Source organism: Rutidosis leptorrhynchoides, chromosome 10 (genome assembly GCF_046630445.1).
Source record: "Rutidosis leptorrhynchoides isolate AG116_Rl617_1_P2 chromosome 10, CSIRO_AGI_Rlap_v1, whole genome shotgun sequence".
NCBI classification, from domain to species: Eukaryota; Viridiplantae; Streptophyta; class Magnoliopsida; order Asterales; family Asteraceae; genus Rutidosis; species Rutidosis leptorrhynchoides.
The window spans coordinates 69,839,935-69,912,023 of record NC_092342.1 but is presented as its reverse complement, the minus strand read 5'-3'; the positions used below and the strand labels follow the sequence as shown (position 1 = coordinate 69,912,023).

Genomic DNA, 72,089 nt, shown 5'->3' with positions numbered 1-72,089 from the left:
AAGTGAACTCAAAGCCCCTGATGGGTTTGCTTTAACCTGAAAAAGTAATCAGGCATAAGTTTAAGTTTCTGCTTTAAAACCAAACAATATTAACGTGAGCTTCGTACGTACCATTGCACATAGACCTCGAAAAGCATCCTCCTTTTCAACATCATCACGAATCCTGTCCACATAAAGCAGTTACTAAGCTTTGAAGCCACAATATGGTGATTATTTGATTATAACACGAATCAATACCAATTATTCAAAAAAAAAAAACGGTGTTTTAAACAGCAAGTAGGACAAAATACTTACATAGCTAAAGCAACACACCATGATTGCATGAAATGCTCCATGTGGGGTGCAACAAGCTCGGGACAAACTGAGGCAAGTCTACCAAGGGTAATGGCACTATTTTCAATCAATGACTTATTTAGTCCCTAATCATCGTCAAGTAAACAAAAAGAAACAATTAACACCATTCAAATAATAAATACATATATAAAAAACAAAAACATTAAGCAATTAAACAAACTAAACCACCTCCGGATGTTGAAGGATTGGAACTAAGCATGAAATAACTGTCATCACCACCGGAGATATTTCTTGATTAACCTTGAAGCATTTGATATACAAGCATTATTAATAGAAGCACTAATTTATATAAAAAATATTCAGAAAAGCTCAAAACCTGCCCTTTGTGTGTTGGAAAACATATCGTAATAAAGAGAATGCACCTTGATTGCTAATTCCCCTATAGCCCAGCATGCATTATTTGCAACAGATATGGTCTCCTTCAGTTTGGGTGTGTTCTGCAAGATGTGTAGATATTGAAATTGTTCGTAAAAACACTTGGAATCAAATTATACAAAACAAAGTTTTAAAGTCAACATACCAGTTGTTTAGCAGAAACCTCCAGAAACTCAGGTAAGCGAGGGTGTAAATGTATCGGACAAACCTGATTACAAAACACCAAGAGTTAAGAATCAAGTAATGTGAACGCTACTGTACCATAAAGCACATATTTATATCAGTAATATTTACAGTACGAGATAATACAAATATATGAACTTTGGATAATACAAATTACCCTTGCAAGATCTCCTAGCAACGCGAACGCACTTTGACGGATATCGGCACTATCGTCATTACAACATTGCAAAAGGAGATCCCTTAAACTACTTTGTGAAACCTGCTAGGAATACAACACAATACATACATACATACATACAAAGTAAAAAATTACATTCCTGCAAACTACATTATTAGCTGCGTTTGAGAAAAAATAAGAAATACGATGTGAATACCAGGCTCTCGATTCCGCTACCGAGACCTTCAGTAAGACCAGAGAGAAGATCCAACGAACACACAACAAATTCTTTGTCAAATTGAACCCCAGCTGAAACGGGATCAACCTGCAAGAAAAATTTAAATATGAACACATTACAAGTAAATACTATGTATGCTATATACCTATCAATTGTATATGACATAACTGATTTATTGACAGTTAATTTTCTATCAACAACCTTGGCATGCAGTTGGATCTGAATGATGTCTAGGCATCTTTGAAAAACGGGTTGAGAAAATTGGGCGAATCCACTAGCCAATGCCTGAAAGACAATGAAACATGTTAGTTGTTCTTTATAGGATACATGTACACGCATTATTTAAACAGGATTTGGATTCGGGAAAGAAATTAAGTATGTGTAAAAAACTCATACCCACAATCTATATAACATAGCATAGATATGCAAGATATATATCTATCTCCCTTGTGTAATATATTATAGATAAGGGTACGTAGTGGGGTGGATGTATTTAATTCTACTGCCAAGACCAGCAGCAAACGAAAAATTGTATTCAACAGACCTAATTCAATGATTACCATTATCATTTCTTACACATTAAAACCCTCAACCAAGCACCCTATTAAAATCTGTGTACACAATCTTTTGTTGTATATATTTCAGATATATTTGTAGTTAATTATGGCATGTTTCATGTTCATTGTTAAATAATTTGATTAGTACTGTTTTAATGTGATCGATTCTACAATTCATCAAATTTGTTACTAAATTCAATAACAATATTAAAAAATTGAAACCAAATAAGAAAAATACCTGTGCTATGGATGTAAAGCACTCCAAAAGTGGGAAAAGGTCTTTGTCAGAATTTGAAAGTTGCTGCCACTTTGCAATTAATGGTGGCATCAAAATTTCAAGAAATTTAGGCTGCAAATGCAAAAAAAAATGTTTAACATGTAGATGGACATAATGCATTAATAAATCTCTAGATTAGTTTAATAAACCAACGTATTACCTCGTTCAACTCCCCTCCAACTGCATCTGCCAACGTACCAATAGCATCATATACAATTCTCAGATTCCGTCTCTACACAGCATTGACCAAGAAATATCAGATAAAGTAACAGGTCAATCGGGTATAAAAAAAAACTAACATGGCCAACATGAAAGGAATCGAATGTGTATTTCTAGTGCATCTCCTAATTAAAGAATTACATAACTAATAAAACAGAGCACGACTAGTAATTAAGCTTAGTCGATCATGATACCAAAATTTAAACAAAAAATCGTTTTGGGCTAACCAGGCCCAAAGCGGTTTGATCTGAATCTATTTTTACGCGTTACCCAAACTACCCATCGTACTACCTATAACAGAAGCCAGCAACAATAAGTCGAGAACTAACCTGGTACTTCCCATATGCACACATCAGGTGCTGTAAAATGATTTCCAAGCGTGGTGCCAACTCATCAGCAGCTTCCTGTAATTAAAGGCTTCATAGAAAGTATACTCAAAAAACGAAATATTAAAGTTACAATTTTTTTTTTATAAACCTCTTCAAGAGTAGCAAAAGCTGAGCAAGCAGCCTCTTGCACGCGCTTATTATTATCCAAGATTCTTCTTAAAAGGCCTGTAAGAACTTTTTCAAACTGTTCATCTCCCTCCCTATGACCAATGCCCTATGAAACAAAACAAAATCACTAACTTTCATATAACCTGCAGGCAACTTATAACAAAGAGCACATACAATATTAACAAATATGAAAAAACTCATTTGCAGCTTGGGTGGTTTTAACCACACAGTGGCCACCGAGTTGCCCAATGAAGCACACCACTCGGGTTCAATTCCTGGCTGTGCCAAATTGTTCAAAAAGGGAGTGTGACTAGAGGGTGTGCATAATGCGCAATTCACCCGGTACAGGTCTCGCGCTCGGGGGGCTTGATTACCCGAGGTTTTACCTTCTATGGGTGAGCCAACGTGCTCGTTCATAGGAGTGTTTCCTCGCTTACCCAAAAAAAAAAAAAAAAAAATATGACGAGTGAATAAACTGATTTTGTAAATTAGAAATTTGAAATATTGCACATTATAAGAACATTGACCTTGGATATATTATATTTCCCTAAAGTATGGCAGAGTGGCAAAATGTGTAGGATAAGATGATTATCATACCTGGATAATAAACTTGCTAAAACGTGAAAGAGTCCAACAAGTAATGCTTCGCATCAAAGGAAACTTATCATCCAAAAGCGGAATGAGGAAGGCTACAATCTGTAAATAATAATTAGTTTTTATTTGCAATATCTCCACTTCAAGAAAAGACCGAGAATAACACAAAAAAGAACATATGTTTGACTTAAACGCAAATATGTTTGAACAGAAGGCACTAAAAATTCAGAAGATCCCAAAAAATCCAACCAGTGAAGATACCAACTTTGCTTTCACACATGCATTATAAAATAGGTTCCCTTAAACAAAAAAGGTTTATGAGCATAGTTTAAAAATGTAAAAGCAGAAATTCAAAACACATTTATACAGACAAAAGTGAACGAAAAGACAAAATTACGCCAATGGTCCTTAATGTTTGCCCAAAGTTTCATCCAACCTAAAGTATCTTTTTGACATGTATGACCCTAACGTTTGGTTGCGTCGTTGGTCCCTGAATGTAACAGGCGTTAATTTTCCACCGTTATTGTGCATCACATGAGATGCACACGAGGGCTTTTTAGTCATTAACGATGTGGAAATAACGATCTGCACTAACGATGGGGATATAACTTCAATTACATACGTATAATGACTAAAAAGCCCCTTGTGTGCATCTCACGTGATGCACACTAACGATGGGGAAATAACGTCTGTTGCAGTTAAGGACCAACGACGCCACATTTTCAAACATTAGGGTCATCCACGTCAATAAAATACCTTAGGTCCACCCATGAAACTTTGGACAAACATTGAGGACCACTTATGTAACTTTGTCAAACAAAAATACATGTGCGAGTATGGACTAGGCATCCTGTTTCCAGCTTTAATATGTTCTTAAGAAAATATAGAAAAATAAATATTAAAATTAATGTATAAATGTGTTGTCTGAAACTTATTAACCTGCAATTATAGTTCCTACCTGTGAAAGATGAGGATAAAGACCATTAATGCAACCCTCGGCTATAGCACCAAGAGCTAAAACCGCAGCTTCCCTCTCTTTCCAACTTGCATCATCTGAAGTGGATAGCTTAGACTGCACAGAACATAAATTTATATAATTTTACATTTTAAAAAAGGAAAACCTTTTGCAAGCAGTTGGCTTAATGAACTTATTTCAGAACTTTAGATTTTAACGATTAAACAATTACCTGAACAAAAGGCATTAAAGTTTGAAGAATCTCGTCTCCAAAAACATTAGATACTATATCCAAGGCAGCAGCACTGCACTTTCGGAGGTTCCAGATATTCACTATGTCATCATCCTATAATTGCAAGTTCCACATCAGCTGAATAAGCTTTCTTATAGGTTACAAAATGAGTAGGATCGGTAACTGGTCAGTAAGGATTTGGGTTGAAACAGGTCGGTATCTAGTACGGATCGAGTTAGGTTGACCCGCTAACTCTTTTAGACTTTTGCCATGGATAACGAGTTAATAATGATGCCAAAAATAATACTGCTACTTCACAATCATAATTCTTAAGTTCAGGATAAGGAAGTTAAGAGGCCATATTAGCATTACAAATAGACTTTAACCAACTTTCAACAACTTGACCTAGTCTCCTTGAGCTAACTTTTTTGGCTCCCGGTAGAAGTCGATCCAAAACGACCCATCGATAAGTATATGGGTTCAAATTGCCACCTATGCGCTGTAATGGTCAACAAAATCTAACTCACTGAAGAGTATTAAAGAAACATACATCATCTTCAGCATCATCTGATCCGTGAAAACGTGATGAATGGAAACGTGGCTTCAAGTCCTGCATAACTGACATATATAAAGAAATGTTCGAAGAACATATTTAATGTGGATTCTAGAAAGTTCTAAACAGAAACAGAAATCGGTACCTGATCTCGATCTGGAAGAGACCCGTCTTCCTGCAAATATAAACATCAATTATGATCTGCAAAAATAAGTAGATAAAAATTGATATCATTCATTCATGGATATGTAATTTACCTCTGCATCAAGTAGTGACTCATCATCTTCCGCATAAGCCATGTTCGACAGCAAAATCTACCAATTAAACACACAATTGTACAGCAAATACAATCAACACGTGTTCCAGAATAAGGTATGCACTAATGTAGAAAGATAAGTATAAAGACTATAACTGAAGAAATGAGAATAACTAACATACTGGAATCAAACGTGGCAAGTAAGGTCTTAAATTATCAGGTGGCAATGGAGCTTCACAATATGCAGACCTGAGAATTATATATTTATATTGATCAATGCCAAAAAAAGGATAGATACAAAATAGACATACAATATGACGCTTTATGAGCCAAGCAATCCATTGTATCGTAACTTCTTTAGGAAACAATCAAATCAAAACATGAAGCTATTTAAGCCAAGCAGACGATTGCATTGTAACATGAAGCCGGGAATTATAAGTATGACATATGTAGCAATTACATTCATACACTTAATGAAATCATAAAAAAATTGTTAAATAAATTACATTAAAAATATCAACCCATCTAAATTCACTAGTGTATTAGCAACAAAAAGTCAAAACTGAAATACTGTATCCTAAAAGTCAACAGTAAAATTTTTTGTTAAAACAGAATCAATCACACACTAACATAAATCAGGAAACAAAATAGAATGCTCTATTTTGAGGCAGTAATGGAATGCTCTATTTGGAGGCAGTAATTTCAACCATTTTATGTATGAATGGACAGATTAGGCTACTTTGATATCAGATTGGTCAAAAGGGTGAAACGGGTTAAAGTAGTCAAAAACATATTTTCATGCATATCTCCCAAAACTTTATAAGTATCAGATGATAAAGTTCTTAGAGTCATGTCTAACATGTTGATTATTTTATATTAAATTAAAAAGAAGTTGTAGTTGTTTACAAGTAAACATGACCCGAATCTACCTCATTAAACCTGTACCTATAACTCGTTTTGACCACAACCCCAACCCGTCCATTCTGCAACCTATACTCTATTTACAGAAATGATTTTTTGAATAAAGTAATTCTAGAAATAATGTGTTCAACAATGCGTACATATATCATTCGCGGTTGAACTTAATGCAAAAACCAAGAAACATGAAAGAGACGAAAAATATGATCTACTTTTGACCTTTGTGTGTTCAGAGAGAGTAGACAAGTATCTGATACGAACAATCAACCAAAGACAACTCAATTAATCAATATTAACAGGAATAATATAAATAATCTGCCTACAATTCGAGATGTAGGATATGTCACAAGTTCCAGAGAATCAAATAACCAATTTGCTAACCATTCTAGACAGTATGTAGGATATATATTTATATTTTATTTTTATTTTTTTCGAAAGGCAACATATTATTAACACGAAAAATTAAGGTACAACACGAATAGCGCCCATTACAAAGACATGGACACTATGAAAAACTCGAAAAATGTTGCAAAGAGAGCAACAATACATTACTTTGTACAACTAACTAATCTAAACAATATTGAAGTGGATCGGATAGCCATTGTAGCCATTCAATCTTTTTATGCTTGAAACGCGAAGATATCCAATCGAATGTCACATATATTTATATTTTATATACAAAATATATTTATATTTTATATACAAAATATATTTATATATATAAAATAATATAATAATAATAATATTTATATTTTATATACAAAATAATATAATAATAATACTTAGTCCCTAAGTTGTAATAATTTCCCATAACCCCCTTCACTTCATTGGGTCGCACCATTATCATAGAAGACAGCCAAGCATAAAAGATCAATTAAAGGTTTAATGATGCCCAACTTGTAACAACTACAAACAAGTTATAATGAGCTACAAGCAACAGATTACCAAAATTCACAAGCTTCAAGTGAGACTTCATCATCAGGGTCCTTGTTTACTTGCAGCATGTATTCGATTACATTGCGCAGATGAGGCTGAAGAAAACAAGATCACGTGAAACCGCATAATATAAATAAAGATTAACACAAAAACACATGACGAAAATTGCACTGTATGTTGAAACTAAGATGCAATAAAAAGATATATACTTGTGAACATCTTAGGTAAATAAAATTAACATATCACACCTCAAGGAAAGAAGGGCGGACTTCAATCAACTGAACAAAAGCCGAACAAACCTATCCACCGTGCAAATAGTTAATATTAATATTAATTATGATAGGCAACACATAAGAAGAAAATAATCAGACAAAGAAAAGCTACATTGCTAAGATTCAAGAACTAATGTTTTGAAAGATTTATGGTGCAGAAAACTGCAACTGATCATGACATATTATTGCATTTGAAATACAAAGAATACTACAAGATCAAAGAAAAAGTAGCGATGTATAGATGTCAAATAAAGATTTGAAATCGAGATGACATATATGATGATAAGCGGTGAATAATTTACCAATTTCCGTACATCCGGCGACGGATCATTAGCAAGAACAAACAAACCTTGCAAGTAAGTATCCATAGACATATACAAAACCTGTAGAAATTTAAAGCAGCAGCTGCTTAGTATTTCTGCAGTTGAAACTAAATCTATTTAGTAAAGTTAATAAATGCTCAACTGATACTTACTGGTGGCATCAGCATAATGAACTGATTAACGGAACCCAATGCTAGCTTTCTAAGAGTAGCATGTGGAGACTGAAACAACTGTACAATAATAAAATGAAAATACAACATTATGACATTGAGAAGGTAAACCAAAAGATTGAGTAATCGTAAAACAAGTAAATGTTACAGAGAGTAATCTTGGAAGAAATATATCAATGGGTCTTTCAGATGATCCGGGAGTTTCTGCATCCAACACTTCAGGAATATCCTCGCAGATCTGTTATTAACAAGCGATTATAAAGTTGCAAAATGATTCATAAAGGTGCAAAATAATTCATAAAGGTGCAGCGAAGCAAGTCAAATAAGCTGAAGAGAGTTAACAATAATACATGAATCAAGCTAGTAGAATTTTTAACGTCTATACAATTACGCATATATTTAGCAAGAGGCTGCAGCTGATGTGCTCACTATACAAGCTTATGGATCCTTTCACTTTGCCTTAATGTAATTGCAATATGACTTTCAGAAGCTATATGTGAAAAGGAACCTCAATTTTTTTAGTTAACACTTCGTAAAACTGTCATTGGAATATTTGGCAAATGATGTAGAAGATGATAAAGCTCTATGAATGAACTTGAGTATGATAAAGATCTATGAATGATGATTGCAATTACTCATTTATCACTTTACACGTATATTTGTACATATTCAGTCTTATCTTACAACAAACTTTGACCAAAAACTCTGCATACCAACCTTTACATGTTCCAATAATAGAAACTCTTTCACAAAGCAAGTTCTTATTTACTTATCCTCAGCTTTATTCCCAATTTGAAACATAACAAAGAAATAATAACACTACTTGACAATTGAAAATTTCAATTACCTTTTTCACGGACAAACTTAAGAAAGCACACAAAGTACATAATGGAAGAAAAGAATGAACATTTACACTGATATAAGAAGTTGAAGTAAAACAGTAATTAGTGTATGTGTGTGTGACAATATGATTTCAGGCAAAAAAAGAACAAAAAACAAAAAATTACAGGAGCAATATGTACCTTAGAGAAAGCATCCATAGCACCTTCCATGTGGGTCAAGTCATTACTCTCCAAGCACTTAACAAGGGAATGCAGCAACTCGGGCCATCCTAAAACACCCCCAAGCTGAACAAGAACGGTAATGATTGTTCCAGAAGTAGACCTGATTTGTCTATCTGTCGATCCTAAACACGGTAACAGCTCAGCTTTTATGTACTCCTGATTCATTGGAGGCATCGACTTAAATGCAGTTTTTAGATTATTCTTCAAAAGTAATCCAGCTGCCTGACGGACCTCGACCGGTTTACCCTGTAAATTTATAGACGTCATATAAACTGAATGAGCATTTATATCAAATGAATCAGGTCACTCTTGCAAACAAAAACAGTGCCTTATCAATATTTAACCGTCCTAATGATATTTTTTAAAAAAAAAAAAAGAGAGAAACTAAAGGAAAACTATCACTACTCTATGAAATAGTACGTTATAGTCCACCATGAAAGATATTAGCTTTGGCACCAATATGATGAGCCTTTTATTTGCTATAAACGTTTCACATACATAAAGTTTAGAGGCTTGTTTCATAATAATAAACTGACGATGTACCTAAAACTATTTTACTTCCTTTTTGGAAAGACTTCTAACCAAATTTATTTATCAACCTAAGAACAAATATACATATAAGATACTGGGCAGATTAATGTTGGTCAAAAAGTTCACTAAATATTGTTTCTTAAATAGGTATTGTAAAAGTAAGTGTTTAACAGGCAACCGAAGACACTCCTTAAACTATGTGCCAAGCTAAACCTTGCAATCTTCAGACCAGGGGCATGGAAAAGTTTCCTCGTTAATAGAAGGTTTTGATACAATTATCTTATAATTCTCTACTAAATATACAAAATATAGATCACCAATAACTCTACGAGTAATAAGAGGAAGGCACGGGAGCTAAAATACTCAACTATCAGGAGTCAGTTATCAAATTATCAGTCTTCAATAATCTGTACATGTAGGGGAAATATATTTTGATCAAATATATACTAATGCGAGTCATTAACAATGTGATATAAAGGAAACAGCCTTTTTTATGTTTCTGGTTAAAATATTTTAATGATCATCTAAGTGTATGCTAAAACCTCATACTTATACAAATATCCATTATAACTTCCTTCAGTATAAGTTTCTTTTCTACTAACAAATATGAATTATATGATGAACAATATACAATAAGTAACCCCTAGTTTTCTATCAAGCAGCAAAATTAAAAAATACAAAATTAGCTAAGAAGTAATGAAATAGTTAACCTAATCAAACCCTAGCAAACATAAAGATAACTTACTTTACAGTTTACAAAAAGAATAATAATAATAATAATAATTAAAAGCAAGACGCCTAGCAAACAACTAGATGACTTTTTCTTCACTGATTACAAGATAATAATTAATAATAATAATTAAAAATAAAATAAAAATAGACCTGAGCTCGTGCAAGGATGAAAGCGAGGTAATTATTGAAATCAGGAAAGTGAGAGTAGTGTTGTAATTGTTGCCATATTTGAGATTTATCAGATGAAGGTGAAATCTGTTGCTCAAGTAATCCGCAGATCTCTTTAAACCCTACTTCTTGCGGTTGCCAACTCACACCGCTCACCGCCGCCGCCGTGGTCAGACCCGCCGCCGCCATATTTGATGATGATGATGGTGTTCGTAGGAAAGGAGGTGTCAAGTTTTGTTTGAGTATGAATTATAATTATATGATGAATCCGACAGGGGTTTCGCTTCGGTCTTTTTCCCTCTTTTGATTTCCAGTTTAACTTCTTCATATCCATTTTTATTTATAGAAAAGAAAAGATTAATATTAATATTAAATATTAATATCATGTTTACAGAATAATATTTAATATTAAATATTAATATTAATATTAATAAAATATTAAATATTAATAATTTAATAATTTATAATTAATTATTAATATTTTTAATAAATTAAATATTATATATTTTAATAAATATTAATTATAAATATTAAATTAGATATTAGGTAGTATTAGATATTACATATTTAGATATATTATTAACCCTTATATACTAGATGTGGTAGGAATTTTTGTACTTTCAGCGATATCGGATTGTACTTTTCAATTTGCGTTTACATTAGAAACGGTCCATTAACTTTGGTTATATTTTCACAATAACCCCTCAAGTTTACACTTTCTCAGGAATTAAAAGTGTAAATGTATAATTTTATTATAATAAAAGAAACTAATTCCACCCGAATTTATAACGGGCTCTATCTTCTCGCTCGGTGCGAGCTAAATTTTTTCGATACCACCGTTCAATTACGAAAAATCTTACAAACCCAACGGGACTAACTATACGCGAAACGGACAATTTTTTAAAAAACGCTAAACACAACGACAACCCGTATCTTCCCGCTCGCCACGAGTTATATTTTTTCGACGACAGCGTCAGACTCGAAATAGTTTTATGAACAAAACGAAACTAACCACGCTCGAAACGGACACTTTTTAAAAAACGCTAAACACAACGAGAACCCGTATCTTTCTGCTTGCCGCGAGTTAAATTTTTCCAACTGCACCGTTACACTCGAAAAAATTTATTGAACAAAACAAAACTAACTACGTTCGAAACGGATACTTTTTAAAAAAAAACGCTTAACACAACGACATCTAAAACGGCGCTTAACACATGGGCTGTGTTCCCCTCTGTAAATACACAACGCTACGTTAAATATGAATACGCAGCCCGAAAGCCCCCGCGCTTTGCGCTGGCCGGTCCGGACTAGTAATAATACTAAAAGCTAAAGCATCATGATAGGGAGTATCAATGAAATAGTCCGAAACCTTCATTAGATTAGATAATTTAGTCATGACAGTGTATATCTTAATTTTAATAAAAACTATACAGGAAGGAGTATTTGTCACACTCTTGATAACCTGAACATTAAAAACTCATTAACTCATTTACTCATTTAGTTTTTTAAAAAGAACAAGAGAAAAAAAAATCTAACTATTTTTGCGACTTAAAATGTTAGATGTAAACTCGACTAATGATAAAACTAAAACTTCATAATAAGAATACATTTTTTCAATCGAAGCAAAACTTCTTTCAATACATTCAGACATTTTTACTCGTTTATTTTATTAAAAATTAAAAGAGAAAAAATAAAATCTAACGATTTTTGCGACTTAAAATCTTATTTATAAAATTGGCTAAATATAAACTAAAACTTTATAGTAAGAATACAGTTTTTCAATTCAAGCAAAAGTTCTTTCCATACATTCGGACATATGACTCATCTCCACATTCAATAGGCTAAGCAACTAGCACCTTGGGCAAACTTGGTTTTGTCTCGGCAGAGCACGTGGATAGGAAGCCGGGGACGGTGCAGTAGTATTTAATTGTATTTAATTTCTTTGTGTTTTACATATAAGTGTGTTGATGTCACCGTTTGAAATTTTCCGGTATACACATGTACATTGTTGAAGCAAAATCCCTTTTATGATTTAATGATGACAAAATAGGTAACTATGCACTTTATATTTATGTGCGACCAGCTTTTGCTTATTAATCATAAATTAATTTCTGCTAGTTTTGTGATGAGTCTTGGTAAATAAGTTGTGATGAGCAGACTAGTTAGCTATTAAATAGTTAACGGCAAAAAAATATTAGCTCGTAGATTGAATATAATTTAGTCGACGCGAATTCAAATGCTAAGTAACAGGGTCAGCATAAAATTTACTTTGATAGATTATGTTTTTTAGACATAGTTTGTTTATTGTACCATCTTATAGGAGTTTCGTTCAACTGAATCAACGACGAAGTTGAAGAAAAGGGTTCACAAGTCAAGGGTGACAAGTGCTCTTGTAAAAAGATTGTACAACGAATACACAGATCATTTCCTGCCTAGTTGGCGCCAAATAATGTTCAAACACTTTGAAAAGCTTCATGTGAAAGTCACATTGCCTTCGCGTACTTGATGTTTGCTATTGTGTAACATGTTGTGATTTGATTAGTTAACTTTTCAAACTGTTCTCACTTTAAATACAAAGAGAAAGAAGGAGAGAAGGCTATAAGTTAAAAGTGGTCATATAGATTTCTCAGCAACTACTTACAAAAATATAAGTCGTTTGCACTGACCAATTTTTTTATTTTGTTTAGCCATTGAAACACAAAGAAAATCTACATTGGCATGTTTAATAAATCCAAAACAACATTTTTTTAACAATGTGAATGTGGGTTTTGTGTGTAGTTCAAACACATCTAATAATTGCCGTATATAAGACCATCACTTTCCATCTATTTTCATGCATTTTTAACATATGATATATCTTCCAATCAAAACAGATGACTTTAAAAAAAGTATACTATTAAGACCATTCACATCGCATGCGTGGTTGGGCCGCCGTTGGGGCGCCGTTGCATCCACGCCGATGCTAGCGGACGCTGTTGGGGCGCCATTGCATCCACCGCCCTATAAAATGCTGTGTAACGACATTTGGTAATGAAATGTCCCGTTCTTATTGATTAAAAACGTTCCATATTAATTGATTTCGTTGCGAGGTTTTGACCTCTATATGAGACGTTTTTCAAAGACTGCATTCATTTTAAAACAAACCATAACCTTTATTTCATCAATAAATGTTTAAAAAGTTTTACGTAGATTATCAAATAATGATAATCTAAAATATCCTGTTTACACACGACCATTACATAATGGTTTACAATACAAATATGTTACAACAAAATAAGTTTCTTGAATGCAGTTTTTACACAATATCATACAAGCATGGACTCCAAATCTCGTCCTTATTTAAGTATGCGACAGCGGAAGCTCTTAATAATCACCTGAGAATAAACATGCTTAAAACGTCAACAAAAATGTTGGTGAGTTATAGGTTTAACCTATATATATCAAATCATAATAATAGACCACAAGATTTCATATTTCAATACACATCCCATACATAGAGATAAAAATCATTCATATGGTGAACACCTGGTAACCAACATTAACAAGATGCATATATAAGAATATCCCCATCATTCCGGGACACCCTTCGGATATGATATAAATTTCGAAGTACTAAAGCATCCGGTACTTTGGATGGGGTTTGTTAGGCCCAATAGATCTATCTTTAGGATTCGCGTCAATTAGGGTGTCTGTTCCCTAATTCTTAGATTACCAGACTTAATAAAAAGGGGCATATTCGATTTCAATAATTCAACCATAGAATGTAGTTTCAAGTACTTGTGTCTATTTTGTAAATCATTTATAAAACCTGCATGTATTCTCATCCCAAAAATATTAGATTTTAAAAGTGGGACTATAACTCACTTTCACAGATTTTTACTTCGTCGGGAAGTAAGACTTGGCCACTGATTGATTCACGAACCTATAACAATATATACATATATATCAAAGTATGTTCAAAATATATTTACAACACTTTTAATATATTTTGATGTTTTAAGTTTATTAAGTCAGCTGTCCTCGTTAGTAACCTACAACTAGTTGTCCACAGTTAGATGTACAGAAATAAATCGATAAATATTATCTTGAATCAATCCACGACCCAGTGTATACGTATCTCAGTATTGATCACAACTCAAACTATATATATTTTGGAATCAACCTCAACCCTGTATAGCTAACTCCAACATTCACATATAGAGTGTCTATGGTTGTTCCGAAATATATATAGATGTGTCGACATGATAGGTCGAAACATTGTATACGTGTCTATGGTATCTCAAGATTACATAATATACAATACAAGTTGATTAAGTTATGGTTGGAATAGATTTGTTACTAATTTTCACGTAGCTAAAATGAGAAAAATTATCCAATCTTGTTTTACCCATAACTTCTTCATTTTAAATTCGTTTTGAGTGAATCAAATTGCTATGGTTTCATATTGAACTCTATTTTATGAATCTAAACAGAAAAAGTATAGGTTTATAGTCGGAAAAATAAGTTACAAGTCGTTTTTGTAAAGGTAGTCATTTCAGTCGAAAGAACGACGTCTAAATGACCATTTTAGAAAACATACTTCCACTTTGAGTTTAACCATAATTTTTGGATATAGTTTCATGTTCATAATAAAAATCATTTTCTCAGAATAACAACTTTTAAATCAAAGTTCATCATAGTTTTTAATTAACTAACCCAAAACAGCCCGCGGTGTTACTACGACGGCGTAAATTCGGTTTTACGGTGTTTTTCGTGTTTCCAGGTTTTAAATCATTAAGTTATCATATCATATAGATATAGAACATGTGTTTAGTTGATTTTAAAAGTCAAGTTAGAAGGATTAACTTTTGTTTGCGAACAAGTTTAGAATTAACTAAACTATGTTCTAGTGATTACAAGTTTAAACCTTCGAATAAGATAGCTTTATATGTATGAATCGAATGATGTTATGAACATCATTACTACCTTAAGTTCCTTGGATAAACCTACTGGAAAATATAAAAATGGATCTAGCTTCAACGGATCCTTGGATGGCTCGAAGTTCTTGAAGCAGAATCATGACACGAAAACAAGTTCAAGTAAGATCATCACTTGAAATAAGATTGTTATAGTTATAGAAATTGAACCAAAGTTTGAATATGATTATTACCTTGTATTAGAATGATAACCTACTGTAAGAAACAAAGATTTCTTGAGGTTGGATGATCACCTTACAAGATTGGAAGTGAGCTAGCAAACTTGAAAGTATTCTTGATTTTATGAAACTAGAACTTTTGGAATTTATGAAGAACACTTAGAACTTGAAGATAGAACTTGAGAGAGATCAATTAGATGAAGAAAATTGAAGAATGAAAGTGTTTGTAGGTGTTTTTGGTCGTTGGTGTATGGATTAGATATAAAGGATATGTAATTTTGTTTTCATGTAAATAAGTCATGAATGATTACGCATATTTTTATAATTTTATGAGATATTTCATGCTAGTTGCCAAATAATGGTTCCCACATGTGTTAGGTGACTCACATGGGCTGCTAAGAGCTGATAATTGGAGTGTATATACCAATAGTACATACATCTAAAAGCTGTGTATTGTACGAGTACGAATACGGGTGCATACGAGTAGAATTGTTGATGAAACTGAACGAGGATGTAATTGTAAGCATTTTTGTTAAGTAGAAGTATTTTGATAAGTGTATTGAAGTCTTTCAAAAGTGTATAAATACATATTAAAACACTACATGTATATACATTTTAACTGAGTCGTTAAGTCATCGTTAGTCGTTACATGTAAGTGTTGTTTTGAAACCTTTAGGTTAACGATCTTGTTAAATGTTGTTAACCCAATGTTTATAATATCAAATGAGATTTTAAATTATTATATTATCATGATATTATCATGTATGAATATCTCTTAATATGATATATATACATTAAATGTCTTTACAACGATAATCGTTACATATATGTCTCGTTTAAAAATCATTAAGTTAGTAGTCTTGTTTTTTACATATGTAGTTCATTGTTAATATACTTAATAATATATTTACTTATCATTTAACATAATTAAACAAGTGTATCAATATCTTAATATGATTCATATGTACCTAGTAAGACGTTGTTATAACGATAATCGTTATATATATCGTTTTCGAGTTTCTTAAATTAATAGTCTCATTTTTATGTATATAACTCATTGTTAAAATACCTAATGAGATACATACTTATAATAAAAACATGTTTACTATATATATAACCATATATATGTCATCGTATAGTTTTTACAAGTTTTAACGTTCGTGAATCACCGGTCAACTTGGGTGGTCAATTGTCTATATGAAACATATTTCAATTAATCAAGTCTTAACAAGTTTGATTGCTTAACATGTTGGAAATATTTAATCATGTAAATATCACTCTCAATTAATATATATAAACATGGAAAAGTTCGGGTCACTACAGTACCTACCCGTTAAATAAATTTCGTCCCGAAATTTTAAGCTGTTGAAGGTGTTGACGAATCTTCTGGAAATAGATGCGGGTATTTCTTCTTCATCTGATCTTCACACTCCCAGGTGAACTCGGGTCCTCTACGAGCATTCCATCGAACCTTAACAATTGGTATCTTGTTTTGCTTAAGTCTTTTAACCTCACGATCCATTATTTCGACGGGTTCTTCGATGAATTGAAGTTTTTCGTTGATTTGGATTTCATCTAACGGAATAGTGAGATCTTCTTTAGCAAAACATTTCTTCAAATTCGAGACGTGGAAAGTGTTATGTACAGCCGCGAGTTGTTGAGGTAACTCAAGTCGGTAAGCTACTGGTCCGACACGATCAATAATCTTGAATGGTCCAATATACCTTGGATTTAATTTCCCTCGTTTACCAAATCGAACAACGCCTTTCCAAGGTGCAACTTTAAGCATGACCATCTCTCCAATTTCAAATTCTATATCTTTTCTTTTAATGTCAGCGTAGCTCTTTTGTCGACTTTGGGCGGTTTTCAACCGTTGTTGAATTTGGATGATCTTCTCGGTAGTTTCTTGTATAATCTCCGGACCCGTAATCTGTCTATCCCCCACTTCACTCCAACAAATCGGAGACCTGCACTTTCTACCATAAAGTGCTTCAAACGGCGCCATCTCAATGCTTGAATGGTAGCTGTTGTTGTAGGAAAATTCTGCTAACGGTAGATGTCGATCCCAACTGTTTCCGAAATCAATAACACATGCTCGTAGCATGTCTTCAAGCGTTTGTATCGTCCTTTCGCTCTGCCCATCAGTTTGTAGATGATAGGCAGTACTCATGTCTAGACGAGTTCCTAATGCTTGCTGTAATGTCTGCCAGAATCTTGAAATAAATCTGCCATCCCTATCAGAGATAATAGAGATTGGTATTCCATGTCTGGAGACGACTTCCTTCAAATACAGTCGTGCTAACTTCTCCATCTTGTCATCTTCTCTTATTGGTAAGAAGTGTGCTGATTTGGTGAGACGATCAACTATTACCCAAATAGTATCAAAACCACTTGCAGTCCTTGGCAATTTAGTGATGAAATCCATGGTAATGTTTTCCCATTTCCATTCCGGGATTTCGGGTTGTTGAAGTAGACCTGATGGTTTCTGATGCTCAGCTTTGACCTTAGAACACGTCAAACATTCTCCTACGTATTTAGCAACATCGGCTTTCATACCCGGCCACCAAAAATGTTTCTTGAGATCCTTGAACATCTTCCCCGTTCCAGGATGTATTGAGTATCTGGTTTTATGAGCTTCTCTAAGTACCATTTCTCTCATATCTCCAAATTTTGGTACCCAAATCCTTTCAGCCCTATACCGGATTCCGTCTTCCCGAATATTAAGATGCTTCTCCGATCCTTTGGGTATTTCATCCTTTAAATTTCCCTCTTTTAAAACTGTAACATCCCGCCTTTTTCCGTTTTCTTTTCCGTTATACTAATTTAAACTCCGTTACATGTCTATAACATCTCCCGTTAATACGCGTTTTAAAATTTCCGTTTAGGTATTTTCCGCACCCGACTACAAACTCGAGGGACTAAAATTGACACGGGGCAAACTAGTTGACTAGGTCACCTAGTCCACCCCAATCACCACCATTCAACCATCTCTCTCTCTCTCTTTCTCTCTAGCAAGAACACACCCAATTTCCAAATTCATTCAATCATCATCTAAATTCGATCTAGGAGGCTTACAACAAAATAAATTACATATTCGTGATCCTCTCTTCATCCTCTTCGTTTTGGTACCAACTTCATCTCGTTTGGGTAACATTTCTAAAACACTAGTTTTCTTTAAATTTGTGTTCTTGACTTAAAAGTATGTTAATTAGTGTCTATGGCTCATTGTGATGTCGTGTAAGTAATTTGTATGCTCGATTTGTTGTTTTTGGTGTAACTAGTTCATTATGAAAATTACTTGCTAAATCCTTGATTTTGGATGATCAAATGTTATTAGATTGTTAATGTGCATGTTTTAAAAGTGTTACTAGTATCATTAGCTTCATTTGGATGTAAAGATTGATCTAAGAAACCTCTTAAACTTGATTATGAAATTTGGTGATTTTTGATTAGGGTTTCATGAACTAGGAATGGATTTTTGATGCATTAAATGACATGAAATGTTAATTGTAAGTGTTAGGTTGTGTTGTATGCTTAATTACCTTCGAAACGGCATATTGTTCATGTAATTTGGCTATCGAATCATTAAATGGCGTTTATGACTTTTATGCATTGAATGAGGAGCATTAATTGCGGTTTTTGGTTGTTGTAAATGAAAGTTTGATTAATAAAAAGTGCATAGTTGCTTTCCTTGTCAAAATACCTTTCCGGTGATATAAAATGCATGCCTTGAATGTTTGCGGTTTGTAAATTGTGTTGGGTTGAGTTTTGATTCGTGCACTTAGGAGTTTCAGCAACCAGGGCCTGGAAACACCTCAGGACGCCGTCCAGATACCCAGGACGACGTCCCACTTTTCTAACCTAGACGCCATCTAGGAATTGGGGACGCCGTCCCACTCTTTTAATCGAGACGCCGTCTAGCCATTTGGGACGCCGTCCCATTTGGCTAAAACCGGCTGTTTGCTTTGGTCATTTGACATGAAAATGTTTGCTATGCTACGGACCTCCGATTAACATGAAACTTGGCCAACATGCTCATATATGATTATATAACTTAGAAAAATTGTCGGATATCCAACCCGACCCCGTTGACTTTTCTGTTGACTTTGACCCGACCAAGTTGACTTTTAATCAAACTTAACCAAATAATTGTGCAATCGTTCTAACATGTTTTTATACTTGTACCTTGCATGAAACATGACAATTTGATTCACATGCTATTATGATCGAGTCTTAACGAGCCATAGGACTAATTGAACATCTTTGACCTATTGTGTTTACCGTTATTGATACAAACCTATTGTTTAGGTCAAGACTAGCATTGTTCTTTGCACACGTTTACTTGTCGAAGTACTTTACTACTCGTGCACTCAAGGTGAGATCATAGTCCCACTTTTACTCTTTTTGAACTTACATTTGGGATGAGAAAACATAAACATTTCTTTACTAAGTGAACACAAGTACAGGAAAAACAAACATTCTACATACGAGTTTAGAACAAAATCCTCAATTCGATTATCATTAGTTACACTTGCCGGGTGTAAGCGAGAACTTATGTTGTATGGATCCATATGGGTTTGACAAACCCTCATTCAAACGGTTCGCTACCGTTTACGAATGAAATATATTTTCGAGAAACAGTGTATGTTCTAGCACTAAGTGATGGGGTTCAATGGAAGGAAATGTTAAGCATTGATAATTGGGTGCTCGTGAAACAAACTTTTGGAATGTATTACTATTAATTCATTGATGCAAATCTTGTGGTTCACTTGTACTTACTTACTTAAACCTATGATTTCACCAACGTTTTCGTTGACAGATTTCTATGTTTTTCTCAGGTCCTTGAACGATACATGATACATGCTTCCGCTCATTATTTGATACTTGCATTGGATGTCGAGTATATGTGCATTTCATGGAGCGTCTTTTGACTTTACTTTAACCCGTGTCGCCTAGATTTCATTCGTATTATAACGTTGTAACTTAACTATTGGTTGAACAATTCTTGTAAACTTTGGGAACAATCTTTATTTTGAAATGAAGGCGACATATTTTGGTCAAACTTTGTCTTAAAGACTTATGACCACGTAACGGGACCTAAGTAGACGGCGCCGTCAAACATGATTTGGTCGGGTCGCTACAGATGGTATCAGAGCGTTGGTTGTAGGGATTTAGAGTTCATTGGTGTCGACCCCGAGTCATAGGGTACATTGGTGAGTCTAGACTACAACCGGCATATAGACTTGAAGTAGGAATTACTTGACTACTTGTGCATTTATACTCGAACGCTTCTACTCATATCTACTCTTAGTTCATCTTAATCTCACGTTGTTTAATTTGATTGACACGCCACCTTGACTATATGAAATGATGTCGAATGCACATATGAATCAGGGTAATATAATTTCCGGGATTATATTACGGTGACTCATATGAACGTTCCGACATTATGACATAAAGAATTTAAGGCGAGTCGAGGAAAAACTTCTCTTTATCTTTATTCTATATCACGGTTAGTATTATTGAGAATACTAATCAATGATATTCTTGTGTCTTGAAGGAACAATGGCTCCTCGTCGTGTACGCCGCAATGAAACTCCCGAACAAGCTCTCGAACGGATGATAGCTACCGCCGTAGATGCGGCCATGGCCGGTCACTCATCCAACAACAATAATAATAACAACCACAACAACCACAACAACAACAACAACAATGGAGCCGGAAACTCAAACGAGGGATGCTCCTATAAAGCTTTCATGGGGTGCAAACCTCACACTTTTGATGGAACCGGGGGACCGGTCGTGCTCACCCGATGGTTTGAGCAAACGGAAGCCGTCTTTAGCATAAGCGGTTGTCGGGACCAAGACAAGGTCAAATACTCCACTCACACTTTCTCCGGAATTGCTCTAACATGGTGGAACACCTATGTTCAATCGGTGGGTACCGATGAAGCTCATGCCCTCTCTTGGGCCGATCTAAAGGAAAAGATGATTGTTGAATATTTTCCGCGCGAAGAAACCCGAAAGCTTGAGGAAGAACTAAGAGCTTTGAAAGCGGTCGGAAACGATCTTAAAGCTTATAATCAACGCTTCGCCGAACTATCCTTGATGTGTCCTAATCTTGTTAACCCCGAATCTCAAAGGATTGAGCTCTACATGCTCGGTCTTCCAAAAAGCATCAAACAAGGGGTGATGTCATCCAAACCCACTACTCATCAAGCCGCTATGAACATGGCTCGCCAACTAATTGAAACGGTTGACGAAATCGTAGTTCCGGCACCTAAGGCCGAGGATAAATCGGGCGGCAACAAAAGAAAGTGGGAACCCTCCCAATCAAGCAACAACAACTTTGCCAAGAAATCTTTCACTTTCGACGGCAAGAAGGGTTATGCCGGGAATCTACCTTTTTGCAACAAATGCAACAAACATCACTTTGGCGAATGTAGTAAGCTAATTTGCCATCGGTGCCAAGGAATTGGTCATAAGGCCAACGATTGTAAAAGTGCCACTCCCGTCGCTCGAAAGTGGCCCAATGCACCAAAGACGGGCACTTGTTACGAATGTGGCCAAACGGGTCATTATAGAAATGCATGCCCAAAGAAGAAAGATAACCCCAATACGCGCGGCCGAGCTTTCAACATCAACACCGAGGAAGCCCGGGATGACACTGAACTAGTCACGGGTACGTTTCTTCTCAACAATTCTTATGTCTCTTGCTTATTCGATTCGGGTGCCGATAAATGCTTTGCATCCAAGACTTTGACTCATTCTTTTAGCACTCCACCTCTTCCATTAGATACCACTTATACCATTGAAGTGGCTAACGGGAAACTATTAAGTGCTGACACATATTACCGGGGGTGTACGTTAAACATTTTGGGTAAGGAATTTGAGATTGACTTGATACCCATGGAACTAGGAAGCTTTGATGTAATAATCGGTATGAATTGGTTAGTCAAAACGAAATCTCACATCCTTTGTGATCTTAACGCAATCCGAATTCCTATCGAGAATGGTGAACCTTTGATTGTTTATGGCGATAAGAGTTGCACCAGACTCAACCTCGTTTCATGCCTTAAAGTTAGAAAACTGCTCCGTAAGGGTTGTTTTGCGATCCTTGCCCACGTTAAGAAAGTCGAGTCCGATGATAAGCATATCGATGATGTGCCAATTGTTAGTGACTTTTCTGATGTATTTCCCGACGAATTGCCGGGTCTTCCACCTCGTCGACCGGTTGAATTCCAAATCGATCTTATTCCGGGAGCCGCACCCGTAGCACGTGCACCATATAGACTCGCCCCATCCGAAATGCAAGAATTGCAAAGTCAAATCCAAGAACTACTTGATCGTGGTTTTATCCAACCTAGCCATTCACCTTGGGGCGCTCCGATTTTGTTTGTTAAAAAGAAAGACGGATCCCTACGAATGTGCATTGATTATCGTGAACTAAATAAATTGACGGTTAAGAACCGATATCCTCTTCCTTGCATCGATGACCTCTTTGATCAACTACAAGGGTCTTGTGTATATTCGAAAATCGATCTCCGCTCGGGTTATCATCAATTGAGGGTTAAGGGGGAAGATGTCTCCAAAACCGCTTTCCGAACTCGTTATGGTAGTTATGAATTCCTTGTCATGCCATTTGGTCTCACTAACGCACCGGCGGTGTTCATGGATCTTATGAACCGCGTGTGCAAACCGTATCTCGATAAATTCGTTATTGTGTTCATCGATGACATATTGATCTATTCTAAAAATGAAGAAGAGCACGAACAACATCTCCGACTTGTGCTTGAACTTTTAAGACAAGAACAACTCTATGCCAAATTCTCCAAGTGTGAATTTTGGTTAAAGGAAGTTCAATTTCTTGGTCATGTTGTAAGTGACCAAGGTATTAAAGTCGATCCAACGAAAATCGAAGCCATTAGCAAATGGGAGACTCCTACTACTCCTACTCACATTCGTCAATTTTTGGGTCTCGCCGGGTACTATCGTAGATTCATCGAAAATTTCTCTTTGGTTGCACGTCCTCTAACCGCATTGACTCACAAGGGAAAGAAATTCATTTGGGCGACCGAACATGAATCCGCATTCCAAATCTTGAAAACGAAGCTAACCACCGCTCCTATCTTGTCACTTCCCGAAGGCAATGATGACTTTGTTGTATATTGCGATGCCTCAAAACATGGTTTTGGGTGTGTATTGATGCAACGAACTAAAGTCATTGCTTATGCTTCTCGACAACTCAAAATTCATGAACGAAACTATACGACACATGATCTCGAACTCGGAGCCGTTGTCTTTGCACTTAAAATGTGGAGACACTATCTTTATGGAACCAAGAGTACTATCTTCACCGATCACAAAAGCCTTCAACACATTTTCGATCAAAAGCAACTAAACATGAGACAACGAAGGTGGATTGAAACCTTAAACGATTACGATTGCGAGCTTCGTTACCATCCCGGGAAGGCAAATGTAGTAGCCGATGCCTTAAGTCGAAAAGAAAGAGCGGTGCCTCTCCGTGTCCGAGCTTTAAACATCACCATTCACACCAACCTTAATAGCCAAATTCGGGTAGCCCAAGATGAGGCTCTCAAGGATGAAAACATCTCTCTCGAACACTTGAACGTCCTCACCTCTCGATTCGAAGTTAAAGAAACCGGACTCCGATATTTCGCCGGAAGAATTTGGGTGCCTAGTTATGGGGATCTACGAAGCCTTATTTTAGATGAAGCCCATAAGTCACGATACTCGATTCACCCCGGTGCCAATAAGATGTACCACGACCTTGAACAACTATATTGGTGGCCGAACATCAAAAGGGACGTAGCTACTTATGTTTCCAAGTGTTTGACATGTTCCAAAGTCAAAGCCGAACACCAAAGACCGTCCGGATTACTTCAACAACCCGAGATCCCGCAATGGAAGTGGGAAAGGATAACGATGGATTTTATCACCAAGCTACCAAAAACGACGGGCGGTTATGATACCATTTGGGTTATTGTTGACCGTCTCACCAAATCCGCACACTTCCTTGCCATGAAAGAAACGGACAAAATGGAGAAACTTGCACAACTTTACATTAAGGAGATCGTAGCCCGACACGGTGTACCTTTATCGATTATCTCCGACCGAGATGGCCGTTTCGTTTCTAGATTTTGGCGTACATTGCAAGAAGCGTTGGGAACGCGTTTAGACATGAGCACCGCATATCATCCTCAAACCGATGGACAAAGCGAACGTACAATTCAAACCTTAGAGGACATGTTACGAGCTTGCGTGGTTGATTTCGGAAAAGCTTGGGACAAGCACTTACCTCTCGCCGAATTCTCTTACAACAATAGTTATCACGCGAGTATTAAAGCCGCACCTTTTGAAGCGCTATATGGCCGCAAATGTCGTTCACCTCTTTGTTGGGTCGAGGTAGGCGACGTGCAAATCACCGGACCCGAACTCATTCACGAAACCACCGAGAAAATCGTTCAAATCCGAGATAGGCTTAGGACGGCCCGAAGTCATCAAAAGAGCTATACCGACAAACGACGCAACGATCTTGAATTTCAAGTCGGTGACCGAGTAATGTTAAAAGTCGCACCTTGGAAGGGTGTAATCCGTTTTGGGAAACGCGGGAAGCTAAATCCGCGGTATATTGGTCCTTTCGAAATCTTGGAGCGTATTGGAACCGTTGCTTATCGTTTAGATCTTCCGCCTCAATTGAACTCCGTTCATCCTACCTTCCATGTAACTAACTTGAAAAAGTGTCTTGCCGAACCCGATATCGTCATCCCTCTCGAAGAACTTACTATTGATGACAAACTTCATTTTGTGGAGGAACCGGTTGAAATTGTGGACAACTCCGTCAAGACATTGAAACAAAGCCGAATCCCGATTGTCAAGGTTCGTTGGAATGCCAAAAGAGGACCCGAGTTTACTTGGGAAAGACAAGACCAAATGCAAAGGAAGTATCCTCATCTATTTGTGAATTCAGAAACGCAAGATCTCGAGGAAGAAACAACGACTACTACGCCTACTTAAATTTCGGGACGAAATTTCTTTTAAGGAGTAGGTAATGTAACATCCCGCCTTTTTCCGTTTTCTTTTCCGTTATACTAATTTAAACTCCGTTACATGTCTATAACATCTCCCGTTAATACGCGTTTTAAAATTTCCGTTTAGGTATTTTCCGCACCCGACTACAAACTCGAGGGACTAAAATTGACACGGGGCAAACTAGTTGACTAGGTCACCTAGTCCACCCCAATTACCACCATTCAACCATCTCTCTCTCTCTCTTTCTCTCTAGCAAGAACACACCCAATTTCCAAATTCATTCAATCATCATCTAAATTCGATCTAGGAGGCTTACAACAAAATAAATTACATATTCGTGATCCTCTCTTCATCCTCTTCGTTTTGGTACCAACTTCATCTCGTTTGGGTAACATTTCTAAAACACTAGTTTTCTTTAAATTTGTGTTCTTGACTTAAAAGTATGTTAATTAGTGTCTATGGCTCATTGTGATGTCGTGTAAGTAATTTGTATGCTCGATTTGTTGTTTTTGGTGTAACTAGTTCATTATGAAAATTACTTGCTAAATCCTTGATTTTGGATGATCAAATGTTATTAGATTGTTAATGTGCATGTTTTAAAAGTGTTACTAGTATCATTAGCTTCATTTGGATGTAAAGATTGATCTAAGAAACCTCTTAAACTTGATTATGAAATTTGGTGATTTTTGATTAGGGTTTCATGAACTAGGAATGGATTTTTGATGCATTAAATGACATGAAATGTTAATTGTAAGTGTTAGGTTGTGTTGTATGCTTAATTACCTTCGAAACGGCATATTGTTCATGTAATTTGGCTATCGAATCATTAAATGGCGTTTATGACTTTTATGCATTGAATGAGGAGCATTAATTGCGGTTTTTGGTTGTTGTAAATGAAAGTTTGATTGATAAAAAGTGCATAGTTGCGTTCCTTGTCAAAATACCTTTCCGGTGATATAAAATGCATGCCTTGAATGTTTGCGGTTTGTAAATTGTGTTGGGTTGAGTTTTGATTCGTGCACTTAGGAGTTTCAGCAACCAGGGCCTGGAAACACCTCAGGACGCCGTCCAGATACCCAGGACGACGTCCCACTTTTCTAACCTAGACGCCGTCTAGGAATTGGGGATGCCGTCCCACTCTTTTAATCGAGACGCCGTCTAGCCATTTGGGACGCCGTCCCATTTGGCTAAAACCGGCTGTTTGCTTTGGTCATTTGACATGAAAATGTTTGCTATGCTACGGACCTCCGATTAACATGAAACTTGGCCAACATGCTCATATATGATTATATAACTTAGAAAAATTGTCGGATATCCAACCCGACCCCGTTGACTTTTCTGTTGACTTTGACCCGACCAAGTTGACTTTTAATCAAACTTAACCAAATAATTGTGCAATCGTTCTAACATGTTTTTATACTTGTACCTTGCATGAAACATGACAATTTGATTCACATGCTATTATGATCGAGTCTTAACGAGCCATAGGACTAATTGAACATCTTTGACCTATTGTGTTTACCGTTATTGATACAAACCTATTGTTTAGGTCAAGACTAGCATTGTTCTTTGCACACGTTTACTTGTCGAAGTACTTTACTACTCGTGCACTCAAGGTGAGATCATAGTCCCACTTTTACTCTTTTTGAACTTACATTTGGGATGAGAAAACATAAACATTTCTTTACTAAGTGAACACAAGTACAGGAAAAACAAACATTCTACATACGAGTTTAGAACAAAATCCTCAATTCGATTATCATTAGTTACACTTGCCGGGTGTAAGCGAGAACTTATGTTGTATGGATCCATATGGGTTTGACAAACCCTCATTCAAACGGTTCGCTACCGTTTACGAATGAAATATATTTTCGAGAAACAGTGTATGTTCTAGCACTAAGTGATGGGGTTCAATGGAAGGAAATGTTAAGCATTGATAATTGGGTGCTCGTGAAACAAACTTTTGGAATGTATTACTATTAATTCATTGATGCAAATCTTGTGGTTCACTTGTACTTACTTACTTAAACCTATGATTTCACCAACGTTTTCGTTGACAGATTTCTATGTTTTTCTCAGGTCCTTGAACGATACATGATACATGCTTCCGCTCATTATTTGATACTTGCATTGGATGTCGAGTATATGTGCATTTCATGGAGCGTCTTTTGACTTTACTTTAACCCGTGTCGCCTAGATTTCATTCGTATTATAACGTTGTAACTTAACTATTGGTTGAACAATTCTTGTAAACTTTGGGAACAATCTTTATTTTGAAATGAAGGCGACATATTTTGGTCAAACTTTGTCTTAAAGACTTATGACTACGTAACGGGACCTAAGTAGACGGCGCCGTCAAACATGATTTGGTCGGGTCGCTACAAAAACTCCTTGTTGCGCCTCCTTTATTTGAGTAGTAAGGTTATTATGAATCATTATATTCATAGATTTTACTCGAATGGGTTCTCTGTCCTTCCTGCTCAAGGCATCGGCTACCACATTTGCCTTCCCCGGGTGGTAACGAATCTCAAAGTCGTAATCATTCAATAATTCAATCCACCTACGCTGCCTCATATTCAGTTGTTTCTGATTAAATATGTGTTGAAGACTTTTGTGGTCGGTATATATAATACTTTTGACCCCATATAAGTAGTGCCTCCAAGTCTTTAATGCAAAAACAACCGCGCCTAATTCCAAATCATGCGTCGTATAGTTTTGTTCGTGAATCTTCAATTGTCTAGACGCATAAGCAATCACCTTCGTTCATTGCATTAATACACAACCGAGACCTTGCTTTGATGCGTCACAATAAATCACAAAATCATCATTCCCTTCAGGCAATGACAATATAGGTGCCGTAGTTAGCTTTTTCTTCAATAACTGAAACGCTTTCTCTTGTTCATCATTCCATTCAAATTTCTTCCCTTTATGCGTTAATGCAGTCAAGGGTTTTGCTATTCTGGAAAAGTCTTGGATGAACCTTCTGTAGTAACCAGCTAGTCCTAAAAACTGGCGTATGTGTTTCGGAGTTTTCGGGGTTTCCCACTTTTCAACAGTTTCTATCTTTACCGGATCCACTTAATACCTTCTTTGTTCACTATGTGACCGAGGAATTGAACTTCTTCCAACCAAAATGCACACTTTGAAAACTTAGCGTACAATTCTTCCTTCCTCAATACTTCTAACACCTTTCTCAAATGTTCACCGTGTTCTTGGTCATTCTTTGAGTAAATAAGTATGTCATCAATGAAAACAATGACAAACTTGTCAAGGTATGGTCCACACACTCGGTTCATAAGGTCCATGAACACAGCTGGTGCATTAGTTAAACCAAACGGCATGACCATAAACTCGTAATGTGTAACATCCGTGTTACATCCGTCCCACATCGGTTGGAGAGGGGAACGAAGCATGCCTTATAAGGGTGTGGAGACCTTTCCTAGCATGACGCGTTTTGGGACCACAAGCACAGCAGATCCCATGAGAACTCTGCAGTTAAGCGTGCTCAGGCGAGAGCACTACCAGGATGGGTGACCTCTGTAACACCCCAGGTAAAACGTTCCCCGTAGCATGATATTGTCCGCTTTGCAGAGATAGGGACGTACCCTTGTCTCCCCCGTAGGTTGCTCACGGATTTTTCTTGGCGACCAAACACGACGAGCACTTTCCCAGGAGGTCACCCATCCTGGTAGTGCTCTCGCCTGAGCACGCTTAACTGCAGAGTTCTCATGGGATCTGCTGCGCTTGTGGTCCCAAAACGCGTCATGCTAGGAAAGGTCTCCACACCCTTATAAGGCATGCTTCGTTCCCCTCTCCAACCGATGTGGGACGGATGTAACTGAAATGTCCCGTTCTTATTGATTAAAAACGTTCCATATTAATTGATTTCGTTGCGAGGTTTTGACCTCTATATGAGACGTTTTTTCAAAGACTGCATTCATTTTAAAACAAACCATAACCTTTATTTCATCAATAAAGGTTTAAAAAGCTTTACGTAGATTATCAAATAATGATAATCTAAAATATCCTGTTTACACACGACCATTACATAAAGGTTTACAATACAAATATGTTACAACAAAATAAGTTTCTTGAATGCAGTTTTTACACAATATCATACAAGCATGGACTCCAAATCTCGTCCTTATTTAAGTATGCGACAGCGGAAGCTCTTAATAATCACCTGAGAATAAACATGCTTAAAACGTCAACAAAAATGTTGGTGAGTTATAGGTTTAACCTATATATATCAAATCATAATAATAGACCACAAGATTTCATATTTCAATACACATCCCATACATAGAGATAAAAATCATTCATATGGTGAACACCTGGTAACCGACATTAACAAGATGCATATATAAGAATATCCCCATCATTCCGGGACACCCTTCGGATATGATATAAATTTCGAAGTACTAAAGCATCCGGTACTTTGGATGGGGCTTGTTGGGCCCGATAGATCTATCTTTAGGATTCGCGTCAATTAGGGTGTCTGTTCCCTAATTCTTAGATTACCAGACTTAATAAAAAGGGGCATATTCGATTTCGATAATTCAACCATAGAATGTAGTTTCACGTACTTGTGTCTATTTTGTAAATCATTTATAAAACCTGCATGTATTCTCATCCCAAAAATATTAGATTTTAAAAGTGGGACTATAACTCACTTTCACAGATTTTTACTTCGTCGGGAAGTAAGACTTGGCCACTGTTGATTCACGAACCTATAACAATATATACATATATATTAAAGTATGTTCAAAATATATTTACAACACTTTTAATATATTTTGATGTTTTAAGTTTATTAAGTCAGTTGTCCTCGTTAGTAACCTATAACTAGTTGTCCACAGTTAGATGTACAGAAATAAATCGATAAATATTATCTTGAATCAATCCACGACCCAGTGTATACGTATCTCAGTATTGATCACAACTCAAACTATATATATTTTGGAATCAACCTCAACCCTGTATAGCTAACTCCAACATTCACATATAGAGTGTCTATGGTTGTTCCGAAATATATATAGATGTGTCGACATGATAGGTCGAAACATTGTATACGTGTCTATGGTATCTCAAGATTACATAATATACAATACAAGTTGATTAAGTTATGGTTGGAATAGATTTGTTACCAATTTTCACGTAGCTAAAATGAGAAAAATTATCCAATCTTGTTTTACCCATAACTTATTCATTTTAAATCCGTTTTGAGTGAATCAAATTGCTATGGTTTCATATTGAACTATATTTTATGAATCTAAACAGAAAAAGTATAGGTTTATAGTCGGAAAAATAAGTTACAAGTCGTTTTTGTAAAGGTAGTCATTTCAGTCGAAAGAACGACGTCTAGATGACCATTTTAGAAAACATACTTTCACTTTGAGTTTAACCATAATTTTTGGATATAGTTTCATGTTCATAATAAAAATCATTTTCTCAGAATAACAACTTTTAAATCAAAGTTTATCATAGTTTTTAATTAACTAACCCAAAACAGCCCGCGGTGTTACTACGACGGCGTAAATCCGGTTTTACGGTGTTTTTCGTGTTTCCAGGTTTTAAATCATTAAGTTAGCATATCATATAGATATAGAACATGTGTTTAGTTGATTTTAAAAGCAAGTTAGAAGGATTAACTTTTGTTTGCGAACAAGTTTAGAATTAACTAAACTATGTTCTAGTGATTACAAGTTTAAACCTTCGAATAAGATAGCTTTATATGTATGAATCGAATGATGTTATGAACATCATTACTACCTTAATTTCCTTGGATAAACCTACTGGAAAAGAGAAAAATGGATCTAGCTTCAATGGATCCTTGGATGGCTCGAAGTTCTTGAAGCAGAATCATGACACGAAAACAAGTTCAAGTAAGATCATCACTTGAAATAAGATTGTTATAGTTATAGAAATTGAACCAAAGTTTGAATATGATTATTACCTTGTATTAGAATGATAACCTACTGTAAGAAACAAAGATTTCTTGAGGTTGGATGATCACCTTACAAGATTGGAAGTGAGCTAGCAAACTTGAAAGTATTCTTGATTTTATGAAACTAGAACTTTTGGAATTTATGAAGAACACTTAGAACTTGAAGATAGAACTTGAGAGAGATCAATTAGATGAAGAAAATTGAAGAATGAAAGTGTTTGTAGGTGTTTTTGGTCGTTGGTGTATGGATTAGATATAAAGGATATGTAATTTTGTTTTCATGTAAATAAGTCATGAATGATTACTCATATTTTTGTAATTTTATGAGATATTTCATGCTAGTTGCCAAATGATGGTTCCCACATGTGTTAGGTGACTCACATGGGCTGCTAAGAGCTGATCATTGGAGTGTACATACCAATAGTACATACATCTAAAAGCTGTGTATTGTACGAGTACGAATACGGGTGCATACGAGTAGAATTGTTGATGAAAATGAACGAGGATGTAATTGTAAGCATTTTTGTTAAGTAGAAGTATTTTGATAAGTGTATTGAAGTCTTTCAAAAGTGTATAAATACATATTAAAACACTACATGTATATACATTTTAACTGAGTCGTTAAGTCATCGTTAGTCGTTACATGTAAGTGTTGTTTTGAAACCTTTAGGTTAACGATCTTGTTAAATGTTGTTAACCCAATGTTTATAATATCAAATGAGATTTTAAATTATTATATTATCATGATATTATCATGTATGAATATCTCTTAATATGATATATATACATTAAATGTCTTTACAACGATAATCGTTACATATATGTCTCGTTTAAAAATCATTAAGTTAGTAGTCTTGTTTTTACATAAGTAGTTCATTGTTAATATACTTTATGATATGTTTTCTTATCATAGTATCATGTTAACTATATATATATATCCATATATATGTCATCATATAGTTTTTACAATTTTTAACGTTCGTGAATCACCGATCAACTTGGGTGGTCAATTGTCTATATGAAACATATTTCAATTAATCAAGTCTTAACAAGTTTGATTGCTTAACATGTTGGAAACATTTAATCATGTAAATATCAATCTCAATTAATATATATAAACATGGAAAAGTTCGGGTCACTACACTCATCGGTTGGAGAGGGGAACGAAGCATGCCTTATAAGGGTGTGGAGACCTTTCCTAGCATGACGCGTTTTGGGACCACAAGCACAGCAGATCCCATGAGAACTCTGCAGTTAAGCGTGCTCAGGCGAGAGCACTACCAGGATGGGTGACCTCCTGGGAAAGTGCTCGTCGTGTTTGGTCGCCAAGAAAAATCCGTGAGCAACCTACGGGGGAGACAAGGGTACGTCCCTATCTCTGCAAAGCGGACAATATCATGCTACGGGGAACGTTTTACCTGGGGTGTTACAGAATGGTATCAGAGCCAGGCCCCGGACCAAACGTGCACAGCGAGGACGCTGTGTCCCATTAGGGGGGAGGATTGTAACATCCGTGTTACATCCGTCCCACATCGGTTGGAGAGGGGAACGAAGCATGCCTTATAAGGGTGTGGAGACCTTTCCTAGCATGACGCGTTTTGGGACCACAAGCACAGCAGATCCCATGAGAACTCTGCAGTTAAGCGTGCTCAGGCGAGAGCACTACCAGGATGGGTGACCTCCTGGGAAAGTGCTCGTCGTGTTTGGTCGCCAAGAAAAATCCGTGAGCAACCTACGGGGGAGACAAGGGTACGTCCCTATCTCTGCAAAGCGGACAATATCATGCTACGGGGAACGTTTTACCTGGGGTGTTACATAATGACCGTAACGTGTTCTGAAAGCAGTCTTTGGAATATCATCTTCTTTCACCCGCATTTGATGACACCCGAAACGTAAGTCAATCTTTGAATAAACAGACGAGCCTTGTAGTTGATCAAATAAGTCGTCGATTCTCGGTAGTGGGTAGCGGTTCTTGATGGTAAGTTTGTTCAACTCTCGGTAGTCGATACACAACCTGAATGTACCATCTTTCTTCTTGACAAACAAAACAGGAGCTCCCCACGGTGATGTGATTGGTCGAATGAAACCACGCTCTAAAAGTTCTTGTAATTGGCTTTGCAGTTCTTTTATCTCGCTGGGTGCGAGTCTGTAAGGAGCACGAGCTATTGGTGCAGCTCCTGGTACAAGATCTATTTGAAATTCAACGGATCGATGTGGGGGTAATCCCGGTAATTCTTTCGGAAATACATCGGGAAATTCTTTTGCAATGGGAACATCATTGATGCTCTTTTCTTCAGTTTGTACTTTCTCGACGTGTGCTAGAACAACATAACAACCTTTTCTTATTAGTTTTTGTGCCTTCAAATTACTAATAAGATGTAGCTTCGTGTTACCCTTTTCTCCGTACACCATTAAGGGTTTTCCTTTTTCTCGTATAATGCGAATTGCATTTTTGTAACAAACGATCTCTGCTTTCACTTCTTTCAACCAGTCCATACCGATTATCACATCAAAACTCCCTAACTCTACTGGTATCAAGTCAATCTTAAATGTTTCACTAACCAGTTTAATTTCTCGATTCCGACATATATTATCTGCTGAAATTAATTTACCATTTGCTAATTCGAGTAAAAATTTACTATCCAAAGGCGTCAATGGACAACTTAATTTAGCACAAAAATCTCTACTCATATAGCTTCTATCCGCACCCGAATCAAATAAAACGTAAGCAGATTTATTGTCAATAAGAAACGTACCCGTAACAAGCTCCGGGTCTTCCTGTGCCTCTGCCGCATTAATATTGAAAACTCTTCCGCGGCCTTGTCCATTCGTGTTCTCCTGGTTCGGGCAATTTCTAATAATGTGGCCCGGTTTTCCACATTTATAACAAACTACATTGGCATAACTTGCTCCGACACTACTTGCTCCGCCATTACTCGTTCCGACACCATTTGTTCCTTTCGTTCTATTAACCCCTGGTCCGTAAACCTCACACTTCGCTGCGCTATGACCATTTCTTTTACACTTGTTGCAAAATTTGGTGCAGAACCCCGAGTGATACTTTTCACACCTTTGGCATAGCTGCTTCTGATTGTTGTTGCGGTTATTATTGTTGTTGGGATGATTGTTGTAGTTGCTGTTGTTGTTGTTGTTGTTGGGCCGTTTGTTGTAGTTGCGATTGATGTTGCGATTGTTGGGATAATTATTGCGATTATTGTTGTAATTGCTGTTGTTGTTGTATTGGTGATTCTTATCACCGTTTTCCTCCCACTTTCTTTTGACTTGCTTCACATTGGCCTCTTCAGCAGTCTGTTCTTTAATTCTTTCTTCAATCTGGTTCACTAGTTTGTGAGCCATTCTACATGCCTGTTGTATGGAGGCGGGCTCGTGTGAACTTATATCTTCTTGGATTCTTTCCGGTAATCCTTTCACAAACGCGTCGATCTTCTCTTCCTCATCTTCGAATGCTCCTGGACACAATAGGCACAATTCTGTGAATCGTCTTTCGTACGTGGTAATATCAAATTCTTGGGTTCGTAACCCTCTAAGTTCTGTCTTGAGCTTATTGACCTCGGTTCTGGGACGGTACTTCTCGTTCATCAAGTGCTTGAATGCTGACCACGGTAGTGCGTACGCATCGTCTTGTCCCACTTGCTCTAGATAGGTATTCCACCATGTTAACGCAGAACCTGTGAAGGTATGCGTAGCGTACTTCATTTTGTCCTCTTCAGTACACTTACTTATGGCAAACACCGATTCGACCTTCTCGGTCCACCGTTTCAATCCGATCGGTCCTTCGGTTCCATCAAATTCCAAAGGTTTGCAGGCAGTGAATTCTTTGTAGGTGCATCCTACACGATTTCCTGTACTGCTAGATCCAAGGTTATTGTTGGTATGTAGCGCAGCCTGTACTGCGGCTATGTTTGAAGCTAGAAAAGTACGGAATTCCTCTTCATTCATATTCACGGTGTGTCGAGTAGTCGGTGCCATTTCCTTCAAAATAGTCAAATGGAACAAGTTAATCATACAGAATATTAAGAGTAGTTAATAGTATTTCGTAGCATAATATGAACTCATTTATAAAAGCTTTTTCTTCATATTAGCGTTTTATAAGTTTAAATTCGGGTAGTACCTACCCGTTAAGTTCATACTTAGTAGCTAATATACAATTCAACTACTACAATTCTATATGAAAAACTGATTATAATAATATTTCGCGTTGACACTGTTATACAATATTTTACAAACTTACAATACCGCTTATTTTACATAAAGCATGAAATATAGCACACAATAACTTTGATACAAGATAGTTGTGAAGATAATTCTAGCTAGTACACAAGTCGTTCAGCAAAGGCAATAAAGACACGTAATTCATACGTCCAGAAACAAGTCATGCATTCTGGTTTTACTAGGATTACTTCCCATCCTTGGTCTTGTGGAACATAACCGTTATGGCCGTTGATAAAACAGCGTGTTGTAACGTCGTCAAAGGGATGAGGGTTACGTAATATCCAACAGTCCCGTAATAATCTAAAAACCTCATTTCTTACCCCAATTACCGACTCCGTCACTTGTGGAAACGTTTTGTTTAATAGTTGTAGCCCGATGTTCTGGTTCTCACTTTGGTGAGAAGCGAACATTACTAATCCGTAAGCATAACATGCTTCTTTATGTTGCATGTTAGCCGCTTTTTCTAAATCACGAAGTCCAATATTCGGATATATTGAGTCAAAATAATTTCTTAACCCGTTGCGTAAAATAGCATTTGGGTTCCCCGCAATATATGCGTCAAAGTAAACACATCGTAACTTATGGGTTTCCCAATGTGATATCCCCCATCTTTCAAACGAACGTCTCTTATAAACCAAGACATTCTTGGAACGTTCTTCGAATGTCTTACAAACTGATCTCGCCTTAAATAGTTATGCCGAAGAATTCTGACCGACTCTAGACAAGATTTCATCAATCATGTCTCCGGGTAGGTCTCTTAAAATATTGGGTTGTCTATCCATTTTGTTTTTTTATACTGTAAAATAGACAAGAGTTAGATTCATAAAAAAAATACTTATTAATACAAGCAATTTTTACATATATCATAAAGCATAAGCACACTATATTACATATATTACACCACACGAATACAACTATCTTATTCTGACTCGCTTGTTTCTTCTTCTTCGGTTTTGGTTCGTTTTGCCAAGTTTCTAGGGATATATGATGTTCCCCTAATACGAGCCGTAATTTTTCACATTGGTTTAGAAAAACCTAGTGGTTTAGAGGTTCCCGGGTTATTGTTACAACTTAAGGACTTCGGGGGTTGACGATACATATAAAGTTCATCAGGGTTGGAATTAGATTTCTCTATTTTTATGCCCTTTCCCTTATTATTTTCTTTTGCCTTTTTAAATTCAGTTGGGGTAATTTCTATAACATCATCGGAATTCTCGTCGGAATCCGATTCATCGGAGAATTGGTAATCCTCCCAATATTTTGCTTCCTTGGCGGAAACACCATTGACCATAATTAACCTTGGTCGGTTGGTTGAGGATTTTCTTTTACTTAACCGTTTTATTATTTCCCCCGCCGGTTCTATTTCTTCATCTGGTTCCGATTCTTCTTCCGGTTCTGATTCTTCTTCCGGTTCCGACTCTTCTTCCGGTTCCTCTTCGGGAACTTGTGAATCGGTCCACGAATCATTCCAATTTACATTTGACTCTTCATTATTATTAGGTGAGTTAATGGGACTTGTTCTAGAGGTAGACATCTATCACATAATATCAAACGCGTTAAGAGATTAATATATCACATAATATTCACATGTTAAAAATATATAGTTTCCAACAAAATTTGTTAAGCAATCATTTTTCAAGTAAACACGGTCGAAGTCCAGACTCACTAATGCATCCTAACAAACTCAATAAGACACACTAATGCAAAATTCTGGTTCTCTAAGACCAACGCTCGGATACCAACTGAAATGTCCCGTTCTTATTGATTAAAAACGTTCCATATTAATTGATTTCGTTGCGAGGTTTTGACCTCTATATGAGACGTTTTTCAAAGACTGCATTCATTTTAAAACAAACCATAACCTTTATTTCATCAATAAAGGTTTAAAAAGTTTTACGTAGATTATCAAATAATGATAATCTAAAATATCCTGTTTACACACGACCATTACATAATGGTTTACAATACAAATATGTTACAACAAAATAAGTTTCTTGAATGCAGTTTTTACACAATATCATACAAGCATGGACTCCAAATCTCGTCCTTATTTAAGTATGCGACAGCGGAAGCTCTTAATAATCACCTGAGAATAAACATGCTTAAAACGTCAACAAAAATGTTGGTGAGTTATAGGTTTAACCTATATATATCAAATCATAATAATAGACCACAAGATTTCATATTTCAATACACATCCCATACATAGAGATAAAAATCATTCATATGGTGAATACCTGGTAACCAACATTAACAAGATGCATATATAAGAATATCCCCATCATTCCGGGACACCCTTCGGATATGATATAAATTTCGAAGTACTAAAGCATCCGGTACTTTGGATGGGGTTTGTTAGGCCCAATAGATCTATCTTTAGGATTCGCGTCAATTAGGGTGTCTGTTCCCTAATTCTTAGATTACCAGACTTAATAAAAAGGGGCATATTCGATTTCAATAATTCAACCATAGAATGTAGTTTCACGTACTTGTGTCTATTTTGTAAATCATTTATAAAACCTGCATGTATTCTCATCCCAAAAATATTAGATTTTAAAAGTGGGACTATAACTCACTTTCACAGATTTTTACTTCGTCGGAAAGTAAGACTTGGCCACTGGTTGATTCACGAACCTATAACAATATATACATATATATCAAAGTATGTTCAAAATATATTTACAACACTTTTAATATATTTTGATGTTTTAAGTTTATTAAGTCAGCTGTCCTCGTTAGTAACCTACAACTAGTTGTCCACAGTTAGATGTACAGAAATAAATCGATAAATATTATCTTGAATCAATCCACGACCCAGTGTATACGTATCTCAGTATTGATCACAACTCAAACTATATATATTTTGGAATCAACCTCAACCCTGTATAGCTAACTCCAACATTCACATATAGAGTGTCTATGGTTGTTCCGAAATATATATAGATGTGTCGACATGATAGGTCGAAACATTGTATACGTGTCTATGGTATCTCAAGATTACATAATATACAATACAAGTTGATTAAGTTATGGTTGGAATAGATTTGTTACCAATTTTCACGTAGCTAAAATGAGAAAAATTATCCAATCTTGTTTTACCCATAACTTCTTCATTTTAAATCCGTTTTGAGTGAATCAAATTGCTATGGTTTCATATTGAACTCTATTTTATGAATCTAAACAGAAAAAGTATAGGTTTATAGTCGGAAAAATAAGTTACAAGTCGTTTTTGTAAAGGTAGTCATTTCAGTCGAAAGAACGACGTCTAGATGACCATTTTAGAAAACATACTTCCACTTTGAGTTTAACCATAATTTTTGGATATAGTTTCATGTTCATAATAAAAATTATTTTCTCAGAATAACAACTTTTAAATCAAAGTTCATCATAGTTTTTAATTAACTAACCCAAAACAGCCCGCGGTGTTACTACGACGGCGTAAATTCGGTTTTACGGTGTTTTTCGTGTTTCCAGGTTTTAAATCATTAAGTTAGCATATCATATAGATATAGAACATGTGTTTAGTTGATTTTAAAAGTCAAGTTAGAAGGATTAACTTTTGTTTGCGAACAAGTTTAGAATTAACTAAACTATGTTCTAGTGATTACAAGTTTAAACCTTCGAATAAGATAGCTTTATATGTATGAATCGAATGATGTTATGAACATCATTACTACCTTAAGTTCCTTGGATAAACCTACTGGAAAATAGAAAAATGGATCTAGCTTCAACGGATCCTTGGATGGCTCGAAGTTCTTGAAGCAGAATCATGACACGAAAACAAGTTCAAGTAAGATCATCACTTGAAATAAGATTGTTATAGTTATAGAAATTGAACCAAAGTTTGAATATGATTATTACCTTGTATTAGAATGATAACCTACCGTAAGAAACAAAGATTTCTTGAGGTTGGATGATCACCTTACAAGATTGGAAGTGAGCTAGCAAACTTGAAAGTATTCTTGATTTTATGAAACTAGAACTTTTGGAATTTATGAAGAACACTTAGAACTTGAAGATAGAACTTGAGAGAGATCAATTAGATGAAGAAAATTGAAGAATGAAAGTGTTTGTAGGTGTTTTTGGTCGTTGGTGTATGGATTAGATATAAAGGATATGTAATTTTGTTTTCATGTAAATAAGTCATGAATGATTACTCATATTTTTGTAATTTTATGAGATATTTCATACTAGTTGCCAAATGATGGTTCCCACATGTGTTAGGTGACTCACATGGGCTGCTAAGAGCTGATAATTGGAGTGTATATACCAATAGTACATACATCTAAAAGCTGTGTATTGTACGAGTACGAATACGGGTGCATACGAGTAGAATTGTTGATGAAACTGAACGAGGATGTAATTGTAAGCATTTTTGTTAAGTAGAAGTATTTTGATAAGTGTATTGAAGTCTTTCAAAAGTGTATAAATACATATTAAAACACTACATGTATATACATTTTAACTGAGTCGTTAAGTCATCGTTAGTCGTTACATGTAAGTGTTGTTTTGAAACCTTTAGGTTAACGATCTTGTTAAATGTTGTTAACCCAATGTTTATAATATCAAATGAGATTTTAAATTATTATATTATCATGATATTATCATGTATGAATATCTCTTAATATGATATATATACATTAAATGTCTTTACAACGATAATCGTTACATATATGTCTCGTTTAAAAATCATTAAGTTAGTAGTCTTGTTTTTTACATATGTAGTTCATTGTTAATATACTTAATAATATATTTACTTATCATTTAACATAATTAAACAAGTGTATCAATATCTTAATATGATTCATATGTACCTAGTAAGACGTTGTTATAACGATAATCGTTATATATATCGTTTTCGAGTTTCTTAAATTAATAGTCTCATTTTTATGTATATAACTCATTGTTAAAATACCTAATGAGATACATACTTATAATAAAAACATGTTTACTATATATATAACCATATATATGTCATCGTATAGTTTTTACAAGTTTTAACGTTCGTGAATCACCGGTCAACTTGGGTGGTCAATTGTCTATATGAAACATATTTCAATTAATCAAGTCTTAACAAGTTTGATTGCTTAACATGTTGGAAACATTTAATCATGTAAATATCACTCTCAATTAATATATATAAACATGGAAAAGTTCGGGTCACTACAGGTAACACGCTAAAGTGGGACCCAAAATCGAATATATCAGTTGCAAAATAGCCGTTTGTATTTTTTTATTTTTATTTTTCAATTTTGCACTATATATAGTTGTATCCATTTCATACATTATATACTTCAACTATTACTAATAAAACCACTTAAAAAAAATATTCGTTAGAGAATGAATCGAGATGACGTAAATTATGAAGAGGCGTTAGCAATTGCAAATGCATATAATCCAATTCAAGAAATCGATGTTATCGAGTTTTTAGATGAAGAAGATGAAGGCGAAGGTGAAGTTGTACCGATACCTAGAGCTCCTAGAAGACACTTTCTTAGAGATCGAGAAGGAAAAACTAGACAACTATTCAACGATTATTTTTCAGACACCCCTACTTTCCCGCTCGCGATAGATGAACGAAGCAATCATGGGGGGAGTAGTCAACATTTTTGGTTTAAGTTTGTAGTTTGATTTTGAGAAAATAGATGATGAAGGAGTGTGTGTTTAATAAGTTGTGAAGGGTTGTTTATATAGAGGTGGGTAAAAAAGTAGCCGTTTTCTCAACAACAACAACACACACACACACACACACACACACAAAAAACGATTCATTTTATAGCCGTGGGTTTTGATTTTTTTTTAAATTTAAAAATATAAAAAATAATAATATTAATAATATTAAGAATAATAAATATTAATTATTGAAAGTGGGGTCAATGTGGTAAGTGTGATGGATGTTAGTGAATGTGGTTCGGGATATGGTTAGAAGAAGCTGTTGAAGTGTCGCTGATGTGGCAGCAGTGTGGTTCCATAACATGCGTTATGGATAAGTGGTCTAAACATTTCCAAAATTAGTCTAAATAACATTAATTATTATTATTAACACATACTAAAATCTAAACATTATGGACACTATCCGAGCTGACATCATGCTAACGTTAACATGACATCAGTATCTTGTCTTCTTGCCATTTTTTCAAAGAAACATCGAATTTTTTACCCACTTCAATTTGTTTACTTTGTTTTCATTTTTTCTCGTTTTTATCAATCACATTTATCAAACACTCTCCCGGGCAACGCCGGGCACCCTACCTCGTTTTTACTAAAAACTGAACCCCAGCTAGATCTTTATAATAACAAGATAGACGGAAATAAAAAGAATTGGCATGAAGACGCTTATCATGTACAAGAAAAATTAACAGTTTCTTAATCAAGGGGATAGGTGGCTATTCTTCAAGAGAGGTTGCAACTGTTGGGGAAGCTAACGAAAATTCAGATATATATTTGTGTTTTTGAAGAGTAAAGCATGTTACAGAATTTGATGTGTAGACATTAGATGTTATATTATGAGTCTAATTACCCTTTTAATGTGCCATTAATCCTTTACAGACATGTAGTTATGTAGTTTCAGTTGATTTCATGTGATTATAGCGATGGGTTCGGTGTGAGGCCACTTCGCGTCCGAACTCTATCGATGATCATCTGCCTCCCAGATAAATCTTCTTCATAGCTCACAACCTGTCATTATTATGTCATCCCAGGTGTATAAAAATTCGAATAATACAAGTAAAATTTGAATGTGTACAATATCACAGATTATACAATCAAATTCAGTTTATTTCCACTACTTGAATAGTGTGCATATCCTCGAGTAGCGGTGGCAATCTAAACTCATTATAAGATTAAGATAAATTGCAAACGGATTGATCACACCTAGGGATGGCAATGGATATCCGATCCATCGGATATCCATCCGATCCGATCCATTTACATGGATATGGATGATCTAAATGGATGATAAACGGATATGGATATGGATATGGATATGGATGATGTGAAAAATTAGTGGATCGGATATGGATGTCAATTTATCATCCACGGATATATCCATTTACCACCCGAAATACACATATACGTATAAATATATACATATTTGTTTTAATATATGCATATATATTTACATATCCTTGTACATGTAGACTATAAACTATTAAAATGTTATCAATAATATAAATTATGAAGATATAACTATATAACTAGTATTAAATTCACATATCTTACATATATTACATAGATTTGTTAAATATCCCTTGATAATTTCATTACAAAATAAGAATATCTTTATAAAAACTTAACATCCAACGGATATCCATTAACCCGCTTAATCCAACGGATATGGATATGGATGGATGATTTATATTTAAATGGATATGGATTTAAAAAATTAAATGGATATGGATGTGGATATGAGACCACCCGATCCATATCCGATCCATTGCCATCCCTAATCACACCGAACATGATGAAAGTTCCAGTATATATTAATGGCTTCAAAATTGTTTGAATGTTAAGCTAGATGTTCTTTGTTGAAATAAAGTTTAAAGTTTTAAAATCACACTTATGACATAAATTTCTAAGAATTCAAGAAGAGAAAACAAAAGGTTATCTGTAAAATCTGCACGCTGCCTGCCCAACCCACCCATTTTGCCACCTTCATACTCAAGACATACAGAGCAAATACCTGAGAATCTGTTTGCGTTTCACTGAAACCTCCATAAATGCCAGCATTTTCTGCTGTAACAGGCTTTTTAATAGCGTCCTTTTCGTTAGAACTGAAACCATATCAAACAACCAAGTCTTACAAAACTATTGACGCTCCATTGAGATTACCAGATAAGTATCTGAAATCATATTTTATATAATCAAAAACCATAATCAAATAATCCTAACATATCAAATAAATCCCAATCGCTGTCCAAAAAAAAATAATAATCAAATAATCCTACAGATCCTTATATTATACTGTAATAGTCTGCATAAAGAATCCTAACATATCTCAGTTACCGATGTGAATTCTTATCATTTGAAATAATAGTAATATTTGTCTAATAGAATATCAACATTATGTTTTTTAAATATAAAAGTAACAAAATTCAATTTCACGCACGGGGTCAACAGTATGAAGTATGATAATGACAATTTAAAACAATTAATAGAGAAAGATGACGTCACCTCCTTGTCCAGTGCTTAGACAAACCAAATCCAGAATGAAGATCATTGCCAAGCCTTGAACAATCAGTTGTAAATACCTGTTTCATTTGCATTAACTGGGATTAACTTTAACTTAACGTGCTTTACAAAAAAAATAACTTTAACTTAACGTAGATGATAGAGACAGAAAAAGGACTGGGCAGGTGGTTTATGTAATGAATCAAAAGTGGTAGACACATTGTCATAATATTTTATACTTTATTCTGAATTATTAGTGGGTCAAATATGATTAAAACATAATGGTAATATAATGCAATTTTACAAATAAAAAGTGTTAGCAAGTTTTTATGTATTAAAATACGAGTACATTTCAGGAGACTTTTAACCCTTTCAACAGTTGCCTAATGAGCTAACCTGTTATATTTTACCTATTTGACCCATTATAGATAAGTGATAACACATATTCACCCATACACAAAATGGATCAAAATAGCCACCTCTAGTAGATAATAAATGCAAAATAAAAAAAGCCAGATAATCAAGAGATACCTCAGATACATTATTTTCTGTGGGTGTTCTCTCCGGCGACTTCTGATCGTGAATCTATAATAGGTGATAAACTATTAACAAACCGTTCAACGCAATGACACTCAAAACACTAAAATATAGACAATTTTTTTACCTTGCTTGTTTGTTCTAACAAATCCTCAATAGCAGTAGCAACATCAGGGACCGACTTGCAATTTTCTCCGTTAGTTTCAGTGACCTTATTTTCAATAGATGTAATCTTGCCCACAGGATCGATGTAACTTGATCCAGAAGATTGTAGACCTTTCATGATGTCATCTTTAGTGAGCCTCGGTTTTTTACTGCACACAGATGAATCTTTGACCTGGTCAACAATGTTTTTGGGGTCCTGGGTTTGACTTGTTGACTGAGAAGTACCAGCTGTAGAAATCATTCGAACTGCCTGAGTTGGATATTGAGTCATGGTGCAAATTCCTGCCTCTCGCTCACTAGTAGTTGCTTCTTTAGGCAAAAAATTATTATAAGCAACAATTTTGTTCTGTCAACAATAAGAAATAGATACTATAGTGAGTAGCAAATTTAGCAATATGGGCGGGTTGAGTATTGGTCAACAAATGTTCACGTCAAAATGGGTAAACTTTTAGTACAGGCCCAAATGGGTCGTCTTGAACTAATCCAGAAATGCTTATTTATCTACTATTTTATCCTAGAAGGTTTAATGTGTTAAAATATAATAAGAATAACCTTTTTATGGGTAAAACTAGCTTAACCTATTTGACCAATTATAAATTAAGCATAACATGACTCAGTCAAAAGTGGCACCTATAGGCTATAGTTAGCAAAGATAAACCTAGAACAAACACGGGTTCAATAAATTTCCACATACGAACATGAAAGAAAAAAAAAGTTGTGGTGTGAACCTGTTTAATGCACTCCCATATCCAATCAACTGTAACCGTTTGTATCCCCCATTCACAAGCAGCTTCATATTTTGGACCACCTGTGAATTTACATATCAAATAATTGACTTTTTTCTTGGTCAACTTTTTGACCAATCTTCCACCAAGAACATGGCATAAGTTTCTGAGTAGCTCTCGATCCTTCTCCTCATACTGGGATACGCAAAAATGAAGCCCGATAAATCCCGGTAAAGGAACTTGGCATTGAAGTGGAGAAAACAGAATGTGACTGCTAACATCAAGTAAACGCCCATCCTTCATTAGAAACGTTTAACTTTGATTAGCTGTAACCATTTTACGGTACATGTAAACATTAAAAAGAGATATAACCACAAAGTACACAATAATAGGAAATAATGTGATTATTCAAAGATCAATTATATTTAAATAATCACAAAATTTCACATGGATTATCAATTAATTTTGAATTAAGTGTACAAAAAACTAGTAACCGATTTTTCAACTAGTGCTGATTAATTGATCTTTTCAACTAGGAGTTACTCCATCCAATGTTGTAAACATTTATCTTTGTATTAAAAAAAATAATCACACGTACTCAGTTTATATCACTTTGTGCAGTAAAATGACTTCTTTAACTTGCTACGGAACAAGTGGCAAATTCTAAAAGTGAGGTAACATATATTATAAGCTGATCACAAAAGTACAGATAGCAGTGATAACTTGTTATAAGCATACATCAAGCCGTGAAACATTTTAGGTGTCAAAGTAAAGTTCACATGTTTTTTACATTAATTCAATTAGATTGGTAGGTTACAAGCTTCTTACTTAATTTCACATTGATGGTTAATGTTACCACCTCTTGTTACTTAATTTCACATTGATGGTTAATGTTACCACCTCTTGTTAGCAAAATAGTTGTTGCAAGAATTTGACAAGCTGATAACATTGCTCTGTTTTAGTTTTAAACCTTTACAAGAATATCGAGCAAAGAATTATCTAAGCTTTCCCTAATTCTGACCCAATACTGTGCGTTCAATGACATAAGCTTAACTTTTTTGAGTATGTAATTAGAAGCTTGATGCAATTTGCAATAATAGGTACTTAAAAAGCAGAAAGGCCTTTTAGAGGGTTGTTAGATTAGTACATATGAAAGCTTACATACCGAGTAATATGATTTTCTTACAATGAAAATCATAAAAAAAATTATGCAAGAATAATTATAGACCAAAAGCATAGTAAGCCACAGAGCAATGCATTATTATGATATTGGAAATCCTACTAACTCATCTAGAAAGGACACTGTCACAAGAAGAAAATCTAAAATAGCATCGAATACTTGTATGAATTTGTCTGAGATATTTATAAGTTTGAACTAACAGATTTATCTGGCTCTATAGTTTTAATATTAGGTGATGACGGATAGTTATTTAGAGCACATTCTAGGCGGCCTACTGTTCAAAAAAAGATTATAACAGGAGAATAAAGTACCTGTAGGCACGATCGAATCCAGTGAGACGATATATTAGTAACACCGTTAAATTGAGTTGAACTACATAGAACACCATGAGATTCAACAATATAACTGACATTCTTCACAGTCTGATCTTCAACCACCTCACCGCCCCCTTCATGAATCCAATCGACAATTTCACCTCTCTGAACAGATAGCCAAATAATAGAAAAGGTAATAATACATCAATAAAAAAGTTATTCAAGTGAAAAGATTAAAACTTTATATCAAGGATGTGGGATTGAACAAATAGTCATATAGCTAAATGTTAAGATCGATTGGACGGAACCTAAAAGATGTACATAAATATAAATATGACAATAAATCAAGATCATCATTTTATGTTCATTAGGCACCAACTCATCTAAAAAATTTTGGAGTATAGGTTTTGATGCAACGTTACAAAACAATAGAATAGTTTGGATTTTCCAAAATAATTAAAAAATGAGGAAAGATAAGTTTACTTGAACATCAGGGAAGGAACTGGAAAAGCGAAATAAGCGCCCTCCAAATACACTTGCTTTATTGTCCTGGTTTGTATTGCTGATACATTGCTGCATTTTCTGTTGACCCTTGTGCAAACTGCCGATGGTGCAAAAAAAAAAAAAAATTAGACTAGTAACTCATTACATCCTTAGAGTGATTTGATATTCAAGGTAACTTTCTGGTCCCTTATTACCAGAGAAATTACAAAAATGAAGTTTATACCTTTGTGACTGAACACTTGGCAAAGGTGGTTGAACGGTCGAAGGGTTCCCTTGTTTTTGAATAGGCACGACACATGTAGATCCTTTACTGGAAGATATAGAATCTGCAAAATCAGGATTTACAGTTACTGAACAAGATGAACAAACTGAGACAACGTTATCAAGGTTATGCCAATATTTCAATTTCTTTATCAAATCTGGTGGGTGTTTAACTGGTAATCGATTGGTTTGACTGTCATGGGCAAGAATTCAGGAGGAAAGAAGAAGAAAAAGGTAGTAGAAACTGTTCCCAGGGTTCTAAGGAATCGGAAAATAGGATTTGATGAGTATAATCAAATCGAATCTGAATCTGATGCGAGTAACACAGATCGTGTGAGTATTCATTCAAGGGATGAATCGTCAGATTCTTCTGCGGGAAATGAAGCGCCACCATTTAAATCGACAACAACAGGTATTCCTAATGACTACTCTTTTTCTGGTTTGAATAATGAGGCTGCAAAAGAATCTGTTGTAGATGACAACACTGGTATTACGAATGGAGACCAATTGAATATCAAAGATGGATATCAGTTTCCTGAACTTAATTCTGCGTGCACTAACAAGCACCAAGGTAAAGTTCATTATGCAGAGGGAGCTAATAATGGAACTGAAGCTCAGGTCCGTGACCAGAATCTGTTGTAGATGACAACACTGGTATTACGAATGGAGACCAATTGAATATCAAAGATGGATATCAGTTTCCTGAACTTAATTCTGCGTGCACTAACAAGCACCAAGGTAAAGTTCATTATGCAGAGGGAGCTAATAATGGAACTGAAGCTCAGGTCCGTGACCAGGGGACTGATCCTATTGATATCCAGGAGAATCAAGAAATAGTGAAGGATGCATCTCACTTGAATACACTTGATCAGGTTAATGTTAGTCAACCTCCAAGTTCGTTTGCTAAGGCTGTGGATGGTTCTTCTTCTCTCTCTCAAAAGAAAAGTGTAAATTTTCATTTATTTGAATCGACCGATGTTATGGAGGATGGTGGGGATCTTGTGATACCTGTTTCCTCGATCAAAGAAGCGTCCAAGTGGTATAATAATACATTGTACGGTTACTTCATAGGTAAACGAATTGTGTTCCCGGTTGTACAAAAATATGTTTTGAATGCCTGGAAGAAATATGGAATAGAAAACTCCATGATGAATGCAAAAGGATTTTTCTTTTTTAAGTTTGGTACGGAGGATGGTATGATGAAGGTTCTGGAGAATGGGCCATGGATGATACGTGGTGTTCCTATCATACTTAATAAGTGGTCCCCACATATCTCGTTGACAAAGGAGAATCTATCGAAGGTGCCGGTTTGGGTAAAGCTTTATGATGTTCCTCTAGCAGGTGTAAGGTTTTACAGCTGATGGTCTGAGTGCAATCGCGTCTAAAATTGGTAAACCTATGATGCTTGATTCGTTTACTAGCACAATGTGCATGGAGTCATGGGGTCGGCCAAATTATGCGCGAGCAATGGTTGAAGTTTCAGCTGAATATGAGTTAAAGGATAACCTTACTGTTGCCACGCCAAGCTTATTAGCTAATGAAAAGGTTATTGATGTGGTTACTATCGACTATGAGTGGAGACCGCCAAGGTGTGAGGGCTGCAAATGTTTTGGTCACACGGATAGTCAGTGCCCTAAGAATATAGTTGTCCAGGTTAATGTAGCGAAGGATGTTACGCTAATTCCTGGACAACGACAAAAAATGTGGATGCAGATGGTTTCGAAGATGTCATAAAGAAGAAGGGAAAAGGTGGTGCTGTTGTGGATCCAAAGAAGGGGAATAAAAGGGGTTTTGGGTTGGTAAATCTAATCCAAAATTGGTCTATCGTCGGAAGGTTGTTCATGATGAGAAGAAGAGAAGTTCGCAAGCTGGGACAAGTAAGGGTGCTCAAGTGGAGATTCAAAATTCGTTCGGAACTTTAAATAATGATAATCTAGTTGATGAACCGAGCGATGTTGAATCTGATAAAGAGGAAACAGCTATGTTTATGGCAGGAAAAAATGCTCCTAAGACAAAGGCACCATTTGGCATGAAATCGGGTTGGTTGTGATAGGTGTTATTGTATAGGTGGGTCGTTATATGTCTCTGTTTTTTGCTAGTCTTGGTTGTTTGTAGGTCTAGCGAGGTTTGTGGTTGTTTGTGAGGTCGCAAGGTGCGCTTGTGGCCGTTGTTCTTATTTGTATTTTTATTATTTTTTATAAATAATATTTACCGGGTAGAACCCTTTACCCAAAAAACCTACGTTATTTAGTACAACACAAATTTTAGTAACAGGACAACCAATAAATACTATTAGCTGAATACTACACCTTTTGGGAGGAGCAAATCATAGGCAACATGTCTTCGGGTTACGGGGATTTCTTTCTTTTCACGTTCACAGTCCTCGAGCCATACTGTTCTTACCACATTGATGACACCCATAGCAGACAAGCTTCTTACTTCTTTCTTTTCACTGCATTAATCATAACAAATAAGTGACTTTGGCCCTGTAAAAAAGTTTAATTTTCCACTAGGCATGTCTAAAGGCACACTAAACTATTGTTGTAGTATATTTTAAACGAATTAGTAATATCCAAGTAAACTGATATTCAAAAGAAAAGATATTTACGTTTCTGAGGGAGCTCCAACAACTATGTGTGTTAACTGTTCGTTAACAGACATATAACGGGAACCGGCTCCTCTTCGAACCATGTTGACCAATCTACGCATCTCAGAAGCATTGAAACCAACAAGATGAATTTTGCAGTCTAACAAGTACAAATCGTTGTCTTCAGATTGAGAATCTTCAGCAACACAACCTTCCATGTCCATAGAACTTTTAGGTTGTTCGTTAGGTGTTGTATTCTCCTCATTAACAAAACCATGAATATCTGAGAGGGTAGAAGCCATATTCTGCGATAGAGTTGCTTCCAGGTCAGCATCTAAAAACCCGTCACTTGAAATTTCTTGGTGGGCCATAGAATGTGCAGCGGCATGTAATTTTCTAGCAACCTTGTCTTGCTTCTTCAAAGAAGTTTTCTGACTATTTGTGGATGGTGCAGGGCTTCTTTCGACAGGATATGATTCCTCATTTAAGCATGCTGATACAAATATGTATATATATGATTTTTAGAATCCGAGCTGATACATCAACTAATAGCATATGCGACCAAAAAAAAACTTTAAAAAGATCCTAGATCAAAAACTTCCTTTCACCTTCACAGAAACAAAATGAGCTATCATGATGAAGCTAACCCAAGTTACACAATTGCTATGTAATTAAGAAAAATATTTTACACATAAAGACCAAAAATAAGCTTACATTAATTTGCTAAAAAGTCAACACCAGTCAAATGTTAAGGAGAGCAGGAAACACAAACATTAAACTCATATTATAGAATTTTGAAGGTGCAAACATCAGACTATCAGTGTTGAAGTTGAATTAATTACCTCTTCTAGCAACAGACTGATTAAACCATGCTCTAGTAACAATATGAATGTGGCCCCATCTTTTGGCAACCTTGTATTTGTCACCTTCAGGAGCGTGTTAGTGGTTAAGGAAACATTGTTTTTAAGATATTAAAAGAAAGGTAATTGAGACGATTGAGTATTACGGTAAGATTAAGCATGATTTAAAGAAATATCAAAGCAAACATATCGACATTTATATACCAATCAATGCAATATCATGTAATAAGGATATATCACACACTAAATGAGTACTCTTTCGTGTGAGTTCGGCAGAGTATTTGCCTCCATTTTGTAAGACAAGTTTTTCTATCTCCTTTCGCTCATCTGTGATAAATTAAACATGTTGGCCAGGTATTAGTAGAACAACATGTGCTAACAACTTACGCGTTGAGATAAAAACACAAGTATTTCAATATTCAGGCGGTTTTTATGCTATTCAACCTAACGGAATTTGGGTAACACTAATCGTTAACCCGGAAAATGGAAGAACTTTGTATGACTCATGAGGAACAACACGATGCTCTTTCCAACACTGGTGCAACCAACTTTCGGAGACAATTGGCTTCTTCAAAATGTTCAAAGCCCACTGCAAAACATGTAAAGAAAGCAAAGTAGAAACTTTATAAAGTATTCGGCATAAATTAATATATACATGTGCAAAGATACATGAAGTACTCTACTACCCACTTCAAAAGACAACCAATCAATTACAACAATCATATAGTTTCAACATTTCTAGCATGTGCTAAGATAACTGATTCACGCACTAATCAAACACTATGTCAGTACCAGCAACCATTAGACCAGCTGACTGTTAATTGAAAGCATAGAACATATTAAAGATGTATACTGAAAAACAATACAATAATACATTTCAGAATTCAGACTGAAAATTAGCCAAGCAACACAGATTATACATGAGTTATTACTTAATGAAAAAGCAGCAGCAGAAGAAGAAGAACAAAAAAGAAAAGAAATAAATAACCTTATACTTTGCAGCCAGTACATTCTTGACAATCACAAAGCTAACATCTGATGATGCTTTAGTTTGTAATACACCTCCCATAGCAGTCACCAGCTTGCCAATCTCAACCTGCACGACACTTTCAAGAATTCATTAATAAATAAATAAAGTAGAATATGCACGTAGATGAGTAATGAACCAAATTTGTAAAGATATATTTAGTAAAGACAGGTCAACAGGCTAGATAAATAGGTGAAAAAACAAGCATGCCTTAAATGTTTGCATCCCTTTTTATTAGCCAAAGGAATACATAAAGCTAGCCTATGGACTGAACAAAAAAACACATATATCTTCCCTGGTGTATATTATTAAACTCTTGTATCCATTGACAACATATGTACTAACTAAATAAACTTAAAGCTAATGGCTAGGGTAACAAGGCAATAATCATATGTCACAAGCTATTGGTTTGCAATATATCAATAAACCATGTATACTACAGATATTTATATAAAGCAGGTGTACAATTGATGAACCATGTTCTAGAGAGCAGTGAACAGTTAATAGGACAACATGAATTTCTGAAAGCAGGAAACACAATATATCTCTGAGGTATCCCTTTTACACCCGATAAAGAAAGAAGGCGATAGATGTTAATGTGAAAAAAAAAAAAAAAAAAAAAAAAAAAAAGAAAAAATGATACTTGAGACAATAGATAGTGACCGGAAGTAAAATTACCTTTCCCTCCATTTCAAAGCCAGAAGCCAGTATTTTTACTCCGTCCATCGCAAAGCAACAAGTGAATCCTTGTTTTGGTAGCGCTCTGTGCTCTTTTGCACAGAAAAACACGCATTGAGGACCTGGCAAAGTTACATAGTCATATACATCCTCTAGTTACGACAAGTTCCAACCATGCTGAAAAACTTATAACTTTGTATCTTAATATACATCTTGTGTGCTACTTACACAATGCCAAGGTTTCCAGCTAGCAAATCAGTAATCTCCAAAATACTAATTGTGTAAACTAAGCCCTAATATAAGATATAAGATCTAGCTAGCTGGGTAATTGTAAAAAATGCGCACCAAATTATAAAGGACAGTAACAAATTTAATCACTTAACTAACCTAAATGAAAGTGTGTATGAGAATTACATGTATCTTGACCTATATCACATCTTAATTCACTTCTTATAACCAAATAAAATGAAGGTAAGGTCATAGTCATACCAAGCAAATTACAACCTTTGCGTCGCAAATCGTCAAACTTATCCTGCAAATCATTAACAACAATTGCTAATTTTGCTAATTAATTAAAGGAATAATGTGAGAATACAGAAATTAAAAATAGAATATAAGTAAAAGTACATGATCTTGAGAGGCGATAATGTGATAATCATCAGGTCCATTGCGATCAGGATCACAACAGTGAAAGATTTGAGCTCCATTATCCTTTAAAACGTCCTGAAGAGAACCGTATAATTCAGGTGGAACTAAGTTCCTTGACATGAACACATTCGCTCCATTAAATGTCGTCTTCTTCATATCTAAATCAACGGATCTGAGCAATAGAGAACATAATAGGAATTGAATTGAAAGCTAGGTTAATTATCACGCAGATTCGAGATTAATGGTAACAATTTCATCAGTAAGAAGACATGTGTGAGTGGACTATACTGTTGCCCCTTTTTTAGGGTTTGAACTGGTGGCACAATTCAGGAATTAAAAAATTATCAGTGATGGCATGGCGGGAAGATGGATTTAATTTTATCACAAATTTTAAATGACAAAATGAAAACAGAACTCATGTTATGGGTTTCCTTTCTGGTAGCAGATATTTTTAGGTCTGCGATTCTCAAATGCAATTTGCATAACAGAAAATATGACAAATAGTTTTAGAAAAAATTACACGGATGGTCCCTATGGTTTATACCAAACTACTAAAATAGTCAAAAATTAGTTTTCGAACTCTCGCTTCGCGTCGAGGGTTCGGTTTTCAATGTATTTTATTGCGTTTAGTTTGTAAAATTATTTGGTGGCTAACGATGATGTCGTTGAAGCGCAACTCGAGTCGAACTAAAAGGTATAACCCGTGAAAGATTTAAATGTTATTTTAAATTAACAATATATGTGCATCTCCGCGTTTCGCTATGGAATCGTCGACTTTTAAAAATTTAACGCAAAATCAACATGTATGAAAAGTACCCCAAATATTTAGCGTTTTTTAAAAGCGTCTGTTTTGCGTATAGTTAGTGACATTGCGTTCCTAAAATTATTTCGAGTTTAACAATGGTGTCGGAAAAATTTAACTCGTTGCGAGTGAGAAGATATGACCCGTTGAATAATTTGGGTGGAGTTTATTTAAGATTTTTTAGAAAAATGGTTATTTGACATTTTACCCTCCTGTTTGGGGGTCGATTTGAATTTTTGAAAAAACTTTGGGGGCTTTGGTTGTGAAATGAAATTTAGTAAAAAAAAAAAATGAAAAGTCGAAAATGTCCCTATACTATTTATCATTTTTGTCTATTAGATATATGTATATATAATAATAATAATAATTTAATGTAGATAATCCGTGTAGTTTGCACAAATTACACGGAGCATCCAAATGTCTAATGTCGTTAATTTTCGTTAAACAGAGTCGTGCAAAAAATGTGAACCTAAAACTGTCATTTAATGTTTTCTCATTCATCACTTCATCTTTATTATATACCTATACACCTAAAGCATAATAACGAACCTTTATTACTTCAAAACATTTTGATCATTTAAAATATAATTATCACACACCATTTACACAAACACGAACAAAAATCTAAGAATTATAAATTAAGATCCAATTATTAGATTATCTTATTCAAAAACTAACATTTATAAACCAAAACCCCGAGTGCATACATCGATTGAATACATTAAACACGAAACACGGTTCGTTTACTTCATTGTTGAGAAAGAATTATGTATGCGTTGAAACTAAAAGCTTCAGATTTAATTTTGCTTCAGTTATATTTCAGCTGTTAAAAACCACCACCTGCAACAACTACTCTTTAGCGAGACTTGCAAATCTGGGTATTACAGCAGAGTGATCTGGCGACAGTGGATAGTTACAAATGTGATGCTAATGTGATGGTAGTTCCATATGATATCATGAAGAGTGTGTATGAACTAAAGAGTTTGTTTTTGATCTTGAATATTTTAAACAAGAACTCGGGTCTACTTTTCAAAATGATACCTGCAAGTTTATCGATTTGGTGATAATTTTAATTGTCGACAAAAATATTAGGTGCGACGGTAGAGCAACGTGCCGCTGCCGATGGTACGAATTATTTGATATAACCATGTACAATTACGAATTACTATTTGATCTCCATGTAACTAAATTTGAGTTTAATTTTGAGGTTTTAATTGGGGTTTTAATGAGGGTTTAGATTTATGAATTTTGGTGATAATATTTAAAACTAGAGTTTAAGGGGGAGAAATATCGTTCATATGCATCGCACGTGACTCTAATTTAATGGAAAGAATTTACAACTTTAGTGATTTAGACTATCCGTGTAATGAGTGCAAACCACATGGACTCTTTATACATAAAAAAAATTGATTATTTTAACACGTTGGTACAATCCTCAGGGAGTATAAGTGTATTTTTTTCATATTTTTAAGTTACTTGGATGTGATTTTCTTGTGGCAACTAGGTCATAACTCTTTATATGATTGGGATTTTCTTGTTGTTATCTTGACATGACTTGGATTATTATGTCTAACCAAATCATGACTTTCATGACCATGAATTTTCTAGTTGTGACTACAAAATCCATGTTATAATTGGGTCGTAGATTTCTAGTTGTGAGGTGACCAAGTATTAAGGGTCATCACAAAAATTTGTGGTAAAGACTAAGAATATGTTTACGTAACTTTTATTACTACTCATTCACTTGCGTTAACCTGGTTTGACAAAATAAATTACTCCGTATTAAACTCGACCTCATGAACTTTATGGCCTTTGCCCTTTTTGGGTTTCGTCACCAAATTGGAATTAAAGAGCTTAGCTTTTACCCGAACGCCTTCAAAATCTTTCATCAATGAATCGAAAAACCAAAATACTTGTTTGAGGAAGTACCACCGAGCTCCTTAACCTGCTTCTTCAAACGTCAATTAGCATCATATTTGGACATCGGTACATCACTCTCTACACCATGACCATAAACTGAATCAATTTCACAATCTCCGTTAACCACGACATCTGAATAATTTCCAGCCTCGAACATCTTCTTTGTTTAAGACTTGTTCTTCGATTCCACTCCAACGTGACAAGAGTCCGATGGATGCTTACAGCCAGCCTTCGTATTAACTTGCGAACCAAAAATGGTAGCATCCTCTACCTGGTTAATGACGTAATCAATCTCCTTGTATGCCATCGTACCAAAAACACTAGTAACCCCAACTTGTTTAAATTCCAAGCCTTTACCCGCACACAAGTTACCAATTAAATCTTCACATTTAATCAACGCATCACAAAGCACTTATTTACCCGGATGATGAACAACATCATCAACATTGACAACTCGATCGTCATCTCCAATAACCACCCCAAACGAATTCAAAGTCACTTGTATATTTCCGAGATGATTGGAATAAACTAAAGAGCCTGAATTGCCATTGACCAGATTAATCACTCCCGGGCCACCCACAACTTTGTCACAAGCCTTCAATCTCAATAACATCGCGCGGTTGGACGAGGTGATGAAGCCTAAATGCACACCATCGGAAATCACTAATTCCAACCATGATATGTCATTAAATTCATTGACCTAAACTTGTGATTTAACGCCACCCGACAATCCCAATTCAACTCTAACCGACTCTTGTATGTGCTTCACTATAGAAGTCTAAATGAAGACAAAAGAAGAACCTAAGTTAACGAAAATAGACAAGGAGTTAGCCAGGAAAAGTACGTCTTCAAATAAGTTATGAATTTTCTTTACGTTTTCTCCCAAAGCATACTTGATATTAATGTCCTGCAGTTCCAGCCACACATAACGAACAAAACCATTTGCCATAGATGTGAACAAAAAACCTTAACCAAACCATCCGAATCGGGTGCTAATTGTGATGCCCCGTACAAAACCATCGTGTATGGATCATCAACAACAGGATCATTACAAGGTCAAACACTATATGCTGTTTTAAAATAAGTTTGCATTCATAAAACGGAGTGACGTCTTAACCGACATTAAAAGTTTTACAACCGATAGTATGCTTCTATGAATAGAAGCAATTAATAATAGTACGTGACCCAATGGTCGTTACGAATACATTGTTCAAAAGTAATAAAGTTTGAATGCAAAATAAATGTTTCATGCGAAGACATCTCTAAAAGCAGCGGGACTCTACAGCAAGACAACTACAGCGGAAGCAATCAAACCTTAAGCACCTGAGAAAAACATGCTTAAAAACGTCAACACAAAGGTTGGTGAGCTATAGTTTAAGTATAACAATAATGTAAGGTAAGCTACGAGATTTCAGTATTTCAAAACAGTATGAAAAGTATATGTATAACTGTGGGCACTTGGTAACTAACTTAACGTAAATAACACCCCCTAAAAGTACACTTGGCGAGTGCGTAAGTTTATGAAGTATTAAACACCCGTTAAATGCTAGCGCTACTAGCCCGAGTGGGGATGTCAAACCCTATGGATCCATATCTAAGATTCGCGTTCACCGGTTCAAAGACCAATGACTAAACGTTACCGAGCTAAGGGGAAAGTTTATGCCGTTGTATAACCCACACATATATAAAGTTTAAGTACTCGTGCCTAGTATGTAAAATGTAAAATGTGCAAGTATTCTCAGTCCCAAAATAGTTAAAGTAAAAAGGGATGCTATAACTCACAGTGGAAAGTAGTAAAAGTCGATACGCGGGAATAGTAAGCAAGTGGTTGGTACGGAAGGTCCTCAACCTAAGTCAAAAGTTACTAAGTCAGTAAATCGTTCCCAAAGGTTTAAAAGTATGTAGATTAGGTCTTAAGTATCATCATCATTCATCATTAATCAAAAAGTGTAAAGTAAGTTTTAATCAAGAATAGAGTTTGAAATAAAGGCTGACTTCGTTCAGTCGCCATGACCTCTATACAAACTGAAATGAGGTTAGAATAGTGGCCATGGCTCCGTATATGAGTCCCCTAGAGTCTGACCAATTTCCAGAACCAAACTCGTCTTCGTTTGACCGTGGCGACGGTTTAAGTGCGAGTAGGTCAGAAATTTCAGCACAACATTAAAAGGGTGTAGTGACTTTCGGATGGCCATAAATCCTAAACCGTAACTTGGATTAAGACGAGGTCTAAACAGAAAATCATCTACTCGAACCGAACTAGCTGGAAATCATCTTTTCCAGTAGCCCAGGTTACTGATCTGTTCCAGAAAACAGTAAGTAAAGTGTTCCGGTGGGTTCTTGGTGCTTGATGCTCATCACGGTTCTCATCCTTGATGCTTATAGCTTCAAGTGTACAACTCGTTGATGTGTTTGCATCATCTTAACCAAGTTTTGACCATCATAACACTAGTGTAAGTCTAAGATATGTAGCACAACTCAATTAAGGGTTGTAAGTAGTTTGATGAACCAAAGTTACATCAAGATCTTAGATCCGACATATACATGAGTTCTAATAGTAATATTAAGCTACAAACTTGAAAGTAAACTAAATAAACAAGATCTTAAGTTGTAGAACTTACATCTTAGTTAGATCTTAAAGATCCTAGACTAGAAATTCTAGATATAGTGTTCTTAAATTAGATCCTAAGTTATAAGACTTGGATCTTTACTTTAATGAAACCATAAGTTATGAAACTTAGATTTTCATCTTGTAAAATGTATATAAGCTTATAAGCTCTTGTTTGCAACAAAATTAGAAGACCATAAGCTATAGAAACTTAGATCTAACATAAGTATATGAAGTTATAACTAGAAAGTTATACTTCTATGTTCTTGAACTTACAAAGTTTAACTTTAGTTTCAAGACAAATGAGATCAAGATTAACTAGTAATACTTGACCAAGTTATACACATCACGAATTTAAAAACAACAAAAGAAAAAATAATTAAATCTACAAGTATTATGTTCATATTTGTTTCATACTTGAGAAGATTCAAATCAAAGTTTGGATCTTAAGAAAGTAAACTTCAAGTCTACAAAACATGAACACAAGTATAATTATAAAGCTTATGAACTTTTAGATCTTTAAAACATTTAAGTGTAGAACCATAAACTAACAAGTTTAGATTCTTGTTCTTGGTTCTTCATCAAACAAGAGATGGAAGTAACCAAGATTACATGAAGATACAAGCTAGTTAACTTGATCTTTAACAACAAACAACAACTAGTGAATGGATGATGATGGTTTCGGTTTTTCAAAGAAAGAAAAGAAGAAAATAAAACATTTAACTTACAAGTTTTAGAGAGAAAGTTGAGAGGAAATGAAATGATGTAAGTATGTGTGTGTAAAATGAGATGAATGCTAGTGTATAAGTAACAAAAATTGAAAGAAAAAAAAAAGACTCCCTCCCACCCATAGTTTGGCCGACGGTTTGGGCATCAAAAGAGGAAGGTCAAAATCTCACTTTCAAGCATGGGGAGAAGGTGTTAGCTTAGAATGGTAATAAAGTTAAATGGCATGGGAAAGAGGTGTAAGTATACTTGAAGTATTTGTCTCCTAAATTAACTTAATTAAACCATGTTTTGTCTTAATGAAATACTAGCATAAAAGATGGGCTTACTAGTCCATTAAGTGTGTAGGGTGGGTTTCCAAGTCCATATAATAAAAGCCCAAGTCCAAGTATGTATGCAACAATTAAATAAACAAAGCCCAAGTAATTAACTAGTAACATTAGTTAATTAAAAATGATTAATAATAATTAATCATGAACGTAAATAATATTCGAAATATTATTCGTGAAAAGTACGTGTGTCACAAAGACAAGTCGGGCCATGTAAGTCAAGTACAGCAACAAGTAAATGTATAAAAATACATTTATTAAAACGCAAGCATTAATAATAAATTATTAATAATAAAAGTTGGAAAATCCAGGGTCGTTACATTACCCACCTGTTAAAGAAAATTTCGTCCCGAAATTTTAAGCTGAGGTAGATGGAGGAGCTGGGAAAAGGTGAGGATACTTCTGCATCATTTGATCCTCTCGTTCCTAGGTAAACTCAGGTCCTCGTTTGGCATTCCATCAGACTCGGACGATCGGAATCCTATTGTGTTTCAAAGTGTTGACCTCACGGTCCATAATTTCGACAGGCTCTTCCACGAAGTGGAGTTTGTCATCAATTGTAAGTTCTTCCAGTGGTATGACATGCTCCGGTTCAGCAAGACACTTCTTCAAATTCGATACGTGAAAGGTAGGATGAACTGAGCTCAATTGAGTTGGAAGATCCAACCGGTAAGCAACGGGTCCAACACGCTCCAAGATTTCAAAAGGACCAATGTAGCGCGGGTTTAACTTCCCACGTTTTCCAAAACGGATGACACCTTTCCAAGGTGCGACTTTCAACATTACATGGTAACCCACGTTGAATTCGAAGTCTTTACGTTTAAGGTCGGCATAAATCCTTTGGCGATCACGGGCCGTCTTGAGTCTCGCTTGAATTTGGACAATCTTCTCAGTTGTTTCATGGACTATCTCGGGTCCGGTGATTTACGTTTAGCCTACTTCGGCCCAACAAATAGGAGATCGGCACTTGCGGCCATACAACGCTTTAAAAGGTGCGGCATTAATACTCGAATGATAACTGTTGTTGTAAGAGAATTCGGCTAGCGGCAAATGCCTTTCCCAAGCCTTTCCGAAATCAATGACACATGCACGCAACATGTCTTCTAAAGTCTGAATCGTGCGTTCGCTTTGTCCATCGGTCTGCAGGTGATACGCAGTGCTCATGTCGAGACGAGTCCCCAAGGCCAAAATCTGGAAGCAAAACGGGGATCGCGATCTGAGATGATCGATAAGGGCACACCATGACGAGATACAACCTCTTTTATGTATAGTTGAGCGAGTCTTTCCATCGTATCCGTTTCCTTCATGGCTAAGAAGTGTGCAGATTTGGTAAGACGGTCAACGATAACCCAGATGGTATCGTATCCGCCCACAGTCTTTGGTAACTTCGTAATGAAATCCATTGTTATCCTTTCCCACTTCCATTGCGGGATTTCCGGTTGTTGAAGTAACCCAGATGGCCTCTGATGTTCGGCCTTAACTTTCGAGCAAGTCAAACACTTCCCAACATAAGTTGCAACGTCCTTCTTAATATTAGGCCACCAGTAGTGTTCCTTGAGATCGTGGTACATTTTACCGGCTCCTGGATGAATCGAATATCTCGACTTGTGGGCTTCATCTAATATAAGGCTCCGTAAATCTCCATAATGAGGTACCCAAATTCTTCCGGTATAGCATCGGAGTCCAGTTTTGTAACGACCCGTCAAAATCGCTATTGACGCGGCACGTTAATCATTGATTCCACAGTGAGGTTTTGACCTCTATATGATACATTTTGATAAAATATTGCATTCATTAAAATAAGTGACTTTCTAAACATAGAAAGTTATAAACATGTGGGCGAGTGCTTAGGTATAAGCAAAACTCCAAAATACATAAGTCTTTAATTTACAGGTTGACATCACAGTCCAATTATTTATTACACAACGCAGTTTTATTTTGAATGCAATAAACTTTGTACAAAGCATGAGAGACTCCATGCAGGCAACAAGCACATCATAGCGGAAGCAGTCTAAGGACCTGAGAATAAAACACGCTAAAAAGTCAACACAAATATAGACCACAAGATTTCATCAAAACTTTATCAATAGATTCTACGTAACAGAGCACCCTGGTAACTAAACTTAACGCTATAATGATAATTACCCCATTCGTTTTAATACACGCAAACCAACGTGTCATAAACTCAAATAACATACGTCCGTTAAAAGGCTAGCGCTCTAGCTCGGACGGGGATGTCAAGCCCTATGGATCCATATACAATTATTCACGCCCACCAGTCCATATCCTATGTACTGGCAGCTACTAGTTACCAAAGCTAACATATACAATTATTCACGCCCACCAGTCCATATCCTATGTACTGGCAGCTACTAGTTACCAAAACTAAGGGATTTTCGGTTTAACTAAGTATAGAATTTAGTATGTACTTGTGTCTTATTGCGTTTAAAATAAATTGCATGTATTCTCAGCCTAAAAATATTTAAAGTATTTAAAAAGGGAGACTATAAACTCACTGTTCAATATTGTGGTTCAATATTGTAGGCAAATTACGTAGATGTAAAGATAGTGAATGACTGTATGGTTGGTCTTGGATTCACGAACAATACCCCGAACAATACCCAATATTTCCTTAGCTTAAAACGGTTTAAAACTCGAATTAAAAACACCCTCGTATATACCTTATTATTATTAAACTTAAATTTAAAATTATAATTATAATATAAATATATAAATATAGAGAGAAAGAAATTATGTGAATACTTCGTCGAGTAAACCGGCCTTTTATAGGCACATTTCCTTATTTTGATCCTCATGCGTTCGCATGGGTTTTCAGTGCTTTTGCCATGCGATCACATGGCTAGGCTGGACAGCTCATTTCTGCTTTGTTTTCTAGTTCGTCAACATCAAATAGTGTTACTGTAGCAAATAGGTTCACTGTAGCAAATAGTGTTTACTGTAGTAAAGTCGTTTTCACTGTAACAATTCACTGTAGCAAAGTCGTTTTCATTGTAGCTACTGTAGCAAAGTCGTATTCACTATAGCAAATAGTATTTTAATGTAGCAAAGTCGTTTTTACTGTAGCAAAGTCGTTTTTACGGTAGCAATTAGTGTTTTACTTGTACATCTTATAACATATATATATATATATATATATATATATATATATATATATATATATATATATATATACCGGTTTACATAATATTAAATCATATAGAGAATTGGTTTAAATTAGTCGAAATTTTTCGGGTCATCACAGTACCTCCCCGTTAAAGAAAATTTCGTCCTGAAATTTTGAGTAGTACCAGTTTTATGAGCGATATCAGTGAACAAATGTGGATACTTTTGCTTTATTTGATCCTCACGTTCCCAAGTAAACTCGGGTCCTCGTCTAGCATTCCAACAAACCCTAACTATCGGTATTTTGCTTTGTTTTAATTGTTTGACCTCACGGTCCATGATTCCAATAGGTTCTTCGATAAAATGGAGTTTATCATTGATTCGTATTTCATCAAGAGGAATTACGACATCCTCTTCTGCTAAACATTTCTTTAAATTTGACATGTGAAATGTGTCATGAACATTACTAAGTTCTTGCGGTAGCTTTAATCGATAAGCAACTGCTCCAATTCTTTTGGTGATTTCAAAGGGTCCTACGTACCTAGGACTTAGCTTTTCTCGTTTACCGAATCGTACAACGCCTTTCCAGGGTGACACTTTCAACATGACTTTGTCGCCCACTTGAAATTCTAGCGGTTTTCTTCTTACATTAGCATAACTCTTTTGGCGACTCATGGCCGTTTTCAATCGCTGTTGTATTTGAATGATCTTTTCGGTGGTTTCATGAATAATTTCTGGTCCAGTAAGTTGTCTTTCTCCTACTTCACTCCAACAGATAGGAGATCTGCACTTTCTACCGTAAAGTGCTTCAAATGGCACTGCGTTGATGCTCGTATGATAGCTGTTATTGTATGAAAATTCTACCAACGGTAAGTGTCGATCCCAACTGGTTCCAAAGTCAATCACACATGCCCGTAACATGTCTTCTAATGTTTGTATAGTTCTTTCACTTTGACCATCTATCTGTGGGTGATAAGCAGTGCTCATATCTAATCGAGTTCCCAATGCTTTTTGTAATGACTGCCAGAAACGTGATGTGAATCGGGTGTCGCGATCAGATATGATGGAGATAGGTACACCATGCCTGGAAACTACTTCCTTCAAATATAGGCGTGCTAATTTCTCCATACTGTCTGTCTCCTTTATTGGTAGGAAGTGAGCTGATTTAGTTAGACGGTCAACTATCACCCAAATAGTATCATGACTACTTGCAGTCCTTGGCAATTTCGTAATGAAATCCATGGTTATTCTTTCCCATTTCCACTGTGGAATTTCTGGTTGTTGCAGTAATCATGACGGCTTTTAGTGCTCAGCTTTGACCTTCGCACATGTCAAACATTTGCTTACATAAGTAGCAATTTCTGTCTTCATATTAGGCCACCAATAGAACTTCTTGAGATCGTGGTACATTTTCCCATTTCCTGGGTGAATTGAGTACCTCGTTTTATGTGCTTCATCTAGTACTAGTTGTCTTAGGTTACCATGTTTTGGTACCCATATCCTACCAGCAAAATACAGGGTTCCATCGGCTTTTACTTCAAGTTGTTTTTCTAACCCTTTGCTCATTTCGTTTTTTTCGGTTTCTGCTTTTAAAGCCTCTAACTGTGCTGCTTGAATTTGCTTTGTGAGATCAGTACAAATTGTAATATTCAAAGCTCGGACCCTAAGAGGTTTTACTCTTTCTTTCCGACTTAGGGCATCAGCTACAACATTAGCCTTTCCGGGGTGGTAATGGATTTCACAATCGTAATCGTTTAACAACTCTACCCAGTGACGTTGTCTCATATTGAGTTGTTTTTGATAAAAAATATGCTGAAGACTCTTATGGTCGGTGTACACTGTACACTTGGTGCCATATAGATAGTGTCTCCATATTTTGAGTGCAAAAACTACTGCTCCAAGTTCTAAATCGTGCGTCGTATAGTTCTTTTCATGAATTTTTAGTTGTCGTGAGGCATATGCGATAACTTTTGTGTATTGCATTAATACACATCTTAAACCTTGGTGCGAAGCATCACAATAGATCACGAAATCATCATTTCCTTCTGGTAATGACAAAATGGGTGCAGACGTTTAATAACTGGAATGAGGATTCCTGTTCCGTGGACCAATCATACTTCTTTCCCTTTTGAGTCAATGCAGTTAAGGGTTTGGCGATTCTAGAGAAATCTTGAATGAATCTTCGGTAGTAACCAGCAAGACCTAAGAATTGGCGGATTTGTGTTGGAGTCTTCGGTGTTTCCCATTTATTAATGGCTTCGATCTTGGCAGGATCAACTTTAATTCCATGTTTAATGACAACATGGCCCAAAAATTGTACTTCTTGTAACCAGAAATCACACTTCGAAAATTTTGCGTACAATTCTTCTTTCTTGAGTATCTCTAGTACCAGTCTTAAGTGTTGCTCATGTTCTTCCTTGTTCTTCGAGTAAATCAATATGTCGTCGATAAAAATAATGACTAATTTGTCTAAATACGGTCTACAGATGCGATTCATTAGATCCATGAATACCGCTGGAGCATTAGTTAATCCAAAAGGCATGACTAGAAACTCATAGTGACCGTAACGGGTTCTGAACGCGGTTTTAGGAACATCTTCTTCCTTCACTCTCAGGTGATGATATCCGAAGCGTAGATCAATCTTGGAATAAACACTTGATCCTTGTAATTGATCAAACAAATCATCAATCCTCGGTAATGGGTACCGATTCTTGATCGTTAATTTGTTTAATTCTCGGTAATCTATGCACATTCTCATAGATCCATCCTTCTTCTTGACGAACAGAATAGGAGCACCCCAAGGTGAAAAACTGGGACGAATAAATCCACGGTCCAATAATTCTTGCAACTGGTCTTGTAATTCTTGCATTTCTGAAGGTGCAAGTCTATATGGGGATCGGGCTACAGGTGCGGCTCCTGGTACGAGATCAATCGGGAATTCTACACATCTGTGTGGAGGTAGCCCCGGTAATTCTTCTGGAAATATTCCGGGATATTCTCTTACAACCGGCATGTCATCAATGCTTCTTTCTTCAGTATCGATCTTCTTTACGTGTGCCAGAATAGCATAACAACCTTTTCTTATAAGTTTCTGGGCCTTCATACAGCTGATAAAGTTCAGCTTCGAGTTGCTCTTCTCCCCATAAATCATTAATGATGTTTCATCCTTACGAGGAATGCGGATTGCTTTCTCAGCGCAAACAATTTCCGCTCTTGTTTTGGACATCCAGCCCATGCCAATGATTACGTCAAAACTTCCTAATTCTACGGGTATCAAATTGATTTTGAAGGTTTCACCAGCGAGATTTATTTCGCAACCATGGTAAATTTTATCGGCTTTTATCAGTTTACCATTAGCTAGTTCAATAGTATATTTATCGTCTAGAGGCAATGATGCACATTTTAGTTTAGAACTAAAGTCTTTACACATATAACTTCTATCAGCACCCGTATCAAACATAATAAAAGCTAGTTGATTATTAACGGTAAACGTACCCGTGACAAGATTAGGATCCTCACGTGCTTCAATGGCACTAACATTAAATGCTCTCCCACGTGCGGGTTCTTTGTTCTTCTCCTTATCAGGGCATTGATTTATAAAGTGACCAGACTTCCCGCATCCAAAACATTTCTTGACATCGGTCGGTTTTGTCTTTACTTCAGAAACGATAGCATAACAATCTTTCACCACATGTCCTTTCTTGTTGCACTTATCACAGACCACTTGGCAATAACCTGCATGATGTGTGTAACATCTTTTACAGAATGGATGGGGTCCCTTATAGTTTGGACTTGCAGTTGCCCCATCTTGTTTACCTTTAAAAGTTTCTTGTTTCTTCGGGTGAGTACTTTTGCCCTTATAGTCTTCCCATTTCCTCTTTCCTTCAGTTGTCTTGACTTCGGTAATTGGTGCCTTAATCGAACTCTCTGTGATCTGGTCCATGAGTTGGTGTGCCATTGTCATGGCTTCCTGCATCGTATTCGGTTTGGACGATGTAACATTTCCTTTGATATTGATCGATAAACCGTCAATATATACATTTCTATCTTTCGTTTCTCATTTGGCACCAATTCGGGACACAACAAGGCTAGTTTCATGAAACACTTTTCATAGTTATTAAGATTCGCGCCAAAAATCTTCAGATTACGTAACTCAGATTCCATTTTTCTGATCTCGTTTCGAGGACAGTACTCCTCGATTAGCATCTTTTTCAGTTCTTCCCAAGAGATATCATATGCCGTATCTACTCCTTCTGCTTTAGCATAATTGTTCCACCAAGTAAGTGCACCGTCTGCAACATGCACGAAACATACTTTGACTTGTCTCCATTCGCACAATTACTGATTTTGAAAACGGACTCCATCTTTTCAAACCATCGGGTTAGACCGACTGGTTCCTCGGTTCCACTAAACGACTGTGGTTTGCATCCTTGAAAAGTTTTGTATAAGCATTCGTTTCGTGAGTTTGTGTTTACAGCTGCTGCTTTGGCTGCTGCTTCGGCTGTTGCTTTTGCTGCCTCAGCTGCAGCAATTCTTTCATTCACACGTTTCTCGACTAGTTCCTCAAACTCAGCATCCGACATTTGAGACATATTTCTTCAATAAATACAACAGAGATAATTTAATCATATAGAATATTATAGGTAAAATAAGTTGTCAATAGTTAATCGTAGCATATTAATAATATGAACCAATTATTATAAAAGCTTTTCCTTCTTATTAGCATTTTATAATTATTTCTAGGGTATTACCTACCCGTTAAGTTCATACATAATAGCTAGTACAAGGAATTAATTACTAAAATCCTAATAATATTCCACTATGAAAAATTATAGCGAGTTACTACGTTATTATGTAATAATAATAATAAGAAGTAGTAATAATACAAATAATCATTCCATGCATTTATTATTAATAAACCAAAATAATACAATACCATACAATACCGATATTTTACATATGCTTATTCTACATAACAAGATAGAGTAGCACTCATAAGCAATAGAATAGCGCATGGAAGATTTATTGTTGCGAGGTCGTTTATTCAGAACTATCAAAAACTTCTTCCCATTTGGTTCTCTCTGCCAATTGTTTGTGTGTGCAAGGTCCGACAGACATTCTAGCAGTGTATTTAATTTTTGGTTGGGGTTTTGAGGTACCCGTTGCCTCAGTGGGTTTAATACAATAAGGGTGGTTACGGATCGAATGGTCCTATTCCTTTTTAATAATTAAGGACTTTTTATTTTTGTGGTTGTTTTTATTATCTATAGCTAGTTGGAATTTCTCCTTAGTGACTTCTTTTATTTCATTAGCGAAATCCTCTTCCTCACTGATCTCGTCTGATGACGAACTGTCTGAGTCATGTGTAGGAGAATATGATGACGAACTGTCTGAATCATGTGTATGAGAATATGTACCAGTGGTCATGAACTGAAATCTGCCAGGCGTAATCTTCACAACCCGCCCGTCGGTGGTGTATCTGGCCCAATGTCCATGTTCGTTTAGAAATGGACGATCCTCATTTATTCCAGGGATCATGGGTCCATGCCAACAATACTGTGGCTCCGGAAAACTAGAGCTGGGTGGAGCTGGGACCTTCTCTGGGTTAACCTGAAGTTGAGATTCCCGGACTAACACAATTTCTTATTTAATAGGTATTGGAACGCCCTTTTCAGTTGTGGATAGAATAGATTCAGTGTCTGATTCTGAGTCATACAAAATGATAGGATTAGAAGAAGTCATCTATCACATAATTGAAACAACAATTACGTTAGTATATAAATATATCACATATAATGTTTTTGACAAGATGATAAGCAAAAATCGATAAAAAAACAGATATGGTCATAGTCCAGACTCACTAATGTATCCTAACAATTACCAGTTAAACACATTAATGCAAATTCTGGTTCCCTATAACCTCAATCTCGGATACCAACTGTAACGACCCGTCAAAATCGCTATTGACGCGGCACGTTAATCATTGAGTCCACAGTGAGGTTTTGACCTCTATATGATACGTTTTGATAAAATATTGCATTCATTAAAATAAGTGACTTTCTAAACATAGAAAGTTATAAACATGTGGGCGAGTGCTTAGGTATAAGTAAAACCCCAAAATACATAAGTCTTTAATTTACAGGTTGACATCACAGTCCAATTATTTATTACACAACGCAGTTTTATTTTGAATGCAATAAACTTTGTACTAAGCATGAGAGACTCCATGCAGGCAACAAGCACATCACAGCGGAAGCAGTCTAAGGACATGAGAATAAAACACTTTAAAAAGTCAACACGAATGTTGGTGAGTTATAGTTTTAATTGCTCGAGTCATAAATATATAAAGATAGACCACAAGATTTCATCAAAACTTTATCAATAGATTCTACGTAACAGAGCACCCTAGTAACTAAACTTAACGCTATAATGATAATTACCCCATTCGTTTTAATACACGCAAACCAACGTGTCATAAACTCAAATAACATACGTCTGTTAAAAGGCTAGCGCTCTAGCTCAGACGGGGATGTCAAGCCCTATGGATCCATATACAATTATTCGCGCCCACCAGTCCATATCCTATGTACTGGCAGCTACTAGTTACCAAAGCTAAGGGATTTCGGTTTAACTCAGTGTAGAATTTAGTATGTACTTGTGTTTTATTGCGTTTAAAATAAATTGCATGTATTCTCAGCCCAAAAATATTTAAAGTATTTAAAAAGGGAGACTATAAACTCACTGTTCAATATTGTGGTTCAATATTGTAGGCAAATTATGTAGACGTAAAGATAGTGGATGACTGTATGGTTGGTCTTGGATTCACGAACAATATCCCGAACAATACCCAATATTTTCTTAGCTTAAAACGGTTTGAAACTCGAATTAAAAACACCCTCGTATATACCTTATTATTATTAAACTTAAATTTAAAATTATAATTATAATATAAATATATAAATATAGAGAGAAAGAAATTATGTGAATACTTCGTCGAGTAAACCGGCCTTTTATAGGCACATTTCCTTATTTTGATCCTCATGCGATCGCATGGGTTTTCAGTGCTTTTGCCATGCGATCGCATGGCTAGGCTGGACAGCTCATTTCTACTTTTGTTTTCTAGGTCGTCGACATCAAATAGTGTACTGTAGCAATAGTGTTTACTGTAGCAAAGACGTTTTCACTGTAACAATTCACTGTAGCAAAGTTGTTTTCACTGTAGCTACTGTAGCAAAGTCATTTTCACTATAGCAAATAGTGTTTTACTGTAGCAAAGTCGTTTTTACTGTAGCAAATAGTGTTTTACTGTAGCAAAGTCGTGTTTACGGTAGCAATTAGTGTTTTACTTGTACATCTTTTAATATATATATATATATATATATATATATATATATATATATATATATACCGGTTTACATAATATTAAATCATATAGAGAATTGGTTTAAATTAGTCGAAATTTTCCGGGTCATCACAAGTTTCCTTAACTTCAAATCGAGAAATGAGAATGTTCAAGTATTCATGAGATATATTATCCTCCTTGAGAGCCTCATCTTGGGCTGCTCGGATCTGGCTATTGAGGTTCGAATGAATGGTGATGTTCAAGGCTCGGACACGAAGAGGTGCCATCCTATCCTTTTGGCTCAAGGCGTCGGCTACAACATTGGCCTTGCTAGGGTGATAACGAAGTTCACAATCATAGTCGTTCAGTGCCTCGATCCATCAACGCTGTCTCATATTCAGTTGCTTCTGATCAAAGATGTGTTGGAGGCTTTTATGATCGGTGAAAATAGTGCTCTTAGTTCCATAAAGATAGTGCCTCCACAGTTTTAATGCAAAGACAACGGCTCCAAGCTCGAGATTGTGCGTTGTGTAATTTCGCTCGTGAATCTTCAGTTGACGAGAGGCGTAAGCGATAACCTTTGTTCGTTGTATCAGTACACAACCAAAATCACTTTTTGAAGCATCGCAATAAACGACGAAATCATCACTGCCTTCGGGAAGTGATAAAATAGGTGTGGTGGTTAACTTCTTTTTCAAGGTTTGAAATGCTGATTCCTGTTCGGGTTCCAAAATGAACTTCTTCCCTTTGTGAGTCAGCGCGGTCAAAGGATGCGCAATCAGAGAGAAACCTTCAATAAATCTTCGGTAATAATCGGCGAGGCCTAAAAATTGGTGGATGTGAGTCGGAGTAGTGGGGGTTCCCACTTGCTGATAGCTTCAATATTTGCGGGATCAACTTTGATACCTTGATCGCTCACAATATGACCCATAAATTGGACTTCCTTCAACCAAAACTCACACTTGGAGAATTTGGCGTAAAGTTGCTCTTGTCTCAAGAGTTCCAACACTAGATGAAGATGTTGCTCATGTTCTTCTTCGCTTTTGGAGTAGATGGGGATATCATCTATGAAGACGATAACGAACTTATCCAGGTATGGTTTGCAGACACGATTCATGAGATCCATAAACATGGCAGGTGCGTTGGTTAAACCGAATGGCATCACGAGAAACTCATAATGACCATAACAAATTCTGAACATAGTTTTCATCATATCACTCTCCTTCACCCTCAACTGGTGATAACCGGATCACAAATCGATCTTAGATTAAATGCTCGATCCTTGTAGTTGATCAAAAAGATCATCAATTCCCGGAAGAGGATACCAATTCTTGATTGTTAATTTGTTGAGTTCACGGTAGTCGATACACATGCGGAATGATCTGTCCTTCTTTTTCACAAATAAGACAGGTGCGCCCCAAGGCTAGAAACTTGGTTGGATAAATCCACGGTCTAGCACTTCTTGTAGTTGGCTCTTCAACTCTTGCATTTTGGAAGGTGCGAGTCGATAAGGTGCGCGAGCTACAGGTGCAGCCCCTGGCACTAAATCGATCTGAAACTCCACTGCTCTTGGTGGCGGTAATCCAGGCAATTCTTCCGGAAAGACATCGAAAAATTCGTTCACAATTCGTACGTCATCCACGCTCTTCACCTCGG

At 35.8% G+C, this 72,089-nt stretch overlaps 2 protein-coding genes across 2 annotated transcripts in view; both read right to left on the bottom strand.

Moving 5' to 3' along the window:
* The window catches only part of LOC139872868 (transportin-1-like), a 12,068-nt gene extending 1,204 nt beyond the window's left edge, over nt 1-10,864 (bottom strand). Inside the window, exons 1-27 of the mRNA XM_071860799.1 lie at nt 10,544-10,864; nt 9,089-9,376; nt 8,215-8,304; nt 8,049-8,126; nt 7,876-7,956; nt 7,550-7,600; nt 7,311-7,396; nt 5,630-5,696; nt 5,449-5,505; nt 5,337-5,366; nt 5,189-5,248; nt 4,639-4,752; nt 4,410-4,523; nt 3,455-3,553; nt 2,838-2,963; nt 2,690-2,764; nt 2,302-2,373; nt 2,103-2,213; nt 1,509-1,592; nt 1,287-1,394; nt 1,070-1,171; nt 875-937; nt 717-791; nt 523-594; nt 295-419; nt 112-163; nt 1-36 (exon numbers count right to left, since the gene is read on the bottom strand). The exon at nt 1-36 is cut by the window's left edge and continues 33 nt beyond it. Coding sequence (XP_071716900.1) covers nt 1-36; nt 112-163; nt 295-419; nt 523-594; nt 717-791; nt 875-937; nt 1,070-1,171; nt 1,287-1,394; nt 1,509-1,592; nt 2,103-2,213; nt 2,302-2,373; nt 2,690-2,764; nt 2,838-2,963; nt 3,455-3,553; nt 4,410-4,523; nt 4,639-4,752; nt 5,189-5,248; nt 5,337-5,366; nt 5,449-5,505; nt 5,630-5,696; nt 7,311-7,396; nt 7,550-7,600; nt 7,876-7,956; nt 8,049-8,126; nt 8,215-8,304; nt 9,089-9,376; nt 10,544-10,750 — 2,523 coding nt within the window. The 5' untranslated portion in view covers nt 10,751-10,864. The remainder of the gene's footprint in view (nt 37-111; nt 164-294; nt 420-522; nt 595-716; nt 792-874; nt 938-1,069; nt 1,172-1,286; nt 1,395-1,508; nt 1,593-2,102; nt 2,214-2,301; nt 2,374-2,689; nt 2,765-2,837; nt 2,964-3,454; nt 3,554-4,409; nt 4,524-4,638; nt 4,753-5,188; nt 5,249-5,336; nt 5,367-5,448; nt 5,506-5,629; nt 5,697-7,310; nt 7,397-7,549; nt 7,601-7,875; nt 7,957-8,048; nt 8,127-8,214; nt 8,305-9,088; nt 9,377-10,543) is intronic.
* A 31,448-nt stretch (nt 10,865-42,312) lies between these two features.
* LOC139872183 (uncharacterized) lies at nt 42,313-54,002 on the bottom strand. Its single transcript, XM_071860018.1, has 18 exons — nt 53,563-54,002; nt 53,425-53,467; nt 52,936-53,057; nt 52,219-52,326; nt 51,675-51,819; nt 51,466-51,557; nt 51,213-51,306; nt 50,392-50,863; nt 50,093-50,235; nt 47,746-47,848; nt 47,502-47,619; nt 47,016-47,183; nt 45,528-45,821; nt 44,762-45,145; nt 44,629-44,682; nt 44,101-44,177; nt 43,610-43,700; nt 42,313-42,606 (listed from the first exon to the last, which is right to left on the bottom strand). Exons 1-18 carry the CDS (start codon nt 53,737-53,739, stop codon nt 42,514-42,516), a joined length of 2,778 nt encoding a protein of 925 aa, XP_071716119.1. The 5' UTR covers nt 53,740-54,002; the 3' UTR covers nt 42,313-42,513.
* Nucleotides 54,003-72,089: the final 18,087 nt, after the last annotated feature.

What these genes read in the sequence shown, in the direction of transcription:
- LOC139872183 (XM_071860018.1), bottom strand. Translation starts at nt 53,739, where the DNA reads ATGAAGAAGACGACATTTAATGGAGCGAATGTGTTCATGTCAAGGAAC. An exon ending in TACTGGCTGCAAAGTATAAG is followed by an intron (nt 51,820 to 52,218) that starts GTTATTTATTTC and finishes CATGTTTTGCAG; the next exon opens with TGGGCTTTGAACATTTTGAA. An exon ending in TCTAAGCACTGGACAAGGAG is followed by an intron (nt 43,701 to 44,100) that starts GTGACGTCATCT and finishes ATATGGTTTCAG; the next exon opens with TTCTAACGAAAAGGACGCTA.